This window comes from Sceloporus occidentalis, unplaced genomic scaffold (assembly GCF_023333645.1).
Source record: "Sceloporus occidentalis isolate IW3139 unplaced genomic scaffold, rSceOcc1.0.p SCAF_176, whole genome shotgun sequence".
Taxonomy (NCBI): domain Eukaryota; kingdom Metazoa; phylum Chordata; class Lepidosauria; order Squamata; family Phrynosomatidae; genus Sceloporus; species Sceloporus occidentalis.
Genome location: NW_028317156.1, coordinates 236,501 through 307,391, shown reverse-complemented (window position 1 = coordinate 307,391; position 70,891 = coordinate 236,501). Strand labels below are relative to the sequence as shown.

The following is a 70,891-nucleotide window of genomic DNA, read 5'->3' as shown; positions in this document are numbered from 1 at the left end:
AGCTCAGCTTCGGTTAGCCACAGTGGTAAAGAAGCCCCTTCTCTCTGCAACGCTGGTTCTGTCTGGCGGTGAAGGGGTTAATCTCCGGCGTCCCAGCAGGAGAAATCAGCGATTAGCTGGAATACCCAGTCAGAGTACAGGTCGGTGCCGTCACAGGAGCCCCTTCACCTTTGGCTTCTCTTCCCAAGCAGTCTGGATACCCCAACTAACCTGGAGGAGTGAGAAGCACATTTCAATGCTCTTCCCAGAGCTAGCATGTCCCCGACAAAAGCGCTAGATCAGTTACATAGCTCTGAGATGGACGATGTGGGTGGCTCTCAAAAGAGCCTTTGTTTAAAAAGTGAAAGAACGAGGAGAACTTTACTTGGCGCTGGTGTACTTAGTAACAGCCTTGGTGCCCTCTGAGACAGCGTGCTTGGCCAGCTCTCCAGGAAGGAGGAGGCGTACAGCAGTCTGAATCTCCCGAGAAGTGATGGTGGAACGCTTGTTGTAGTGGGCTAGGCGTGAAGCTTCCCCGGCAATGCGCTCAAAGATGTCATTGACAAACGAGTTCATGATGCCCATGGCCTTGGAGGAAATGCCAGTGTCGGGATGCACCTGCTTCAGTACCTTGTAGACATAAATCGCGTAGCTTTCCTTTCTGCTCTTCTTGCGCTTTTTCCCATCTTTTTTCTGGGTCTTCGTAACAGCTTTCTTAGAGCCTTTTTTCGGAGCGGGCGCAGATTTGGCTGGATCAGGCATCGCGTCTGCTTTCCTTTCAACACGCAATTCAAGAGACCGTGATTAACACTGAAATTACTGCGCCAGGCCCTTCCCTTTATAGGCACCGCATGCAAATAAGGCCGTTCTGCTGTCTCGCGTCCGATTCGATGAGGTTGTCACGTGAGCAGATGCGGCCGCCCATGAACCGCAGTGCCTACACCGATTGGTGTCTCAGACTATTTCCACCCGATTGGCTGTTTTGTAAAGGAACCAATCAGCGACGAAGAGCGTCACGGGGGAAGCTACAAATAACAGGGTAGGTGAGCGGTTTATCTTCGTAAGGAACTTTGCAGTTAACTGACTGATTAGGCGGTTGTTGAGCGAAAGCATGTCTGGCAGAGGAAAACAAGGTGGAAAGGTTCGCGCTAAGGCAAAGACACGTTCTTCCCGTGCTGGTCTGCAGTTCCCTGTCGGCCGTGTGCATAGGCTTCTTCGCAAGGGTAATTATGCCGAGAGAGTAGGCGCCGGCGCACCCGTGTATCTGGCAGCGGTGTTGGAGTATCTGACTGCTGAGATACTGGAGTTGGCTGGTAACGCTGCACGTGACAACAAAAAGACCCGTATCATTCCTCGCCACCTGCAACTCGCCGTTCGTAACGACGAGGAGCTCAATAAGCTGCTCGGAGGAGTCACCATTGCTCAGGGAGGTGTTCTACCCAACATCCAGGCCGTGCTCTTGCCCAAGAAGACAGAGAGCCACAAACCTGCCAAGAGCAAGTGAGTTCAGTAATCGGTAACCGCAGGGCACTTAGCAAACATCACCAAAGGCTCTTTTCAGAGCCACCCATAATCTCTGGAACAAGCTATATCTGTCTTGCTATAAACATACTGCAAACTTCTTTAAAGGCAACTGCTTTCCACTGCAGTTTTCCAGCCCGATGTTTAGTTGGTGAGCTTAACGGTGGCTAAACACCATTCATACAAGCTACATCATACACCCTACCGCCCCCCCCCCCCGGCCGTTTCTGGGTTAAAATTCGAGGCAAAGCTGCCAGCACTTAAATGGATAAATATGGTTCTCAAGAAAGGTGGGTGGGCAAGTGCTACCACACGGTGGCAGCATTGCATAGGAAATTGTGGTTTACCGCAGATTAAAGTGGCAGAAGCCGGGGAATCCCTCAGCTGTGTGATGATCGTGTAGCTGGCAATGGTCTGGGGAGCGTATTAATGAATTTGATAATCACTGTGAGAGAGACCCGTGAGTAGCTCCATTGTACACATCTCCCTTGCCTCTGAAAGCTTAATTGCTAAGAAGGGATTAACCCTTCATATACACCAAAGTAGTGATGCGAAGTTCAGATCAGTAAAGTGAATCGGATCATTTCGAGTCATTCATTGAAATGATCCGATTCATGATCCGAATCTTCGGGTCACTCAGTGTGACTCATAGGAGTTAGTGTTTCCCCAGTCCCTCCCTGCAGTCAAACTAACGATTGGCCCCGCCCCTTTCATTAGGGTCAATGAACCCTCCTGCCTGTCTGCCTACTCTAGCGATGTCACTGAAGGCAGAGAATCGTTCAGAGATTCGAACCATTCAGAGAATATCACTGACACCATACTTTTATAAATAAATACATTAATAATCTTAACTGCCCCCAGGATTTAGATTCCCCTTAGATTGCCCACCTTTAGATTGTTTTACCTCTAACTGCACCTTTAGTTAACTTTATTAAATTAACCCTCAGTCCTCAGCATTAAATTAACCCTAAACACCCCATTAACCATTACTGCCCCTAAATTAACCCTGAAGCGGCAGTGGGCAACAGACTGGCCGGATAGGAGGGTGGTAACATACTAGGGTGAGCTAAGTAGATGGTGATAGACCAATGGGTTGATAGACAGGGGGCAGCATGCTAGAGGGTAACATGCATTTGGTTGGTTACTAGGGCAGAACAGGGATGCGGCACAAGACTGGACACAGCAGACAAGGGACAGGCAGTCATCAGACTGGGGGCATGTAGTAAAGAATAGGCAGGCAGTGGACTGAGAGGGATCATGCAGGAATAAATAGTAAGGCAGCAAAGTAGGGGCAGGTAGTTAGCCATAAATCAAGGAGGAGATAGGCAGGCAAAACCAAACCGAAGAGGTACAAGCAGACAGCATTAGACTGGGTACGGGAAAGTAGCATTAGACCGAGGGAGGTACAGCCAGTCAGCAACAAGAGGGAATAGGAGGGAAAAAGAAAGGCGGGAATATGGTGGGAGCAGGCAGGTGGCAGACTGGGAAAAATATGCAGAAATTAATAACCATGCAGACAGAGTGAAACAGACAAGCAGTGGCAGGACACTGGGAGAGGAACTCACAGGCGACAGAAGAAGGGGACGCAGGTAGGTGAGTCAGGTGACAACAGACAGCGGGACAAGCAGGAAAAGCAACAGAAAGGTAGTAAACAGGCAGCATTAGCAACAGAACAGTGGGCACATACAGGAGGCAACAGACTGGGGGAGGCTGCAAATGGGTAGCAGCAGATAGATGGAAACCAGGCAGCTGATATTTGACTTTGGTAAGGAAAACTGTCAGAAAGTAGGCGAGAAGCAGAGTGGGGGAAACAGGTAGTTAGTGGAGTGGGAAGGAGGAACAGAAAGGTGTCAGCAGATTAGCAAGGGAACAGGAAGGGGCGAATAGGTAGGCAACAAACCTGGAAGGGATCGCGATTTTTAACCCTGTGCAGGATTACACTTACTAAGCCATAGAAACACCTAATAATGGTCCAAATTACATGTTTTAAATGCAGCTCCATGTTACTTACGACACTACGCTTATAGGCAGGGGGCACCATACTAGAGGGCAGAAGGCATGTGATAGCTTACTAGGTGGGAACAGTCTTGCTGCAGAGATCTGGGGGAATAGGCAGGAAGAAGACTGGGAAGTGGTAGGAAGCCAGCAGATTGAGGGGGACTCGTAAGAAGAAATAGACAGGCAGCAGAATGAGGGGAAACATGCAGAAATGAATAGGCAGACAGCAAATGGGACGAGGCAGGCAGAAGCAGGCTGGGGAGGAATAGGCAGGCAGCAAAATTGGGGTGGGGTGATTGTTGGAAAGTAAAAGGCACGCAGCAGAATGAGGAGGGGTAAGTGGCACCAGGCTGTGGCAAATGTCCAACAACAGACTAGGAAGGGAACAACAGGCAGCAGAGACCTTTACTCTGCTGCCTGCTCCCCGTCTGGGGAGAGAAAGGAATAGGCAGACGGGGAGCAGGCAGCAGAGAAAAGGTGAGAGAATAAGCAAGCAGTAGAGTGAAGAGGAGGGATAAGAGGTAGGCGGCAGCACAAAGTGTAGGAGTGCATTAAGGCGGGGGAGGGAGCAGGCAAGCAGCAGCAAATTGTGAAAGGAAATAGACAGGTTGCATCAGACTGGGAAGGGTAGTGGAAGTAAAGACAGGAAGCAGCAGACTGGTCTAGTGACAGGCAGGCAGCAAACACAAGTGGTTGAATAGGCAGGTGGCTAAAGACTGTGAAAGTAACAGGCCGGGGCAACTGGAAGGAAGAGTGAAAATGAGAGAATAAGCAAGCAGCAGAGTTAAGAGGAAGGAAAGAGAAAGATGGCAGCACAGAGTGTAGGAGTGCATTTAGGCAGCAAAAGACAAGGGTAACAGGCAGTCAGCAACAGACAGGGGAGGGGGGAAAGGTGGCTAAGGATTGTGGGAAGTAACCAGCAGCCAACAGCAGTTGGTTATAAGTGGAAGCAGGCTGGGTGAACTGGCAGGCAGTAGAATAGGATGGGAAAGGAAGATGGGAGTAGTCAGGCAAAAAATTGGGTGGGGTAGACAGCTGATTGGGAAGACTATGCAAAATGGAATAGAGAGGCAGCAGACGGATGGGTGAAACAGACAGGCAGCAACATGAGACTGGAGACGAATTGGCAGGGGGTAGCAGATAAGAAAATAGGTGGGGGAGAATGTAGATGACAACAGAGTAGGGAAACAGGCAGGTAGTAGATCAGGGACATTATAGATGGGGGCAGCATACTAGAGGGCAACAGGCATGTGGTAGCTTACTAGGGGGTAACAGGCATTTGGAAGAAGACCAGGGGAATAAGAAGACAGCCATCAGATTGGGGGGGGTGAAGGAACGAATAGGCAGGCAGCAGTCTGAGGGAGATGGGGAAGAGACAGATACCAACAGAATAGGAAGGGAGAAGGAAGGGGGTATTTGTGCAGGAAAGTGGGGATGTGTGGACCAGACAGAAAAGGCAGGTAGTAGATGGAAGGAAGAAGCAGTCTTCAGCAGACTGGAGTGGAGATAAGGCAGGAAGCAGGGGGCAGGCAGCAATAGACCAAGAAGGGGTGTAGGCAAAAGGAGACTGGAGAAGAATATTTTTTCACTTTTCTTCTTTATAGAGTGTATACTGTATTGTAACTCTTGCTGCAGGGTTTAATTTACTCTGCTTCTTAATTCATTTGTTTTTAGAAAACTTGGGTGGGCAGAAAGCAGATTAGCAGAGTAATTGGCAGGCAGTAGAACAGGGGAAAAACAGGCAGAGGACATCATACTGGTAGAGCGAAGAGGCAAGCATCACACTGGGTAGCACAACAGGCAGGAGACAGCAGGTGGCCGAGGTCGGGGCAGGCAGCACAGGTTCAGAATCAATAACAAAGCCGAGGTCGGGGCAGGCAATGTAGGAGCGAAGGTCAGGAACAATAGCTGAAGTCTGGTACACGGAAATCAGGTAGCGAAGGTACAGGAGCACAACCACACACCCCGAGTAATACAGACTCTTTGCACGGGCACTAAGCACTGGGCAAAGAGGGTTTATATGGACTAGAGGCGGGGAAAACATCCAATGGATGGGCGATGACGTCATCGCGACTGGCGCCCGAGAATGGCGCCGTCGCCATGGCAACATCGCCAACAACAAGCTCTGCCTGTGTTACCTCCGCGCGCGGCGTGGAGGGGCCACACAGGCAGAAGCGGTAGCAGACGAGCGCCGCGAGTGTGTCGCGGCAGATCGGTGATAATCACCCGATCGCCGCGGCAGCTTGACCCGAGCCGTGACTGGGCGGTAGGCGTGGCCTGCCGCTGCGCACGCCCCTCCGTGCATGTGGCACGCGCACGACCACAAGGAGAGGACGCGCGAGCGGCACCTCGGGAGGTCCGCCCATCCCAGACGGGACGGCGCGGGAGCCCGACCGGACAGGTAAGTGTAACAGCCGTAGTGTGAGGGGGAGGGCAAGTGGCAGCAAACTGGAAAGAACTGACAGAGTATTTGGGAACATATATGCGGTAACAGACTGGGAGTAATAGGAAGCAGGTGACAGCAGCAGCATTAGGGGGAAAAAGGAAGGAGGGAATATGTATGCAAGAAACGGGGGTAGCAGGCAGCAGACTGGGGGAAAGATGCATGGAAGAATAGCCAGGTAGGCAGGGGGCAATAGACCAAGGGGGTGATTGGCAGGGGGCAGCAAACACAATGAAGGCATGTGATAGCTTACTAGGTGGGAACAGGCATGCTGCAGATAACTGGAGGAATAAACAGACAGAAGACTGAGAAGTGACAGGAAGCTAGCAGATTGCGGGGGCTTGTAAGAAGGAATAGACAGGCAGCAGAATGAGGGGAAACATGTAGGAATAAATAGGTAGACAGCAAATGGGGTGAGGCAGGCAGAAGCAGACTGGGGAGAAATATTCAGGCAGAGATTTTGGGGGGAGGGTTGAGAAGTCTCCATTGGTAGGCAGGCAGAAAAGAACAGGTCTAAGTGACATTAGACTGAGAAAGGTACAGCCAGACATTGGCAGACTGGGTGATAAGGGAGGCACTAGAATACTGGGAAGAGGAACAGGCAGGGGGCATCAGACTGAGAAAGGTAGAGGAAAGCAGTATTAGACTGAGGGAGGTAAAACCAGGCAACAGACTAGAGTGGTTGAATATGCAGGAAATAGCCAAGGGTTTATTGATCAAAAAGGTGGCAAAAGATTGTGGCAACTGTCAAACAACAGACTAAGAGGGGAAATGGAAGGCGGGGATAGGCAGAGAGCAAAATGGGGGGCATCTGGGCAAAGGAAGGAATAGGCAGATGGGGAGGGAACAAGCAGGCAGTAGAGTGAAGAGCAGAGGGAAGAGGTAGACGGCAGAACAAAGTGTAGGAGTCCATTTAGGCAGCAACAGACTAGGGGAACAGGCAGTCAGCAGCAGACTGAGGGGTAGGCAGGAAGCTGAAGACTGGGTAGGGGAGTGGGCAAGCAATAGCAAACTAGGCTGGCAGCATCAGACTGGAATGGTCAAGGAATTAAGCATTAGACTGAGGGAAAGCAGCAGACTAGGAGTGGAAAAGGAAGGCTGGAATAGGCAGGAAGCAAACTGGGGGGGGCAGGAAGGCAACATCAGAATGGGAGGTGAACAGGTGATAGTAGATGGGATGGACAGTGAAGAGGCGACAAACAGGAGGAAAGGCAGGCAGCAGTAGATCAAGGACATAATAGGCAGGGCAGGGTAAACATGCATGTGGTAGATTACTAGGGGGGAAGAGGCATGTAGGAGAACACTGGTGGAATAATCAGGCAGCCAGCAGATTGGGGTAAACATGTATAAAGAAATAGGCAGGCATTAAACTAAGTGGGAACATGCAGGAATGTTTAGGCTGGGAGGAAACAGAGCAGGGGTAAGACCATGGAAGACTAAGCTGGCAGAAGCAGACCGAGGAGGATAGGAGAATAGGAAGGCAGCAAACTAGGGGGTTAGGACAAGGCCCCATCTTCGGGGTGGGGAAGCAGAAAAAAATAGGCAGGCATCAGACTGACGAAGAAGGAACCAGGCAGCAGAGTGAATTGGAGAGAACAGGCAGGTAGTAGCAGACTGGGAGGCGGAAAAAGCAGGCAGCAGATGGGGGGGGCAGGAAGCAGACAGAAGGTGAGCAACAGACTAGGGGTGAGGATCAAGCAGGCAGTAGCACGTACTAGACTAGGCAGGTGGCAGTCGATGGGAAGTGAAAGGGCAGGCCACATCAGACTGTGGAGGGACAGGCAGAATTAAATTGGGTTGGGAACAGGCAAGCAAACTGGGGGAGGGGACAGTAGACTGAGCGTGTGGGAAGTTGACAGCAGACTAAGGGAGAGCAGGGATATGGGACCAGAATGACACAGGGGGAATGAAGGATGCAGCAGTCTCAATGGGGAATAGGCAGTCAAGCAGACTAGGTAGGAGAACAGGCAGGGACAGCAGACAGGGGAAATGGCTGTTCCCCCCCAGTCTACTGTCATTTATTTTTTCTTACAATCAGTCAGCAATAGACCAAGGGGGGAATAAGAAGGCAGCATTAGATTGAGAACAGGTACAGGAAAGTAGGCAGTAGCAGATAGGAGGATAACAGGCATTTCTTATCTTACTAAGGAGGAACAGGCAAGAGGCAGAAGACTGGTGGAATAAGTAGGCAGCATACAGAGTGTACATGCAGGCAGTAGAAAACTGGGAGGGGAAGGAAGAGGCAGGAGGGCAGTGAGGAAGCAACAGACGGAGGAGAAACAAATGAATTTAACCTTTGAAGGGTCTTGTGTAAGCAGCATTTTGCGGGGATCACATTATTCACACAATACCATCTGCACAGGGCGGAGATACTTTAGTTATTAACGTCCGTTACATCTAAGCCTCTGACCCTCTCGTTTATGACATTTCTCCTCCTTTGCATAGATAAATCACAGACATCTTGTCTTTTTTTATAAAGAAACAACATATTTATAAAGAAATATTAATTTAATATATATATTTTTTTATTCATATCTCTTGTTTTGTATAAAATGATGTCAACAAATATTTTACAAATACATTAACATTTAAGTGGCACTTTACCGTTTGATGGGGAACTGCCATATCTGCGATAAGACTAGGTTTCATTCCAGCATTTAATAAAACCTCTTACATTATTATATGTGACTTGTGAACAGAGCCGCGAGGGCAGAATGCGTTGGGAGCAGCTGCTTTCCAGCCAAATGTGACTCCAAGGACAGGCGACCAAAGCTACGTCCTTCATGTTTATTAATAAACGGAAATAACGGTAACCCAACAGTTATAGGAGACAACAAGGTTGTTTATTAGTATCAGATTAAAATTGCATTTTCAAAATCTTGCACTGTCCCTTTTAAACAAAAATGTTAAAAAATATTTAGCTGTTTTCTTTTTAAAGCAGTTGGAGTTGATATAGTAGACAGCAATGGCGGCGTCCAGGTCTGCAGATAAAGGGAGTTTATTGGAATACAGCTTATTACTGTATATGCTGCTGGGGGGGGGGGTTATCTTAATGTATATAGCGCGGGGGGTTATATTACAGCACTAGGGGGTGGAAATCTGCACAGCCCCCAAATCTCCAGGTGTCCAAATCAGGGTCCCTTTGTTAGGAGTAAGGAGGGGCAGGATAGGACCATGAAGTGGGCAGACTGGAAGATGTGAATGCCCTGTGAGTGTCGTGGCTGTTGGGAGCTATGAATCTGAGAACTGATCCTATGAGTGCTGGAACACAGAGTCGCGTGTTACTCCTGGACATGTTGCCATTTCCGCTTTATGTTCCAGGTTACAGTGTTGGTAACTACTGCAATAATTCAGGGGGTATTACAAACGCAACATGTTCTAAAAATGTTTGGTCCCTTCCGTGCCAGTACTTACCCTCTTTCCCTGCTGGGGTGAAGGGGGCTTGTTGAGCAGAAAGATCTGCGCCTTTGCTGCTCTCAGCGCTTCTGCACATCATTATCTCTGCTGGTTGGCGAGTCCCCGCAGAAACCTCCTAGCTCTGGCTCTCTGCCCCGGCACAGTCTCCCTTCCAGTAATAACCCTGATTTGGGGCAGATATATAACTCTACATATACAACAGTCGCTAAGATGCTTCTGATGACCTGGAAGCCTGTTGGAGTTCAGGCCCCTGAGTGCATCACGTGAAGCAGCGTACGACATAATCGTGTAAATATGAACACATAATGTATAAAAAAATAAAAGTAAAAATTATCAGTGGATGCGAATGTTATCACGTAAACCGTGTATTGTTACTAAAAAAGCGAAATGCGTAATTATTCGGCTACCCGCGGCGCATCTGACGGCAGCTCAGGCCGGTACCAGAACCTTTGTGTCCGGAGTCCGGCAGGAAAACGCGACATCAGCTTCAGCGAGCGGCGGATTTACTGCAGGGAAATCACACGGGGAACGGACTAAGAGACGCCCTGCAAGACTTTCCTGCTCCGAGTAACAAAATCCTACTCGCCGTATTAATGCCTCCCACGCCCGGAACGGATGTGGAAAGGCACCTCGAGCCGCGACCCAACAGATCAACAGGAGGATAAAATTGGGCCATTTTCAATAAAATAAAAAAGCTGTAATGTTTGGATTTAGTGCAATAAAAGAGGCTAATGAGGTTTATACCCAGCCAGGGCCGGTCTGGTGTTGATCGGATGGTGCTGGCACTTTAAGGCCAGCGGCCGCCTGATGTTCACATAGCAGCAGCACCTGATCTGTCACTGGAGCAGCAGATTGGGAGTGTGAGGGGCCGATGGTCATTAAAACCCGGCTTTCCCACCGGTCCGATCTGATGGTGGAGCAGTTTGGGGGTTCCTGCTGGATTTAAACAAATTAATTGCATGAGAAGTAGAAGTCTATCCCCCTGTTCTTGTGTTGTTTAGGTGGGTGTGACGGCCCCCCCCATTGATGATGTCATAACACCAGCATGCAAGAGACGTAAACATTTGTATCAATTTATAGCATTAAAGGGAAGCTCCAGTGACCCCATGCAGCCTCAGCAACACAGAATGAATATTTATTTATATAGCGCCATCATATTCCTTAGCGCAGTACAATGTGGGGCTGTGTGAGTACTTTAATACTCAATAAATACATAATCACCTTTGTGGGAAGCTGCAGCTCCTTCTGAAGTCTCACCTTCATGCCATTGATTAACTTAAAGCAGCCAATCAGTGACAGAGAATTACTTGTATTGAAATCAGTGTAAGCACTTGACTGTTGTAGCTTCGATCTTCCGGGCTAGGCATACTCCCCCTTAAAACCCCAATAATGACACCACACCATAGAATATGGATAAGAAAAGGCCACAGCCAATTTTATTTATTAGAGTCATTGTCACGCCAAAACCTGGAACAATAAACATAGGTGCGTTAACAAGGACAATGACTCAAACACCAACATGTAAATATTTACAATAAACACTCAAGCTTGCCAAGTAATCCAGGTAGCATAACCAAATACCACTTAAGGAAGGGACATACCGAGATGCCCCCACCCTGACCTGAGGTTCCCAGCAGTGGCGTCTCCAGCTTTCATATTTAGGGGGGGCACATGGGGGGCCAGGAACCAAAGTATGGGGGCCAATTATAAAACGGTACATATACACTATATATATATATATATATATATATATATATATATATATATATATATATATATATACACACACACGTTAGGCAGTTATTTCTCATTCTTTAATATTAGCCCCTGCTGATGACAATATATAGAAATATTACACCCTGCTTCTGATATATATTAATATTAACCCCTGCTGCGGATATATATTGATATTAGCCCCTGCTGCGGATATATACTTATATTATACCCTGCTGCCGATATACATAAAAATTATACCCTGCTGCCGATATATATTAATATTTGACCCTGCTACCAGTATATATTAATATTAGCCCCTACTGCCAATATATATTATTAGTCCCTGCAGCCAATATATATATAAACTTAGCCCCTGCAGCCAATATATATTAATATTAGCCCCTGCTGCCGATATATATATAAATACTAGACCCTGCTGCCAATATGAATATAAATACTAGACCCTGCTGCCAATTCATATTAATATTAGCCCCTGCTGCCAATATATGTTAATATCTCCCTCTCCCTCCCAAACTATCCTAACTACCCCCTCTCCCTCCCAATCTATCCTAACTACCCCCTCTCCCTCCCAATCTATCCTAACTACCCCCTCTCCCTCCCAATCTATCCTAACTACCCCCTCTCCCTCCCAATCTATCCTAACTACCCCCTCTCCCTCCCAATCTATCCTATCTACCCCCTCTCTCCCTCCCAATGTATCCCTATCTACCTCTTCTCACTTCCTATCTACCTCTTTTCACTCTCTAACCCCCTCCTAACTTTCTACCCTCCTCCCCCCCCTTTGAAGTTCACTTACCTTGGGCTTGTAGAAGTCCAGCGGCGGGATCGCGAGGTCTCTGTCTTCCTGGTTCTGCCGCAGTGTGCGCGGCTTCATTGCTGAGCGCCGGATATGACATCATATACCGGCGCTCGGCTTGAAATGCCGGCACTGCGACCAAGGCAGAGGCCTCGCGGTCGCGGAAAAGAGTGAGAGGCGCCGAACGGTCGCTGAGAACTTATTCCTCAGCGACCGCTCGGCGCCTCTCTCTCTCTCCTCCGGATCTATTAAAAAAAAAAAAAAAAAGACGGCGTTTCAATTGGGGGGGCACACCGGGGGGCACAGCATGATTTAGGGGGGGCCATGGCCCCCTCTGGCCCCCCCCTGCCGACGCCACTGGTTCCCAGCACTGACAGCCAAGAACCTACCACCAGATGTTACCAACCATTCACTTACCACCACATTAACCCCCTGGATACCTGGCAAGCTGCCGCCAAGAGCCCATCCCTTGAGACCTTAAGCCGGATGGGCTCCCCCCCCAAGAAAAAACAAGGCCTTTTCTATCCCCTCCGCGATAGCCAAAGTAAAGAAATCGAGCCCTAAATCAGACAGGTGCACCCCATCGCCACTAAACAAACTGGGGCAAAATTCCTCCAACGCAACATGGCGAACCACCACCCCGCGATGCCGGCGCACAAAACTCGCCATCAACTTATTAACTTTACCGCGGCTACGCTCCATAGCCGCCCTATCCCTCGCATGACGCCAATTGCGTCTCGGAATCATTTCCGACCACACCAACAACAAGCCAGGCACCAACTCCAACAAGCGCTCAACATCACGCTTCATCTTCCACACGAGCTCGCGCTGAGGCGTAGCCCCCATATCATTACCCCCAGCGTGGATAACCACCACCGAGGGCCGGAAACCCAACCTCAAATACTTCACCACCTCCAACAACACTCCATCCCACACCATGCCTCGTATCCCAAACCACCTCACATGCACCAAGTCCATGGGGAAGCCCAGCTGCACGCCGTTGCGCCTAACTGCGGCTCTCCGTCGGGCCCAGTACACAAAGGAGTGGCCGATGATCCACACAATGAAACGAGGCCCTGCAAAGCAAAACAGAAAAAACATAACGAGCAGAGGAAAGGAACAACCAAACCCACCAAACAAGCCACAATCAACTCACCAACCGCAACGGCCTGATATACCTCCGAAAACAAGCCGACTCCCACCGACCAATCCTCCGGATGACTCCATCATCCAACCCCAAACGTGCCGCCTCCGTAGCAGCCCCGATCCGGAACGAATGTGTCCCAAATGCAGCCGACGCCAACCCAAGCTTACCAAGCCCCAGCCTCATCACACGCAAGAACTGAAATCGAGACACCGGTGATAAATCCCGATGAACCAAAAACGACACCCCACCAGCAGGCCGAACATCCCAATAATGCCGCACACACTGCACAGGGCAAATGACATCCCCAGGCAGAGCATACAACCGTACCTGCTTGCCTCGCCCCAACACATCCGTCTTAGAAGACCTCAACCAGACAACCACAGAATCACCCTCACACGTGACATCCCGCGAAGCCAAACCACCCTGCACAGACTTACTGGGACTCACCAATTCCGACACCCGAAAAGCACCGAAAAAGGCCAAAGCAAAAGCAGCCTGAAACAAAAGCACTTCAAAACCGTCAAAACAAACCCCTTGCAGCACCCCAAACAACCGACGAAGCAGCCCCGCAGACAACGGACGCCTAGCATCAGGAACCCGCCGCCCCCTCTTAATCCCCTTCAAGACCTGTCGAACCACAAAATGCTTCGTCACATCAGCCCAACCCTGCAGCTTAAACAAAAAGGCCAAAGCTGCCAAAACCTTATCCACCTTAGAGGGAGAAGCACCCTCCAAAGCCAACCCGGTCAGATACCATAACAAAACATCCAAACGAGCGCCATCCCCCTCCACCAAACCCACACAACTCACCAACCGGTCCCACTCCTGCCAAACCTTATCATAAGCCGCCCACGTCGCAGGCGCCAATGACGACTTCACCCATCCCGCAAGCAAGCGGTCCCGAGCTGCCACATCACCTCCGGGCACTGGAAGCCCACGGCGTCCGCCCCAGGAGCTTCCCGCCGAAACCGATCCCACTGAAAGCGAGAAAGAGAGTCAGCAATGACATTCAGATACCCAGGAACATGCTCAGCCTTAAACAACACATTCAATTCCATACACAACAAAACAAACCACCGCAGCAACTTAACCACCGGAACTGAAGCAGCCGACAATCTGTTAACTGAATGAACAACCGCCAAATTATCAGAATAAAACACAACTCTGCGATTATGCATCCGCCACCCCCAAAGCGTCAGAGCCACCACCAACGGAAACAACTCCAGAAAAGCCAGATTCCTAATGAGCGGACTAGCAAGCCAAGCCGCAGGCCACCGCTCAGCACACCACTGACCCCCAAAATAAGCCCCAAAACCCACACTGCCCGAGGAATCCGTGTACAACTCCAAGGAATCCGCCGACACCATAGCACACTGAAAAAACACCGTCCCATTAAACCGGGCCAAAAACACTTCCCACACAGCCAAATCAGCCCGCATCGCCTGAGACACTCGAATCCTATGATGAGCGGCCCGAACCCCAGCCGTAGCCCTGGATAACGAACGAGAAAACACCCGACCAACCGGAATAACCCGACAAGCAAAATTAAGGCGCCCCAACAACGATTGCAGTACCCGCAACGTAACCTTCTGAGCAGACCGCACCTCCCGCACAACCGCCGACAGCGCAGCTAACTTATCAGCCGGAAGCCGGCACACACCAAGGACCGAATCGATTTCCAGCCCCAGGAAACACAAACAAGAAGATGGGCCCTCAGTCTTATCGGGGGCCAAGGGAATGCCAAAAGACGCAGCCACCACCTGTAACGTGCGCAACAAGCGCAAACACCCATCCGAATCCCCTGGCCCCACACACAGGAAGTCATCCAAATAATGAACTAAAGAACGACAACCTGCCTCCTCACTCACGACCCACTCCACAAAAGAACTGAATTTCTCAAAATAGGCGCAGGAAATGGAACAGCCCATTGGAAGGCACAGATCAACATAAAACGCCCCGTCAAACCAACAACCCAACAGATGATGGCACTCCGGATGAATCGGCAGTAGCCGGAAAGCGGACTCAATGTCCGCCTTTGCCATCAGCGCCCCGGGCCCCGCTTCCCGCACCAAATCCACCGCCCTATCGAACGAAGTGTACGAAACCGAGCACAGCTCCCTATCAATGTCGTCATTAACAGAGGAACCCTTCGGGTACGACAGATGGTGAATAAGGCGAAACTTGCCCACCTCCCGCTTCGGGACAACCCCCAAGGGGGACACACGAAAACCAAGCAACGGTGGGTCCCCGAACGGACCCGCCATACGGCCCAACCGGACCTCCTTGCCCAATTTCTCCCGCACCACCTCAGGATACGCCGACACAGACTTCAAATTACGCCGCAATATCCGTGAAGCCCGCGGTACAAAAGGGGTACGAAACCCCTGTGCGAACCCAGCGTCCAGAAACGCTGCATCCGCCCGCCTACCGTAACGGCTTAGCCACGGCAGCATCACGTCGCGGTTCACCGGCGATCTCCCCTTTTGACCCAGACTGACCCGAGCCTGCACCTGCCTTGGCGCGCTTAAAGCACTTGGACAGGCTGTGATTACCCCCACATCCGGAGCACTCATGTTTAAACCTGCACGAGGCACCCCACTTGCACTGGCTGTCGTTAAACAGCCAGCATATGCCTTTTTTATGCGCGGCCGACAAAGCTCCCTGGGAACCCCCGCCGGCCCCCCCAGGAAAGGGCGACGCCTTCTGCGCCATCATCAACTTTAACCACAGCGGGAGGTCCATCTGGTCCCACCGCATCCCCGGATTGGCCGCCAAGCGCTGACGAAACTGCTCGTCATAACGCCACCACGCCCAACCCCCGTACACCCTGTAAGCCTCCCATATGCCATCGACATAACAAAATAAAGAAGAGCACTTATCAGGGGATTTCTCCTCGATAACGCTCGCCAAAATACAAAAGGCCCGCAGCCAATTTCCGAAGGTTTTAGGAATTTTCCTCCACTTCTTTCTCTTTTTCTCCTCCTCATCCTCCTTCTTACTATCCTTCTTTTCATCCTCCTTCGTGTCCAGAGACTACTCCAGAGGAAGTAAAGAAAATAACTCCACATACTCCCCCTTCCAAATCTTCTCTTTTACCTCCGCCTTCAAATGCACCCCTAAAGGACCCGCGAAAGAGACATACGCCGTCTGCCGCGCCGAATCCGGCACTGCCCCGGCCAAGGACCCCTTATCAACCACAACCTCACTGACCGCAACCTCAGCAGACGCCCCCGCAACCTCCACAACGGGCCCTACTGGCGAGGGAACCTCCCCCGCCAAACGCTCCCCAGCACCACCTGCCACCGGAGAACCTGGCACCCACGCACCCTGAACCCCCGAGGCCAAATTGGCCCCTTGCCCACACGCCTCCACCAAAAACTGCAGCCCTTGCAACAAACCCCGAACCGACCCACTACCCACAGGCGCCCCGGGCAACGCACTTATCAATTGCAAAAGACACTCACCAACCGATCCCCCGGCTGCACCGAACCCCTGGGCCGTAGAATCCTGAGTGGACGTCGAGGGAACCTGTGGAGTGGCTGCTACCGAAGCCGCAGTCCCAGGCTGCAAATCCGGCATCTGTTGAACCCCAGCATCCCGCTGACTCCTGGAAGCAGAAAAACACCGGGAATGTGCAGCCAAAGACCGCGAACCAGACGACCTAACCCGCCGCCCCGACGAAACAACCCCCAAAGCCTGCACACCGGAAGCCCCATCACGAGAAACCCGACGACCCCCATCCGACCCCCCCCTACGAACAGGAGAACGGCCCCGCACCACCCGACCAGAACACCGAGAACCCCCCCTAACGCGAGAAGAACCACGAGCAGACCGACTACGACGCGACGGAGAACGAGAACGCCTAACCCGCCTAGAACGGCCAGATACGCCGCTCGACCGACTACAGGAGCGACGGCGAACCCCAACCCCCGACGCCTCACCAGACCGCACAGACCCCCGACCGCTGGCTATGGACCCAGGAGAACCCCCCGCCGGCCCAACACCCCTGGCCCCCACCGAACCAGAGGGAGAACCCGACGCACCGCGAAGCTGCCAAGGCCCAACTACACTACCCACAGGGGAAACAGACCTGCCCGCCGACCCCCTAACGGAACCCACCCCCCCTAACGACCCCTGAGAAAAGGGGGACCCCGCACGGGACCCCCCCTGCAACAGCACCCGGGCCCCCCCCAACAGCGGAGCACGGTCCAGCACCCCCTGCTGCCCCGGGTACTTGCCTGACAGCTGATCCACTCCTCCCAGCACGTGTAGGCCGCGAAGCAGGCCGCACCCGGCCGTCCATCCTGCTCCTCTTCCTCCCTGCCTCCTGATCGGGGGACTCTGCACCGGACGACACCTGGTCCGGGCCTCTGCTAGGACCCGGAGGCCCAGCACGGCTGCACCACCTCCCGCCGCTCCGGCCGCTGGATCCTCCGTCCGGGGAGCGAGCTGGCTCCCTGCCCGGGCTCCGGCTGGGGTCCTCACCACCTCCTGAACGTCCCTCAGCCGTCTGCCGTCCGGATTCTGCCTTCCGCGGCGGACGCCGCCTCCTCCGCTCCGAATCCCGGCCGCCGTCCCGGGAAACTCCGGTGCTCCGGCCTGGTCCGGCACCGGAGGCCGCACCACGAACGTCGCCGGGCCTCTCCTCCTCACCAGGGCTCAAACGACGAGGCGGACGGGTCCTCCTCACCGGCCTTCCAGACCCTCGAACCGGCTCCAGCGCAGATCCCAGCTGCTCCCTCAGCCATGCAGATCCACGCTCCAACGCAGCCTTCCTCACGCCGGCGAGCAGCTCCTCCATGTCCCGGTCCATCCGCCAACCTGCAGGGGTGGTAAAAAGACAACAGGGGGGGAGAGAGAGAAGCAAAGCCAGAAGAAAGAGAAAAGCAAAGGGAGACAGACAGCAAAGTCCAGCAGCGCACAGACACGCAACCAGGTAAGCTAACCACAAAAATGGTTCCTGAGCCCGGGAAAGCAGGCACTTATATAATCTTCCCCTAACTCCACCCCCGAAATTCCCGCCAAAAAAGCCTACCCCTCCTCCGCACAACAGTCAAGGCCCACTATAGCCCATGCTGGCCCCCCCGTGGGCATCATTCTGTGTATGCGCACGCAGGGTCCCGTTAGCTCCAGAGATGGTCCCAGGGGGGCTCTGACTGGCGGTGAGTATTTCATGAGGCTGGGGACGGTAGGAGATGTGTTCAGCCAAACAGATCTACTGCAAGCCAGGGAGTGTGTGTGTGGGGGGGGGGTTAGGAGGCAAATACATATTCTGCAGAAATAGGCAGAAAGGAAAGAGGGACTGTACCTACACCCAGGGACACTTGGGACATATGCACTGAGACTATGATTATTAATCATTCCCTGTCCAGTTAATTCAACGGGACAGGGAAGATAAAAGAAGTCATATTGGACACATCATCTAATTAGAAAAGGTTTCCGTTTTCGGTTTGTCTGTAAAAGTTATGTTGCCTAGAAACCACCTTAACAAAAGGGAAGAGATAACGCAATGGGGAGGAATAATCATGCAGATTCTGAGAATAGGAAAAGAAGTTTGTGACAGATCTGCCTTAACATTCCCATCTACTTTATAAACCGGAAACCACTACCTTTGTAACTAAATTCATCCAAACTTCACATCGCTTGGTACTCGGGTGGGTGGGGAGCTAATAAAGTGGTCTGGCTTCTACTGAGCTTTCACACAGAGGCCTCCATGGATTCCATCTATCCGTCCGTTTCTCTTGCGGTAAAGATTCAACCTTAATCAGTCGTTGGCCTGGTGTTAGATTCAGTTCCCATATGCCTATCCCATGCACTCTGAAATTATCTCACATCTACCACTTCTGCTGGAAGGCCGATCCACTTATCAACCACCCTACTTCCCTCCAATAATCTTTTCCCGTTACTTTATTTTGCTGAAGCCCGGGGTACTACTCGCCATTGGATATATATATATAAAACGGTTTAATAATGGTGTAACTTACGGGCTTCTGGTTGATGTGTCTGCTCCATTCTTGCGCCATTACAACTGGAAACGGATAGGTTTCCCAAGAGACACCTCAGCATGCGCAAGTTGCCCGTTACTCAGTGCCCAGGGAGGGTGTACATCCCCACCCTCTATCTTCTGCAATTCGGGAACCCAAAGCCGGAAATAGTCACCCTATAGAATAAAAACATATAGATATGAACACTGGTATACATCAAGGGAAAAACACTATATGACGGAAGATGTGATTGGTCGATTCTGTAACATTATGTAAAAGGTAACGTATCTTCCGGGGCGATGTGGCCGCTGTGATTGCGTAACACGGAACTTCATTTGTTTATTGACCCGACATTTAGTTATTCTTCACTTCTTCCACCAAGTTGTGTCCGAGACATTTAAGGGTTAAACCCTGGTTTCAAAACATAGCTGCCAACAGTCCCACTTATTAGATAACAGAATTAATCTGCTTCTAAATATCTCACCCAGTTACATAAGTAACCTCAACTACACCCACTAAAATAAAGTCACCCCTCTGTTGAAACGGGGAGGAATTACTCACATTGCCATCATAATCCAGTCCTTGCTTAGTCATGTTGAACTTTCTGCTCTCTCGCGGATCGTTTCTGATCCCTGCGCTGTGTAGCCAGTACCCGTAATTACTACAAACGTCACAGTCCACCTAGCAGAGAACAGAGTAAATGCGGAGGTGGCTTATTACCAGAAGAGGCCACCAATGGGATTCCCAAAGCCGAGGCCAGACCTAATGATGGAGTCCACTTCAAGATACTCCTGCTAGGAGGCTGTTCCACTTATCTACCACCCCTTCAGGAAAAGAAAAAAAAAAATACTGGTATTTTAGAGATTAAAAATAAAAAAAGAAATCATTGAAAAGGATGCATTATGGAGTTTTTGTAGTTGTGTTAGGAAAAAAAATAGATCAATTGCTAAATAGAAGTCGCTACTCCTTCCCCTCCGATAGAAGGAGAATTAACGAAGAAAACAAATCAGAACAAAACGAGAACACAAATAACCTCTCCTCTCCTCTCTGGTGGCTTTAAGGTTTTGAAGTAAATGGGAAGATTCTCAGGATTGTTACTTCAGGTTATTTACATGAGTATCAGGGTCTTGGGGTGAATATGATGATTCTGAAGGTTTTTCCCCACCTGCCAGGGTATCGGGTTTAATGGGCAGTTTCTCAGGATTTTAACCCCATCCTCTGAATCTAAGAGTGAAAGGGCAGATTCTAAGGGTGTTCTAAATGGGCAGAGTGTCTGGGTTTTATACCCCAGTGTCAGTCTCGGGGTGAATGGGCAGATTCTAGAGGTTTTTGACAACAGTCTAAGCGTACTGGAGTGAAATGGGCAGATTCTCAGGGTTTTTATCACAGTCTCAGGGTGAATGTGCAGATTCTAAGGGTTTTTGCCCAAGTCTCAGACTCTGGTGGGAAATGGGCAGGTTTCTGTTCTTAATCCATCTCAGATTCTCAGGATGAATGGGCAGATTCTCACGGATGTTCCCCAGTCTCAGAGTTTCGGGGTGAATGGGCAGATTCTCACGGATGTTCCCCAGTCTCAGAGTTTCGGGGTGAATGGGCAGATTCTCACGGATGTTCCCCAGTCTCAGAGTTTCGGGGTGAATGGGCAGATTCTCAGGGTTAGAACATACCCATTAAGATAAGATTAATAACTGTTTCTTTAATGCAGTCTTAGAGTCTTGGGCTCCTAATTCCTCGATTTGGCTTAGAAATAAGCCTGAGGGCATGTACAAACGCGGGAGATGTAGAGTCTGCCAATATATTAAGCCAACTCACTGTTTTAAAGACACGACGGGTTTAAAAACTTTTGGAATCAGGTCCTTCATAGATTGGCGTAGGGTAGGTGTTATATACATGACCGATTGAGCTTGTGGGAAAAATACATTGGGAAAACTTTTAGAGAACTCGGGATAAGAGGGCTCGATTCGGTTAGAGATACGAGGGACACCCCAGTCTCCCGTCATGAAAAGCATCGTAGCTATTGAAAAGATCAAACAATCACCATGAAAAAGCGATATTAATGTGAAATTACTAAGGAGTGAGTGTTTTTGGTAGTTACAGACCCTCTCCCCCAAAGGGCTGAATGAGGGTTTTTCGTTTGCTCCATTCATTGAATAATATAAATATACACATCCAATTTTGTGGTAATATGTGATAAACACAATTTTTATTTATTTTTTCCCCCGTATTTATAATTATTGCTCCTCCTGGTTTCCTTTTGGGGGGTCTCCGTGGCTGCGGTACATCTATATGTGCCAAATGGGATATATACATTTTACCTGTAACTATACACAAAGATCTAGTGCAAGTATATCATTATTATGAATTTGGTACATAATGACTCTGTGAGGAAGTGGAATACATGAGTTGGGGCAGGACATAAACCATCATGATTTCCTGACTGATCTGTCATTTAAAATATCATCAGGTACGGGCTATTGATGCTCTGTTTAGGGCATTATCAGCCACGCGATGATAAGCGTTGGTACTTCTTTTGATATGTGATGCAGAAGTGGGGAGCCCCGCTCCTGGATGGAATGATGCAATATGCTGCATTTATTTTTCTTTTTTCTCTTTGATGCAGGCAGTCCTAGGATGTTTGTAGGCGAGACAGACTGACAGATTAGGGCACCGTCTACATCATCTGATACGGAGAATGTCACTATGGGAGAGTAACTTTATTAGATGTAGGCGGTCTGGGATGTAGGGAGGAGCGATAGGGTGAATAGTTATACATAGTGTCTGTCGTTAGGAGTCTCTATGTTGAGCGGTCACTGACACTGTTTAGATACTTTGTATTGATCTCATACGTTACACTTACTAATAAGAGTTACGTTTTGATGGTAGGATTTATTTGTTTGACTGGATAGTTTCTCAGGATTTTTCCTCCAGGCCAGGGTCCCCATTTCCCCTCCTACTTCCCGCCCACTTATGCCTATGCACAGATAGCCCCTCCCCCATGATGCCATCACTACCAGAAGGAGGAGAGCGCCTGGTACTCTACAGCAGGAAGTTCCCAGGTATGGATATAAATCAGTAAATATACCTATGTAATGATGTTTATAGCGCCATCACATTCTGCAGCGCTGTACAATGTGCATGTATATGTATTAGAACCCTGTATTATGTGTAAACCATGGGAGCCACCATATTAACTTTGTGTTCTTATAATTTGCATCATTGTACTGTTACCCTTCTCTTTGTAGAAGGTTTCACTTCAAATTTGTGACCCCCCCCATTTTCTGTATAATAAATGGTATGATCCATACTAGATGTTAAATTTTATTGCCAAATTGATTAATGGTTGGGAATTTGTTATTCGAGATCAATGGAAGAGATCACAGTACAGACGGAAACTTGTGATGTTCTTTGATTGGCAACTGGTGACCAAGGGAGCATCCTCCTGAAGACGGTTAAGAACATTGAAGAGATCTCAGAGGTTGCTCCATTGCCGTGGCCAGGCAAGAATCTAAGGGCTGGGTGATGGTTCCCTAGAGAGCAGCCTGCTTGGTGGTGAGGGCCACGTACAACATGAAGGGTCATCAGTTATTGGGATTTGTGTGGACCTGAAGCCTTGTGTTTCGGAGAGCAGTTGCTCCATCTTCACACGAAGTTGAGTGCTAACTGGATTGCTCAGCTGTTTATCTCTTAGAAGAGAGGCTTTCATTGCTCCAACAGCATCTTCAAACTTCTCAAGGTATTTGGCCACATTCTCCCTGTCCTGTTTCTCAGCAGATAGCTGTTGGTGTAACTCAATGTTGTCCTCAATGAGGTCCTCATTGGCGTATTCAGCTTTGAACAGTTCAATCGTGAGGTCTTCAGCAGCATCAAGATGTTCAGATGCGGACATCTCCATGGCATAAAGTCTCTTTTCCAGGTCTTCAGTCTGTAAGTCTTTGGAATTCTTTAGTTCTTGAAGAAAAGTGACTTTTTTGCTCATGTCTTCTAGGCGCTCTATCAATTCTTCATTCTGCCTACGAAGGCTGTTGATAACTGCCTGGAGCTCTTTTTTCTCCTGAGACAGGCCATAGTCCTTTTCCTCAGCCAGGTTGAAATAATTCCATGATATGCGATCAGGTGACACCTGATAGCTTCTCGCGGTGGTCGCACGATGCTCTCTCAGGTGTCTCGGTGACTGGTTTTCATACCTCCGGCTGTAGTCACGTTCTGGATTTAGATTTTCTTCCAGATTTGAGACTCTATCCACAAGACAAGACATAGACCGTCTGTGTTCCATCTTCATCTGGAACATGGAGTTGTTGATGTTCACCAGAGAATGCACAAGGTGCAGATGGTGTCCGGATCCATGTTGATGTCTCTCAGAGTCTTCTCTCTTTTTGCGTATTAATAATATGATACAGAGGAGTATAAAAGCTCCAATGTACCCCAAACACAATAGTTGGCTCAGATATACATCGCGCTGGGCTTTGCACATCTTCGCTGTCGCCTGCTCTGTTGAGCAATGACCAGTTTACCAGTCTCACACTCTATTGATACCCTGTGCTACTTACGACATCACAATGAGGCTGTTGACGGAACACCAGGAATGATTGGTTTATGGCATAGTGGGCGTGGCTTTAAGCAGCCACACCCAGTTTTTGAGAAGGTTCTTTTATGAGTGTTTTTTTAAAAGCCCCGCCCACTTCCTAGCCACACCCAAAGAGTACACTGAAAAAACTGAATCTGCCATTTCACCCCGAGACTCTGAGCCCGGGTTAAAAACATAAAGAATCTGTGTATTCACCCGCGATTCTGAAACTGGGATAAAACTCTTTAGAATCTGCCTATTTCACCCCAAGACATTTAAACTGATAATTTGCTAATTTACCTAAGATACTGGGGTAAAAACCCAAAGAATCTGTCCATTCACCCAAGATTGTGAGACCTGGTTACAATCTCTCAGACTAGGGGCAATAACCTTGAATATGCCCATTTACCCCAAGACTTAGAACTAGGATCTCCAGAAGACCAAAAAGAGGGAGCCTCTTCAGCAGCCTGCACCAATACAGAGACAGGGGAGGGACTATCTAGCCATCTACTCCCAGGTGTAATGTGTAAAAGCTGGGTATCATGGTTCTGATGCGTGATGGCTGGGTGTGGCAGGAGCGAGGTGTGATGTGTAGTGGCTAGATGTAATCGGCATTAGATGTGATGGCTGGGGGTCATAGGAGTGGTCAGTGATTGAAATGAGGTATTGGGGTGAGGTGTGATGAAACAACACCCCAATATGTGTTCTGCAACATCTCCCAACTACAGTGATTCTGCCCTTTAAGGGGTTTTCCTGGCTGTTTGAGGGCAAAAGGGCTTTTACACGTATAGCAAATAAAACCATAGAGTTTTGAAAACTAGACATCCCAGGGTATTTCAAATGCTGGTATTTTAACTCTTCCCATGCACACATTTTATCACCAGCATTCATCAAAGTTTGCAGTATTTTTTTCTGTTTTTTCCGCACACATTTTACTTCAGGTATGATTTTACGGTTCCTGGTACCTTAATATATGTTCAATATCATCTATTGAGTACAGTGATAACCCCATGCACGGGTTTGTTGGGGGGTTAAAAGGCCACATTTGAGAGGTGTGCATTTTTCAAATTGGAAATGTGACGTGTGGTCACTGCCCCCCGTGTTATTTGGGACATTGTTGAACCCGGCCAATTCAATTCACCCATCAAATCATACATTTAAAAAAAAAAAAACAGACAACCCATGGACATTTAACACGCTAGTATTTTAACTCTTTCCACGCAAGAATTGTCTCTGACACCGGCCAAACCATTCTTTTCCCTGGAAATGTTGGCCAGTAATATATAGTGGAGGTGGGGACCCCATTGTATTGTTAATCACTTTAATGGCCCTATTGCCCCTGGGAGTCCAAATTACCCAGATTAAGGGGGCCGGTTCTGTAGCCGTTGTAATCCAATACCTGACTGTTTATGTTAATGTTCGCTTTGCTGGCTATATCTAGCCATGTGTGTAAAAAATAAAGTGTTCTTCATTTTTATATACCCTACACTGCTAGTGACTGGGGAATCTGGGAAGGGAGTGTTGTCCAAGGCTAAGGGAGCACAAGTCAGCGGAGGTAGTCGGTCGTACTAGCCAGCTCTGTGACATTACTGACATGGAACGACAACATATTTTCACAGGAATGCAGGGGTAACTGGGGCCTGATCACAGAAGTAAAGAAGAGTCTGGGCATCTGTCTGCCTTTACTAACTATGGCATAACTTTTACAGTAAATCAAAGAAATAACATTGGGAAGCGACAATGAATATATATATATGACATTATCAAATAGAATGCACAATGCAACAAATATGCCACAATTATATAATACTGTAACAGAATACATTAACATACTCTGCAGCACCGTATATAGTATGTCAGTGTAATTTATTATCCATTATTTAGTTGTCGAACACTACTACTACTCTGAGCCATCACATATAAATGGAACTAACTTTATTTATATATATAATACATTGCTGGTATAAATACACATTATGAGGCCAGGAAGCGGTGGGAAGGGGCCCCCTGAGTGGAAGTCCGGATGCTTTGGGAAGGGGCCCCCTGAGTGGAAGTCCAGAAGCTTTGGGAGAGGGGCCCCTGAGTGGCAGTCTGGGGTCCTTGGGAGGGGGGGGGCCCTGAGTGGCAGTCTGGAATCCTTGGGAGGGGGGCCTCTGAGTGACTGTCAGGAAACTGTGGGAGGGGGCCCCGAAGTTGCAGTCCGGAAGCTGTGGGTGGGGGCCCCCCGAGTGGCCTTCTGAAGGGGGGGAGTGGCCTTCTGGAGGGGGTGCCGAGTGGCAGGGGCGTAACTAGACGCCTCAGGGCCCGGGTGCGAGAATCTGTTAAGGGCCCCCCCCACCCCCTCACCCCCTCACCCCCCCAAAAAAAACATGATTTTTACCCAACAATTTTTTTTCAACTAATTCAACAAATTCAATTTACATATTGAATCATATCTGTAAAAAAATCACAGAAAAAGGGGCGCATGTACAAAGGGCATAATCCAGGGGTGTCCAAGTTTTTTCTGCAGTGGGCCACTTCATCAGAATTGTATACGTGCGCGGGCCGCACTCCTTTTTCACTGTGACAAAAAATATGGCCTTTAATAAAATATGCAGATTAAAATAAAGTAAAATGACACAAAACCTTTACTCTTCCTCTCACTGATTTCTGGGCCTTGAAAGTTTTGCGACTACAAATTCAGGATTCCCTAGATTTATTCTAGGGATGAAGTAAAATGAAAATTCTGGACCAAAACATTCAGGGTTCACTTAACCAAAACCAAAAATGACCCCCACCTTTAAAAATAATAATAAAAACTCACATGTTTAATAAAAGTAGGTAACACACAATTGGACAAAATGAGCAATATGACTTGGCATGATAGGAGTGTGATTGCTGTTAGCCTAGGCAACCAGTAAATGCTGGTACCTAGGCATGATGGGACTGTGCTCGCTGTGATTGCTGTTAGCAATCACACTCCTATCATGCCAAGTCAGCCAGTACATGCTGGTACAGGGTGGCTGTAAGTGATGTGCAGACCCCATACTGCTGGCAGCATCACTACACAAGGGGGGCAGCTAGCTAGGTTTCAGCATGTACTGGCTGACTTGGCATGATAGGAGTGTGATTGCTAACAGCAATCACAGTCCCATCATGCCTAGGTTCCAGCACTTACACATCCATGCTATCACACACACACACTCATTTATTCATATAATCATTAATTCACAGATTCATTCCCTCAATCACACACACTCATTCAAACACCCTCCTCACCCCCTTACCTGCACTGCAGCTCCCTCGATGCCGCTCACAGACTTCAGCAGGGGGCGCGGCCTCCCTCTGCCTTCTCTGCTAAAGCACAGAGGAAGTAGGATGTCACGTGAACTCCGCTTCCTCTGTGCTGGCCAGAAGACCCTCCCACAAGTAAGTAGCAGGGCTTGAGGTGCGGCTCGTGTAAGATCGGTTGCCCTGGCTGCCCTATTTTTCTTTATATATTTAATATAAAACAAACACGTACGTATTAACCTAACATTCGGCACCCTCTCCTCGCCGGCATTCATTTATCACAACACCAAGTCAATGAACGCCTGGACAGCTGCCAAACCGCAACCAATCAATACCCCGGGACTGCTGCCAAACCGCAACAAGAACACCGGGACTGCTGCTAAAACCATCAAAGTACTCAACAAGAACAACAAGAAACTAAATACCTAAGGAGCGGGACTCGGCTCCCTATTCAAGGCAGGAATCCATTTAAAATGTTATTTAAAAAATATATTAAAAATGTAATTTCACGTCCATCCGCTCTCTCCCTCCTCCAACTTTTTCTTGCCTTGAGCAGATCTGGGATCTCCAGAAGACACAAGAAAGGAAGGGGTTAATCCAAACAGACACTCGGGGGAGGGGCTAGGAGAATGAGAGAGGTAGTAGACGGCTAGATAGTCCCTCCCCTGTCTCCGTATTGGTGCCGGCTGCTGAAGAGGAAGCCCCGCCCTCTTAAGTAAGTCTGGTGCCGGCTCCCCCTGTCACAAAAATACAGGCTTCGAAGGGCTGATTACAGGGCAGGGGGAGGGGGGCACGCTAGTCCTTGTCAACTCTGCTGCTCTGGGCCCCCAATATTAACGTATAGTCATAAGTCAGTCTGTGTGTTACTATACAGAGGTCAGGAGGTTTTGTACAGAAGTCAGTCTATATGATCATAGATGTAAAGCTGTGTTTTACAGAGTTCACACACACACACACACACAATTCACAAGGATCTTTCCTGTTATTGTCCCTTTCTAGTTCTATACACACACACGCACTCACGTTAAAGAAATAGTATATACATCATTAATACACAGTGGTGCATGCACACAAACACATTCTCACGCATAACCCTTTCCTCACTGACGTATGCTCACGCGCTAATACACACAAACACACTCTCGCACATAAAACGTCCTGATAAGACAAAACCTAATCTTAATAATTACTTTTATTGTTTTGAAAAATAAATAATATAATACGTTAATAATAAATAACCCCTAAGTAAACTCTTGTCAGCTACGAGTCCTAAGACAATCATCAGACCGGCAGGCAGCCAGGCACGAGCAGTAGAAATACAATTTATTTTAAATTATTTAATTGATTATTATTAGTTAAAAATATCCATCATTTTTAATGTTATTCTTTAATGTATAAATGTTAGGCTATTCTTAAATAATAATTAGTGATTGGGTTATATAAATTTATAGATTAAGTTTAAGGGTAAATTAATCTTTAATAGGTGATATTAAATAATTTATTTTATTAATTATCTGTATTCATTATTTTATTTATTTATTATTTCACACCTCTTGGGTGCTGTTCCCTGGCAGTTTTTTTTGGGGGGGGGGCGGCTGCACGGTGTAGGAAATTCAACTGCTTTGGAGTTAGGATCTAAAATTAGAAGTGTGATGAGACGTTTACACGCAAACGGTAAATATATTTTCCTTTCAAACCCCCCTCCCCCTGAATGCAAATCCAGCGATGCCCCGGCAGCATGGGGAGGTTTCAGAATCGGCGTCCAATCATAGACTCGCAGGCTACCGCTCATGAACCAATGAATGTGCGGCAGCTCGTCTATAAAAGCCAAACTTCTGGCGGTTTAACCCCGTGTTTACGTGCAATTGCAGCTTTTTCGTGGCGGCATTGAGATGGCCGAGACAGCTCCTTCCCCGGCACCTCCGCCGGCAGAAACCTCTGCCAAGAAGAAACAGCCGAAGAAGCCGGCAGCTGCAAAAAGCCGGCCTGTGAAGTCCGGTCCCAGTGTCTCCGAATTGATTGTGAAAACAGTCTCTGCGTCCAAGGAGCGCAGCGGAGTGTCTCTCGCAGCTCTTAAAAAAGCACTGGCTGCTGGCGGCTACGACGTAGAAAAGAATAACAGCCGCCTGAAGCTCGCTCTTAAGGGTCTGGTGACTAAAGAGACCCTGATCCAGCTGAAAGGCAGCGGTGCCTCTGGTTCTTTCAAGCTGAATAAGAAGCAGCTGGAGAGCAGAGAGAAGACATCAAAGAAGAAGGAAACTCCCGTAAAGCCTAAAAAAGCAGCCCCTAAGAAGGTTGTGAAGTCGCCCAAGAAAGCCCCTGCAGGAGTGAAGAAAAGCCCGAAAAAGATCAAGAAACCGTCGGCCGCTCCCAAGAGTCCCAAGAAGCCTAAGATTAAGGCGAAGAAAGCTGGCAAGAGCCCAGCTAAGAAGGCCACAAAGCCCAAGGCAGCCAAAAGCTCCTCAAAGCCCAAGACATCCAAAAGCCCCTCAAATACCAAGGCTGCCAAAAGTCCCTCAAAGCCCAAGGCAGCCAAAAGCCCCGCTAAGCCCAAGCTTAAAAAGGCAGCCCCCAAAAAGTGAGAAGGGGGGGGTGTGGGTTTTGGAGCGCCTCTGGTGTGTGCTTTCCCACTTAATTCTTCACACAAAAGGTTCTTTTCAGAACCATCATATCCTCCGAAAATGAAAAAAAAAGCGTTTAATCACCCGGCCGCGACTATGTGGGCCACCCGCTGAAAGTCTAGCCCCATACTTGTGTGTTAAGCGTGGATTGACATTCGGCCAGCGCTCTCGCTCGGAGCCCTGTCCGTAACAGAATAGAGATAAGGGGCGGGCTTAAAGATTGTGCTTTGCCGTTACTCGTTATGCCCAGCCGGGGACTCGGCCGCTTAACGGCTCGCTCAGTAGTGGGATAATGGTGTGAGAAGTTTCAAGCTTGGCCACGAGCAACAGGGTTGATTTCGTGCATGCGAAGGGAAACACAAAACACAAGCTCGTTTGAGTGACAATGTGGTGGCTCTTAAAAGAGCCTTTGTGGGAGGATGAGGGGGAAACAGAGTTCGCCCACACAGCGTTTACTTAGGCACGTTCACCTCTGATCCTGCGAGCCAGCTGAATGTCTTTTGGCATGATAGTAACCCGCTTAGCGTGAATAGCGCACAAGTTGGTGTCTTCGAAAAGCCCCACCAGGTAAGCCTCGCTGGCTTCCTGGAGAGCCATAACAGCAGAACTCTGGAAACGTAGATCGGTTTTGAAGTCTTGAGCAATCTCACGGACCAGCCGCTGGAAAAGCAGTTTTCTGATAAGCAGCTCCGTAGACTTCTGGTAACGGCGGATTTCCCTAAGCGCTACGGTGCCCGGGCGGTAACGATGTGGCTTTTTCACGCCACCGGTAGCCGGGGCGCTTTTCCTCGCAGCTTTGGTCGCCAACTGCTTCCGGGGAGCCTTTCCTCCGGTGGACTTACGGGCTGTCTGCTTCGTGCGAGCCATACTGATGCGTGCGGATCTGATTCACGACGGATACACCGTAACTAACGATTCTGTGGCCAACTCAACCCCTTTATAGAGTAGCGGTAAACGTGATTGGATACGCTTAATCACGCCCCTCTTTTTCATAGGCTAGGACGATGGTTTGAAAAAGCCAGCCTTTGATCAAGAGACTTCGGTTAGAGAGTTATCTTTTTTTTGTTGTTGTTGTTAATTAAATTAAATGCTCGAATCGGTCATTTATTCGTTAGCTGCGGTTCTTTTTTTTATTTATTTCTTCTCCTCTCTTTTGGTCAGCCTCCTACCTAGTGAACCTGTGTACTGGCTGTCCGTTAACAGCGATACGGCGACAGCTAAAAGCCCGCCTTTATCTTGGCCGCCGTTTGGCGTTTATTTACAGCGATATGCTGCCACCTAGTGGTAAATGAGGGATCGTCGAAAGCGATCTCCCGCGGGCAGGCTTTTGATATTCCTAAATAGCCAATCGGTGTCTGAGGCACGCTTGGGAGCTTCTCCAGCCAACCAACGAGAAGCATATATGAAAAAAGCAACGCCCCCTTGAGGCAGAATGGTGCAGTTCCCCATCAGGTCCGTCCAGTACGCATAAAAGAAAGCGGGCCGGCCGTAGGCGAGTATTGTGCTGTAAAACTCGTGGAGTAAACGTGATCATGTCTGGCCGTGGCAAAGGCGGTAAGGGACTCGGGAAAGGTGGCGCAAAGAGGCACAGGAAGGTGCTTCGGGATAACATCCAGGGTATCACCAAGCCTGCTATCCGCCGTTTGGCTCGCAGAGGAGGTGTAAAGCGTATATCTGGGCTGATCTATGAGGAGACTCGCGGTGTGCTCAAAGTGTTTTTGGAGAACGTGATTCGTGACGCAGTCACTTATACTGAGCATGCCAAGAGGAAAACCGTTACCGCTATGGACGTGGTGTATGCCTTGAAACGCCAAGGCCGTACTCTGTACGGTTTCGGAGGTTAAGCTTGTTGACTCGTCACTGGAACACCCAACGGCTCTTTTCAGAGCCACCCACACCCTCTCTTAGGCTATGATCATGTTGTCCCCGTGTCGGCCCGCGTTTTTCTATGCACACCTTGAAAGAGCCAGCTTAATAGTGGCTGGGTCTGGCTATAGATTGAGTTACTGGCAGGATCGGAGTGCTGGGAGTTGGGCCCGTTTGCAGAACATGTGCTGGAATCAGCAGCTGGTGTCCTCCAAAAGCTGGCTTGAATGGGGGCCGGCCCGGGATTAGTAGGTTCCGTCTGGTGTGTGGTTATCTTAATTCTGTACGTCCCAGTATGTGTGTGATTTTGATTATGCCTTTGTCGTCCCCTCATGTCTTATCCTGTCCGTGTGCCACATGTCCTACCCACGACACTACAGAGTCATGGCTTAGTCAATAACCCCACGATGTAGCTCAGCTTCGGCTAGCCGCAGTGGTAAAGCAGCCCCTTCTCTCTGCAACGCTGGTTCTGTCTGGCGGTGAAGGGGTTAATCTCTTGGGTCCCAGCAGGAGAAAAGGTCGTTGCCATCACAGAAGCCCCTTCACCTTGGGCTTTTCTTCCCAAGCAGTTTGGTCGATGGGCACGATACCCCAGCTAACCTGGAGGAGTGAGGAGCACATTTCAATGCTCACAAATGCTCTTCCCAAACCTAGCAGTCCGACAAAATGGGCTAGATCAGTTACATAGCTCTGAGACAGACCATGTGGGTGGCTCTCAAAAGAGCCTTTGTTTAAAAAGGGAGAGAACGAGAACTTTACTTGGCGCTGGTGTACTTGGTAACAGCCTTGGTGCCCTCTGACACAGCGTGCTTAGCCAGCTCTCCAGGAAGGAGGAGGCGTACAGCAGTCTGAATCTCCCGAGAAGTGATGGTGGAGCGCTTGTTGTAGTGGGCTAGGCGTGAAGCTTCCCCGGCAATGCGCTCAAAGATGTCATTAACAAAGGAGTTCATGATGCCCATGGCCTTGGAGGAAATGCCAGTGTCGGGATGCACCTGCTTCAGTACTTTGTACACATAAATCGCATAACTTTCTTTTCTGCTTTTCCTGCGCTTCTTCCCATCTTTTTTCTGGGTCTTCGTAACAGCTTTCTTAGAGCCTTTCTTCGGAGCAGGCACAGACTTCGCTGGATCAGGCATCGCGTCTGCTGTCCTTCCAAGACGCAACGCAGGCAAACAGGATGAACGCTGAAGTGTTACTGCGCTGGGCCCTTCCCTTTATAGGCACCGCATGCAAATAAGGCTGTTTTGCTGTCTCGCGTCCGATTCGATGAGGATGTCACGTGAGAAGATGCGGCCGCCCATGAACCGCAGTGCCTACACCGATTGGTGTCTCAGACTATTTCCACCCGATTGGCTGTTTTGGAAAGGAACCAATCAGTGACGATGAGCGTCACGGGGGAAGCTACAAATAGCTGAGTAAGTGAGCGGCGGTTCTTTGTAACGTGCTTATTAATCTATTATCCGCGTGGTCCTTTGTCGAGCGAAAAGCATGTCTGGCAGAGGAAAACAAGGTGGAAAGGTTCGCGCTAAGGCGAAGACACGTTCTTCTCGTGCTGGTCTGCAGTTCCCTGTCGGCCGTGTGCATAGGCTTCTTCGCAAGGGTAATTATGCCGAGAGAGTAGGCGCCGGCGCACCCGTGTATCTGGCAGCGGTGTTGGAGTATCTGACTGCTGAGATACTGGAGTTGGCTGGTAACGCTGCACGCGACAACAAAAAGACCCGTATCATTCCTCGCCACCTGCAACTCGCCGTTCGTAACGACGAGGAGCTCAATAAGCTGCTCGGCGGGGTCACCATTGCTCAGGGAGGTGTTCTACCCAACATTCAGGCGGTGCTCTTGCCCAAGAAGACAGAGCCACAAACCTGCCAAGAGCAAGTGAGTGCAGCAATCGGTAACCGCAGGGCAATTAGCCAGCACCACCAACGGCTCTTTTCAGAGCCACCCATAATCTCTGGAACAAGCTATATCTTCCCTTGCTATAAACTTGCTGCAAACGTCTTTAAAGGCAACCGTTTTCCACTGCAGATGTTCAGCCCGATGTTTAGTTGCTGAGTTTAACGGTGGCTAAACACCATTCATACAAGCTACATCATACACCCTACCCCCCCCCGTCCGTTTCAGGGTTAAAATTCGAGGCAAAGCTGCCAGCACTTAAATGGATAAATATGGTTCTCAAGAAAGGTGGGTGGGCAAGTGCTACCACACGGTGGCAGCATTGCATAGGAAATTGTGGTTTACCGCAAATTAAAGTGGCAGAAGCCGGGGAATCCCGCAGTTGTGTGATGGTGTAGCTGGCAATGGTCTGGGGAGCGTATTAATGAATTTGATAATCACTGTGAGAGAGACCCGTGAGTAGCTCCACTGTAGACATCTCCCTTGCCTCTGAAAGCTTAATTGCTAAGAAGGGATTAACCCTTCATTTACCCCAAAGTAGTGATGCGAAGTTCGGATCAGTAAAGTGAATCGGATCATTTCGAGTCGTTCATTGAAATGATCCGATTCATGATCCAAATCTTCGGGTCACTCAGTGTGACTCATAGGAGTTACTGTTTCCCCAGTCCCTCCCTGCAGTCAAACTAACGATTGGCCCCGCCCCTTTCATTAGGGTCAATGAACCCTCCTGCCTGTCTGCCTACTGTAGCGATGTCACTGAAGGCAGAGAATCGTTCAGAGATTCGAACCATTCAGAGAATATCACTGACACCATACTTTTATAAATAAATACATTAATAATCTTAACTGCCCCCAGGATTTAGATTCCCCTTAGATTGCCCACCTTTAGATTGCTTTACCTCTAACTGCACCTTTAGTTAACTTTATTAAATTAACCCTCAGTCCCCAGCATTAAATTAACCCTAAACACCCCATTAACCATTACTGCCCCTAAATTAACCCTGAAGACCCTCATTAACCATAACTGCCCCGGCGCGGCTATCGGACCCACGCCGGCTGTCCCTTACCGTCCTACCTCATCCATGTATCTCCTGCCCTACCCATGGACTTCGGCTCTCGTAGCCCAGACACCCCCGCAGAGACTGGGGATCCCTTGTCACTGGAGCCGCTAGAGAGGTGGCGATCAGTCAGTGCGGCTATCGTACAAACGCCGGCTTTTCCGGGGAAGTTTGGTGATTGCGAGTGATAGGAGTAGGGATCAATATGTGGGGGACAGAAGTAGCAGAGCAAACACAGGCAGGTTTCACATATAAAGGTTAGTGTAGAGGTACTGGGATAGCTGTGATGGCAGAGAGATGGAGAGGGATGGGATTTGGAATGGTTTAATGGGGAGAAGTGGGTACTAAAGGGATCCAAAGTGTTGGTGCCCTCTACTGGCATGTTTAAATAGATCTGGTAAATAACTGTCTATATATTAGGACAACACTGGGGTGGGTGGGAGAGGGGCAGGGAGGGCAGGCACAAAGTCAGTTGTTGTGGGGAAGATGGAGGAGTGTATTGCAGGCTTTGAGGGTTGTAATAGAGAGTGTTAAATAGTGTTAAAGTGGACGGGGGCAGTAAGAGGGCAGATATAAGAAATAAGGGGTTAGTGGAGCAGAAAGATAGAAAGTAAAATATAACACACTTAAGTAGTGACAGGCATCACATATATTTTACCAACTAACAACAATCAGTGAAAAAATGCTGCAATTCCCAGTATGGGCATTCCTAGGCTATCAAGCACAGATAGACAGAAAAGGGTATAGAAACAGGAAAATTATAATAACAATACAGAAAACAAATAACAGATAATTATGGCGATCTCTTGGTCCAGTCTGTATACTTTTTAGCAAAGTATGGAGGTTTGCTTAGGCTTCAGTTGTTGTGGGGAAGATGGAGGAGTGTATTGCAGGCTTTGAGGGCTTTTAGCAAAGTATGGAGGTTTGCTTAGGCTTCAGTTGTTGTGAGCTATGTGGGCCACCCGCTGAAAGCCTAGCCCCATACTTGTGTGTTAAGCATGGATTGACATATTCGGCCAGCGCTCTCGCTCAGAGCTCTGTCCGTAACAGAATAGAGATAAGGGGGGGGGCTTAAAGATTGTGCTTTGCCGTTAATCGTTATGCCCAGCCGGGTAGAGGGCCAAGGATCAATGGTGTGAGAAGGTTGAAGCTTTGCCGAGACAACAGGGTTCATTTCGTGCATGCGAAGGGAAACACAAAACATAAGCTCGTTTGAGTGACAATGTGGTGGCTCTTAAAAGAGCCTTTGTGGGAGGGGAAACAGCGTTCGCCCACACCGCGTTTACTTAGGCACGTTCACCTCTGATCCTGCGAGCCAGCTGAATGTCTTTTGGCATGATAGTAACCCGCTTAGCGTGAATAGCGCACAAGTTGGTGTCTTCGAAAAGCCCCACCAGGTAAGCCTCGCTGACTTCCTGGAGAGCCATAACAGCAGAACTCTGGAAACGTAGATCGGTTTTGAAGTCTTGAGCAATCTCACGGACCGGCCGCTGGAAAGGCAGTTTTCTGATAAGCAACTCCGTAGACTTCTGGTAACGACGGATTTCCCTAAGAGCTACGGTGCCCGGGCGGTAGCGATGTGGCTTTTTCACACCACCGGTAGCCGGAGCGCTTTTCCTCGCAGCTTTGGTTGCCAGCTGCTTCCGAGGAGCCTTTCCTCCGGTGGACTTACGGGCTGTCTGCTTGGTGCGAGCCATGCTGCTTCTGCGCAACAATTTGATTCACCGACGCACACAACGTAACTATAGCGATTCTGTGGCCAACTCAAGCCCTTTATAGAGTAGCGGTAAATGTGATTGGATACGCTTAATCACGCCCCTCTTTTTCATAGGCTAGGATGATGGTTTGAAAAAGTCAGCCTTTGATCAAGAGACTTCGGTGTGGAGAGTTTTTTATTTTATTTTATTAAATGCTCGAATCGTTCATTTATTCGTTAGCTGTGGTTCTTTTTTTGTTTATTTATTTGATCTCCTTTCTTTTGGTCAGCCTCCTACCTAGTAAACCTGTGTACTGGCTGACCGTTAACAGCGATACGGCGAAAGTTAAAAGCCCGCCTTTGTCTTGGCCGCCGTTTGGCGTTTATTTACAGCGATATGCTGCCACCTAGTGGTAAATGAGGGATCGTCGAAAGCGATCACGTGGAGGTGAGGGAGGCAGAAGCTTAACGTACGTCATGCAGTAGAGAGGTTTGATTAATAAAGGCTAGGCATCTTTGAAAGTAGACGCGGGCTTGGTGTAGGGAGTGGCACAAAGGAGGTTGGTTTGAATTGTTCATATCCGGTTTCCTTTGATTTTCCTAAATAGCCAATCGGTGTCTGAGGCACGCTTGGAAGCTTCTCCAGCCAACCAACGTGAAGCATATATTCAAAAAGCAACGCCCCCTTGAGGCATCATGGTGCGGTTCCCTATCAGGTCCGTCAAGTACGTATAAAAGAAAGCGGGATGGCCGTAAGCGAGTATTGTGCTGTGGAACTCGTGAAGTAAGCTTTATCATGTCTGGCCGCGGCAAAGGAGGTAAGGGACTCGGGAAAGGTGGCGCAAAGAGGCACAGGAAGGTGCTTCGGGATAACATCCAGGGTATCACCAAGCCTGCTATCCGCCGTTTGGCTCGCAGAGGAGGCGTAAAGCGTATCTCTGGGCTGATCTATGAGGAGACTCGTGGTGTGCTCAAAGTGTTTTTGGAGAACGTGATTCGTGACGCAGTCACTTATACTGAGCATGCCAAGAGGAAAACCGTTACCGCTATGGACGTGGTGTATGCCTTGAAACGCCAAGGCCGTACTCTGTACGGTTTCGGAGGTTAAGCTTGTTAACTCGTCACCCTGAAACACCCAACGGCTCTTTTCAGAGCCACCCATACACTCTCTTAGGCTATGATCATGTTGTCCCCATGTCTGCCCGTGCTTTTCTATACACCTTGAAATAACCAGCTGAACAGTGGCTGGGTCTGGCTATAGATTGAGCTACTGGCAGGATCGGAGTGCTGGGAGTTGGGCCCGTTTGCAGAACATGTGCTGGGATCGGCAGCTAGTGTCCTCCAAAGGCTTGAATGGGGGCTGTCTGGCGGTGAAGGGGTTAATCTCGGGAGTCCCAGGCAGCGGCGGGGAGCGGAGGCATCCCCGGTAGTTCCGCCACTGTGTTATGAAATTTGAATAACGCCACAGAAAAGCGCGAGCCTCCCTGGGTGTATCCAATGCGCGAGAAGCGAGCGGCTGTCGTGAGGTAAAGCGCCACAGCAGTCGAGATGGCGGGATTACGCAGAGGGGTCGCTCGTCTGACAGGGCTTGTTTTTCACAGTCGGCATCAGGTTTACCGGGTGAATAGCGCCGGTACGTCCACAAAACAATATATAAAATACATTTGATGATAATTTTATTAAATGCTCAAAGTTAACGAGAATAAGGCGTTATTGGTTAGGGGTGAAAAAGTTGTGCGAGTTATGTCATATTAAGTAGAAGTGCTGGGTATAAAATACTGTAAATAACGTTAACGCCAATATATATTTTCTCTACATAAATGTAATTTATAATATCATTTATTAGTATTATTTTTAATTTATAATTCATATTTTAAGATATTGCAAATTATGACTTATATTAACTTTATAATTTTGTTATTATTTTTTTATTTAAGTTTATATTAAAATGTATATTTTAAAAATATCGTAAATTATATTTTATTCATTATGAGTTATATTTTTATTTTTTTAATTCAGTGTATACATTATAATTTATCTTTTACAAATATTGTAAATATTATTGTATATTTTTAATTCTAACATATATAAACATTTTTATATTATAAATTAGAATCTGGAGGACCTGTCTATATGAACATTTAATATAATATATTTAATATATCTTTATATTATATATATTCATATTTTCTAAGAAAGCAAAAAACACGAAATTCCACGTGTAAATTCAATAAAAATGAATATAGTTCTTCCCAAAAGTAAGCAGCTCCCAGCGATACTCGTCCTCAAAGAAACGAACAGCAGATCGTGGAGCGCAAATACATGGGGGAAAAAAATCAAATACAATAATAGTGCGATATGTGGAAATAAAAAAGACTTTAATATGGTGTAAGATCCACTCACAAGCGGGCCGGATCAAATAGGCTCATCAAAAGGTTCGGAGAAATGTTTGTGTTTAACCCCTTGGCTGCTAAGCCATTTCCCACCCTGGGTGCTAAGCTGGTTTTCGGCATTTTGGTGCATTTCACGTTTATTGGGAATAAACTATGAAAACCATATATTGTTTTTTTTTTTCAGCACACCCAGCAGATTCCAAATATGCCTTTTTGATACGTCTACGTCTCATTAGGTTTGCAAAATAAAGCCAAAAATGGGGGGAAAAGTGTGTTTTTGTTTTTTTTTACTTCCGACTCAATAAATACTAGTTTGTAATTGTATTTTTCGAAAACTCTAATATCAAAAGCTGTGTTGCTAGATATTTGTAGCAGGTAACCGGTCTAAAATAAACAGAAATTGACAACAGTAGACTGTGTTTTTCTAATATTTTATTGCTAAAAGTTCAATTTATTAGACTATCACAAAAGACATCTTTTCATTTAATGCATGGCCGCCGTCTATTAAACAGCTCTAGCTGCCCGGGATGTTAAAATATGCCAACAAAACTATATATTTTTAGAAACTACACACCCAGCCGCAGCAAATGAGGTCTTATTTGTATCACAAATCTGCCGTGCACAGCAAATAAGTGAATATCACACTTATATTAAAAAAAATATATTAAAAGAGACAAGTTCATTTATGTCTCCAGTCTTGTGCTACTAATACATGCAGCCCCTCATTTGATGCGCCAAGGGGTGTAGTTTCTGCAAATGTATACTTTTTGTCCCATAATTTAACTTCCCAGCTGCCTAGAGCTGTCTAATTGCAGGCATCACCCCTAAAAGTTTTAAGACAATTTTTTAACAAGATTGTCAAATCTGCCATATCTGAAGTTAAAGAGATCTAGACATCTGGGAAGTTAAATTAGGGTACATAAAGTACACATTTCAAGAAACTACACCCATTGGAGCTTCAAATGAGGGGCTGCATGTATCTCTAGGACAAAATTTGAGTGTAGGGCTGCAATTATTGGGCTGATTATTTTTTCGATTCATCGGGTAAAAAAAAAACCCAACAATATGCAAATGTTTCGCTTATTTAAAATAAAAACTTATAATTTACAATGGCATTTCACGATTTGCCTTCTTATTTTACTGACATAATAATTAAAGCCAAGAACCCAAAAAAAAGCTTTCCTAGTAAATATTCATGTAAACTGTTTTTGTCCAGTTGTGCGCATCTCACCCCAGCTTGCCTCTCTATCCCAGAAATGCCTTATACCCTCCTATATGCCACTCTGCCACCCTGATATCTCTTATACCTCCTATATGCCACTCTGTCCCCCGATATGCCTTTTACCCCCGATATGCCTAATAGCCCCCAATATATGCCACTCTGTCCCCTGATATTCCACTGTGCCCCCCTGATATGCCTTATAGCCCCTATATGCCTTATACCCCCCCTATATGCCACAATGCCCCCTGATATGTCTTATACACTCCGATATGTCTTATATCCCTGATATGCCACTGTGCCCCCTGATATGCCTTATACCCCCCTGATATAAGAAAAACTGACAGCGCTAAAATAGGTATAAAAATATATGCTTTAAAAAATATAGATAATACACAATAAAATATAGATATATATATAAATATATGGACAATGCAAACAATCAAATATTACAGCAATCAAAAAATAAAAAAACACAAATTAAAGAATGCACATAATTAATAGATCCCGAAAAAAATTCTACCTGCTCCACCAGGGGTTAATATATCAACAGAAGAAGCGCAGGGCAAATAAGCATAAACATAAAAATAATACTCCAGGCTTAGCTTACCCAGTGGTGCTTATTTGTCCCGTTTTTCTTCTGTTGATATATTAACCCCTGGTGGGGCACATAGAAGTGGAAGTGAAGGGAAGTAGCGGAGGTTGTGCGTTTTGCACAGACCCCCACCAGCTGAGAGAGGATAATCCAGGTCTCCTGCAGCGCTGCGGGGGATCTGGATTCTAGTGTTATAATCCGATCTCTATTAGATTTCCGATTATAGAAGGAGGGGAATTTTTCAGAGCATTTGGTCTGAAAAAGCCAATTTTATAAATCGATTCAACTAATCGATTATGAAAATCGTTGACAATGATTTTCATAATTGATTATCGATTTTATCGATTCTTTGTTGCAGCCCTATATATATATATATATATATATATATATATATATATATATATATATATATAGTTTTGATTTCTGACTGTTTTTCATTTTTCCTCCCCATAGTTTGGCATAGGATTTGAGTTGGCTATGATGTGTGACATTATTTATGCAGGAGAAAAGGCACAGTTCAGGCAACTAGAAATTTTATTGGGCACCATCCCAGGTACTGTGTCTGTTACCCGGTCTTCTGACCAATGTCATTGATTCATTTATGATTAAAGATAATATAAAATTTTGGACCCCCCCCATATATGGGAATTTCCCAGGGCCGGTCTCAGCTCCCTGCTCTTTGTGGGTGGGGTGTTGGGGAGTTGTGGCCAGCTTTATTACGTGTTAAAGGGCTGGATTTGGTGGAACCAGGCAGTGAATGGGTAATGCCAAACACATATGCCCCGCCCCCAACACACACACTAAGCGAGGTAGGCTAGCTGCGTGTGGGGCTAGCACCCTATAGGCAGTGGTGGGAGGAGCCATACACCCCCCCTTCCTCTTCAGACCCCCATCATGTGAGGAATGCGCTCCCATTGATTTCTATGAGAGCCCTTCCCTGCCACTGATTGGCTCATAATATTTTAATAAGCGTTCTTCTTTAGAGCTGGCGTCACATTGGACCGTCCCTTTTATATGTAAAACTACCTGATTTGGTGCGTTTTAAATTCCCCCCCACTCGTTCCCTCAAAAGACTACAAATAATGAAACAGTACCTTTATACGGGCTTCGCTGACTAAGTGGTACACTTTGCACTATACATTGTGCTGGCCAAACTGCCAGCATATGTATAGACTATAAATTCCTGTGGTTTAAAGGTTTTTATCTTGGTCGGGGGGGAAGACCACACGCCGAAAACATGAGAAAATCAGGCTGTTTCTTATTACTTGCTGGCGCTTTGGGTGGGAGTCTGACCCCTTTCTGCCGCCCCCCGCAGGCTTCGGTGGGACGCAAAGACTGGCGCGGGAGGTGGGCAAGTCTCTTGCAATGGAAATGATCCTCACTGGAGATTGCATCGCGGCCCAGGAAGCAAAAGAAGCTGGTATGGCAATATGGGTTCTTAGCTGTGTTTGGACATATTAATTATTATTTTTAAATTTTTATTAATATTTTTGTATTTTATTATTTTTTCTTTATTTTTTTTAATTTTTATTAATTTACATTTCTTTTTGTATTTCTATTTATTCATGATGTTTTTTTTTTGTTTGTTTTTTTGTCATTGTTGAAATAATCCGTTTTAATTTAAAATGTTACATCATTGGCAGATTTTTTTTACCATTAGCGATTGTCAAGTGACTCAAACCCTGGCAATGATAGGCTGTTGCCGTAGAACAAGCCTTCAGAGGAAAGGAATAGAATGTCAGATGTGGTTTTTAAATAAATATATATATACACAGAATGTAAAGCAGGTTGCTTCGATATGATGTCATCGCAGGACTTGTGAGCAAAGTCTTCCCGGCGGATAAAGTGGTGGAAGAGGCGATCAGCTGCGCGGAGAAGATAGCCAGCAACTCTAAGCTGATCGTATCGATGGCAAAGGAAGCGGTTAACGCAGGTGAGGAGGGGGGGTCAGCCTTGGGGGGCATGACTTAAACCCGGATTACAACTCCTATCATCAGTGTCGGTCAATCTTTGAGTACCACTGTACTCTGGGGGGGGGGGTGATCACAGATCAAAACCTTTTTTGTTTAAAAAGATAAATAAAAGAAAAACCTTCCTTTTTTATATTTATTTTTAATACAAAAAATCGACATTTAAAAAACCCCATATCAGAGATGAAAAAAAATCACTCTGGCCGTTGACCCAGGCCAATCCCTGGTCCTTAAGGGGTTAAGCACCTAGATAAGACTTGGAATAAAAGTAAGATTTCTTTAAGAAATAAGAATAATAAAAAAAAATGGTATTTAAACATGTTCAAAGGAGTCGCGGCAGCTGCTTCTAAACGTGCCAGGCTAGGGGGCCCAATTTCCAAAATGAAAGTGGCCCCCTAGCCCTTTAATTCACGCCATATGGGAGGGTTTCCTTATATTACTAGCATACAGTGATGCAATGTAAGAAAGTTGACTGAGCGGGTGCTAGATCAGTGGAGCAGCCTCCCAGCAGAGGTGGTAAAGGCTAATTCAGTGAGCGGGATTAAGCATAAACACGCACGGGATAGGCATGCGGCTCCTGAATCTGAGACCCCTCCGATAATTGCTTTGTTTGTTTATTTCTTTGCAGGACGATTGCAAGGAGGGGATGGCGGCTTTTGGGGAGGGGAGAAAGGCAAAGTTTACTGACCAGTAGCCTCGGGAGCACTTACTGATTGGTCGACTTGCGGACGCGTGGAATTAACCCCTTGTTTGTAAATATTAATTCACATTGAAACAATTTTTTCATATTTAATAAAAACTATGATTGAGAAAAATGCATTTTTTGTTTTTATTTGCCAACCTGCCCCACGGCTTTCAATTCTGACCCCCTGATGTGCCTTATACCCCCCCGGATATGCCACTCTGCCCCCCCCCCCTTACCAATGCATCCCCAGACTTGTCCCCCGTGCTTCAGATTCCTTGGTGTCTAGTGGGGGCAGCCGGTGAGCATCTGTGTGATGCGCATACACAACCTCTGCTGCTGCCGGCACTTCCGCCGGGTCTTCTATGACTGAGCACTTGAAGGTCATGTGACGCTCCGTCATAGACGCCCCAGAGGAAATGCCGGACAGAAGCATCCACCGGCTGCCAGAGAGGAGGATCCAGGTCCCCTGCAGCTAGGCCCAGAGCACCAAGCAAATGCCCCCTGGGCTGCTGGCGACACCCCTCCATACTCACCTGGTCTGTCGCTGGTGGCCGCCAGCATAAAAACGTAGCCTGTGGCCTCTCATATCTACCTAAAGTCAATGGGTGACTACTGGCCTTAAAGCGCCCAAAGAAAATTCTTAGTCCTCCTCCTCCGTTGGCTTCGTTGGGGGTTCTTCCTCGTTTTCGGAGATTCGTAGAAAATTGACCAAATCTGGTTAACCCGCTTACGAGGGTTTCAGGGGATGACTCCTAGGGGACAATGTGGACATCGCTGTAGAACCCTGCGATGCCCTCATGCTCAGCAAGCAGGTCATCTGGGAACTAAAGAGGGACTGGTCGTATTAAGCAGGGACACTTGGAATGGATGAGACTATATACCGTATTGGCTCGGATATAGGCCGCCCCCGTATATAGGCCGCCCCCTAAAAGTTTGGTGCTTTTTTAAAGAAAAAGTTTTTTTCTTTAAAAAAGCACCAAAAAAACATGCTGCCACTCTGTCTCCCCCCCGAGATATGCTGCCAATGTCCTCCTCCTCCTCCCCTCCCTGAGATATGCTGCCACTGTCCTCCTCCTCCTCCCCCCCCCTGAGATATGCTGCCACTCTGCCCCCTCCGACTTACCAGAGCAGACTCCCGGGTGTCTTGCGGGGCCGGCGGGGGACATCTACGCAATACGCGTATACAAATTCCGGAAGTTGTATACGCGTATTGCGTAGATGTCCCCCGCCGGCCCCGCAAGACACCCGTGAGTCTGCTCTGGTAAGTGTTGGGGGCAGAGGTAAAACGCATCGTGTGGACGGTCACCGGCTGCGGCGATGCGGGTAACCAACCTCCGCTGCCGGCACCCCCCCCGTGGAAAGTGCTGGCAGGGGAGGCTGTCAGCGTATCAGACGGTAGGATGCAGGTTCCCTGCACCGCTGCGGGGGATCTGTATCCTAAACCTGCTACCTGCTGACATGCAGTCCCGGGCGTCGGGCGCTAGACCCGGAATATAGGCCGCACCCCCACTTTAAAGACTTAAAGTGGGGGGGAAAGTGCGGCCTATGCTCGAGCCAATACGGTATATATATATATATATATATGCATATATATGCATATATATGTAACACGTGTAAAGCAGTGGAATGCAGACATTGACCAGAAGGGGGCAATGTAATGTCATCTAAAGAACGAGAGAGCAATAAACGGCTCTGCATGGTGGGAAAAGTTCATCAATTAGTCACGTTTTTACTGAGAAAGAGACCTCCGAGGTTCCATAAGTTTATACGAATCTCTATCTTATTCTGTTTCGGCTCAATATCACCGTTGTTGGCAGATGACAATCTTTAGTAGGACTGAGTGACTCTGAGCTGAGTTTACAGGGTTAATTGACCCCCCTACCTCTATTTTGTTGAGTCCTACCCCCCCCTTCTTTTCATTAGCTCAGCCTTTTAACTTCTCTGCCTTTTTTGGGGGGGGGGCTTATACCTTTAAAGGGCAAATCAGATTATTCAATGCCTATTATACCCCTTGTTGGGGCGGAATTAATCCCGCTTGTTATCTCTTTGTGCAAGGGCTAATGGGCCATTATAGTTTGGTGAATAAACAGGACAGGCGCTTGAAAATCCCCCTTTTCCTTTCAGGACGGACGACGCCCCGGTTTATTAATATGATAATTTACCTTCATGGGCATGATGGGCCCTCCCCAAACAACCAATCACATCTGCTGCTGAAGGCTCCTGACTTAAAGATTTACTACCGCACATGCACAAGATGATTAATACCAATACAACCTCCCAAGTGTCCCTGTTCAGCTTGTCCAGTCCCTCACCCAAATGCCTGAGCCCCTCTTTCCTCCCATGATGTCCCTCTTTCTAGGAGCTCAGGATGGTTTCTGAGTCTATCAGAATCTGATGACGGATCAGACCCATCCAGGACTCAGACCTTAATCAGGATTCAGTAGCCATATGCCATTCTCTACCACCTCTGCAGGAAGGCTGTTCCACTTATCTACCACCTCCGTAAAGTAAGATTCCATCTAAGTCTCTGACCCTCTAGTTTAAGATTATGGCCTTGTGTTCTAACATCTCTCCTCGTTTTAAATAAACTTGGGGTGTATAACAGCTGTCTGTTCTTGGTGAGGTTCTCAACCTTGTTCTCTATGGTATTTCACCCTTCAGGGGTCTTTTTGGGGCTCAACCCAAGTGAAAAGCTGAGTCCGGACGTGGACCTCCTTGTTCACTTGTGACTAGAGGGATACCAACCGGACCCCACTGACAAGGCCCATAAAAGTTAAAACATACATGTGAGGTTGTTGGTTCCATTTCCAGTCCTGAGGAAGGATCAGACTGATATGTCGATGGAGGTTCTTCTTCTGCAATGGCACGAGATGTAACTTGTAATGTAACTTGAGACGCCCCCAAGCGGGGGACTCGCCGTAAAATAGGCTGTCCGTTGTTGGTGGGCATTGCAAGCTTGTGTATGCTCCATATAGAAAGCACAGGAACGCCGTGAAGAGGCTTAAATGCTGCTGACCCAAAATTAGAAAGGCGAAGAATCAAGATCTCCCTGGGTAAGTTTGATGGCTGTAGAAGTGGTGGCTCCTAAACAACAGATCTCCTGAGATTTTCACCCACTACCGAGTTTACAGAGAATGGAGCCCATGAAACATTCAGAGAGAGTCAGGTCGATGGGTGAAAACACCTTGCTAGTTATAGAGGTCAGCGGAGAATGGCTACAAAAGGGCCAAAAACACTCAAATAAGGCTCTTTACCACAATGGTGAACAGAAGGCCATTGGTGAATGCCCAACACATTGACCCTTTGAAGCCAACGCAACAGATCTACACCATGGTTTCCATTTCTGTCCCCTAAGAACTAGACAGGTTTACCTAACAAGGTTAGACTGCTCAATATATGGGTCCTGGAAAAAATACTAGCTGAGACCTCCGTAGCTGGTAAGCACATCCTTAGAAGAACCTTCAACTAACATTAGGGTGTGTTGCAAAATCTCCCGGCATGTAGTCGGATAGTTACATGGACAATCTCTGTCTTTTATTACAAAACAAGCCACCCTTGAACATCAAGACTGTTGATGAGGACCATTATCATACACCTATGCTAAACAATAGAAACACTCTGTCTAAATCACCCTGATGGAACGCCCTGATTAATGAAAGCCTATGGTGGGACGGACTTCATCAGCATTACCATAATGAATTGTCTTGGCAGGGTGTATGAGTCCTTCATAAACGTTAAGATGTTGAAGGACAATCCAGTAGAAGTATTTCTGAAGAGTTTGGTTACCAAGGTTATCTTTAATTATCATCAGCAGTGACAAATACATTCTCTATGGTTCCACCGTTCAATCGTCTCGGTGACATATGTGACAATCCCCCCCCCCAAAGATTTCTTCTGAAGAACCATGAAACGGTTAACCCTGAAAGTGTTTGAAATTCTACCAAAGTTCCAACATTCCATCTCAATCCTAAACTTCATTCTCCCTCATAAGAAGGACAAAGTGAGCAACGGCCTCCAAAGTTTGACGAGAAGTCACAATACCTTGGCCTGTGCATACAAAGACACAGCCCATCGTTCTTGTTGGCTTTCTGACGAGGACCATGCAGGATATGATTAAAAGGGGTAAGAATTCATGTTGTCACTCTACTAAACTCCATCGCGCCCTCCCTCCATTCTTCACGCCGCTTCTTAAACCCAGAGACTAATTGATTTTTTTTGTCGATGAATATTGCTCCCTAGGTGCTTTTATTTACCCCCTCTTCATCTTCTGAGAAGAAGAAGGTCCTCTTTTATATTCAAGACAATTGGGGAGAAAGAAGAAGAAGAAAAAAACACATTGAAATCTCTACACAAAACTTCCCCTCTTAAAGGAAAAGTTACCAGCCAAAGGTCAAAATAATAAATGTATAGCTAAATTGAAGCCTTCGTGGACTACAAAAGAGGCAAAACGTTACATTTCGGCAAACCGTGATTAATTTGAAAAAAGCTGATGCCAAGACAGATCAGCGTGTGATCGGAAGACAAAAATGGGTATTCAGAGGAGCAGACAGAGAGGGCTTCTCTTCAACCGTCACCCCCCTCCCCCCTGTTCCTCCCTACCTCTTGACTCTCCATTCCTAAACCTTTACAGCTGCCCCGGCTCCACGCTCGATTCAAGGACCTCGTGTACTTAAATTATAACCTCATCACGAAGAAAGAGGGGGTTGATGACGGGACGGAGATGAATTTCAAAATCGTGGGGTCTGTTCTGAGAGCGATCCAGCATTTTAATAATACTAAACATCTCAGTCTGGCCACCTGGTAGACCTCTGGCCAACAGCACCCAGTACTCATCAGATCTGCCGTAAGATGGCGGGTCTGGTGCTGAAGTGTGCAGCTGCCAGCTGGATATGTCTGGCCGAGCTCTACATCCCTTGTCATCCCTAGTCAAGCCCTGAGCTGTCCTCACTGGCCGACAGTTGTACAATTAATTGAGGTCTATGCTATGTTGCACCAAAGAGCTCAAACGTGGCCACCTCTCAAGGCGCTGCAGTAAGGTACACGGGTGGCAACACCTCCAGCCAGACATTGCTGTGGTAGGCCTCTGCCATAAAAAAAGCGTTAGAGTGCGTTAGAGTGTATGGGGTGTCTTTGTACAGTGTTAGAGTGTGGGTTAGAGTGTATGGGGTGTCAGTATATAGTGTTAGACTGAGTGGAGTCTCTTTGTACAGTGTTAGAGTGTGCGTTAGAGTGTATGGGGTGTCTTTGTACAGTGTTAGAGTGTATGGAGTGTCAGTATATAGTGTTAGACTGAGTGGAGTCTCTTTGTACAGTGTTAGAGTGTGCGTTAGAGTGTATGGGGTGTCAGTATATAGTGTTAGACTGAGTGGAGTGTCTTTGTACAGTGTTCGAGTGTGGGTTAAATTGTATGGGGTGTCAGTATATAGTGTATATGAGTGGAGTGTCTTTGTACAGTGTTCGAGTGTGGGTTAAATTGTATGGGGTGTCAGTATATAGTGTTAAACTGAGTGGAGTCTCTTTGTACAATGTTAGAGTGTGCGTCAGGTCACATTATTTGAGGGCAGAGCAAATATCCTTGTTTATTGCACACAGGATCCCTGTGCTTCTTATGCCAAAAACACAACTACGACAGAACAGGGAAGCGGTTTCCTGTGTCTCTTTCTGCTTGTATAACAACGCCGTCACATAAAAGGGTCGGACCTTGAAGTGATCTGTCCCTAATCTCACGTGCTACAGTTCTGTACACCAAATTAAAATAAGATTTATTATTATTATGTATGAGAAATCCACCTTCGAGTATACCATGGGAGCAGTCATCTAAACTTCCTGCTCGATTATTCATTCCCCTTGGGTGTAGCCTCCCTTGGGGTTGTCGCTGTTGTTTGAGCTTGCACTTTAATATAAGAAAACAAAAACATAATACGGATGTGTAAACGTGTATTTTTCTTTATTATGTTTCTGGTAATTTTTTTCGAAGTGAGGCTTTTACATGCAGATGTTTCAGGCAGAGTAGTAGTAGTGCGGGTTGACAGGGAACCCTTTAAATTGATGTGGAGTCAACTGCAATGCGTGTTGAGGAGTAAATGCTTAAGTCAACTCTGAACATTGACTGGAGTCACACATTTTTAACTCATCTCCTCTGCAAAATGAAAATGGGCCAGTTACAACTGGACTGGAGAGCTCAATAGCCCATTAGGGTGATCTGCTAGGCCACTGGTTGAATGGAACCCAGCTAAACAAGAATGCTTTATCCAGGTACAATTATTTAACAATCTGGACCACAGTACCTTAAAAATGAATCCCTCTGGACAACTGAGTTGCTCGTACCACAGAGCCTTGTACATCACCAGCATGAGGAGGCAAGCCAGAAACACCATGGTGATTAGGATTAGCCCAGTGAGCTGGAGGACAACATGGAGACAACATGACATCATCATTATTACTAGACTTGGGCACCAGGGGGCTCTTCGTGTTCGTCTTCGGGGGGAAAAAAATCTTCGTATTCCGCGAATATTCGCCCGTTCCTGTCTTCTCTTCGGGCGAATATTCGCGGACATTCTTCGTGCTCGTTTAATCTTCGTTTCCCTCCCGGTTGCCTAGCAGGGGTTAATACGGGGTTAACAACACATCGGGGCAGCAGCAGCTGCCGTGAAGGTACGTGTGTGCGACTCTATTGGTCGTTTTGGCAGGGGGCTGGTCTGGCATCAACGAGAGAATTGCAGAACGCACTTCATTCGTTGATGGCAGGCGAGCCCCCTGCCGAAACGACCAATAGAGTTGCACACACGTACTGAGGTGTACTGTACACAAAATGACCTAGACAAATGCTCCAAGGAACTTGGCCTCCTTTTTATCATACACAGTCACACATCCATAGATGTTTAATAAAAGAATAGGGATTATTTTACATTTTTAAATTGATTTTGGACCACTTGTAATACATGCCTAACATTTGCTACCTATTTACAATGGCATACTTTGCAACAACCCAACTTTTACTGGACAGGACTGGAAAAAAGCAGGACAGTCCACCAAAATCTTGGGTGTGTTGGCAGGTATGCGGATGGAAAAATGAACTAAAAAATAGCTTAGGGTTAATGTACGGTTATGTTTAAGATTAGTAGCAGTGCACTGGTTTGGTTAAAGATGTATTATGTCTAAATAATAATTGAATTTTAATGGGTTTTAAAAAAAAAATTAGGGGTTTATTTAAATGTATTTTAAAGTTAGATTTATTATTTAGTACTTCATTTTATTTATTTAATGTTTATACTAGCGTTACCTACCGAGCTATAACTACCTACGTGCAGGCCCGGACTGGCCATCGGGCACACCGGGCGTTTGTCCGGTGGGCCGGGCCACGGCAGGGCCGCATTGACTTAGGGGCTGATGGAGCTGCAGCTCCAGGCCCCTACCCTACCTACGGCCGCATTAACGCAGGGCATAAGGGGCACCTGCCCCTTAAGCCCGCCGCAAATGCGACCGGGTCCGCCACTCTAAGGGGCCGGGAAGTCCCCACCAAAGCCGGCCTTACGGGTCTGCGGCCGCACAGGGTTTAAATTAAAACATCGGGGTTTTTTTAACTTTATTTAACATCCTCCATGTTAAATAAAGTTTTTTTTAACTTTATTTAACATGGAGGATGTTAAATAAAGTTGAAAAAAACCCCTGATGTTTTAATTTAAACCCTGTGCGGCCGCAAACCCCTAAGGCCGGCCCTGGTGGGGGCTTCCCGGCCCCTTAGAGCAGGACCGGCCTTTGGGGTGTGCGACCGCACAGGGCGTCACACTCTAGGGGGCGGTCCGCACCGGGTGCCGCTCATCAGGGGTTGCCAACTTGCGGCACCCGGCACCCCTCCAGAGACGGACAGTAATGTCTGCCGCTGGAGGAGCAGGCTCGCAAGGGAGCGGTATCGGAGGTCTTTAACAGACCTCCGGTTCCCTTGAGTGATTTTAAGCCGGGTTCACTTAAGGGAGCCGGAGGTCTGCTAAAGACCTCCGATACCGCTCCCTTGTGATCCGCGCGGCAACAGCTGCTGTGCACCGGGGTTTGTTGTTAGATCCAGGCGCACAACACTGAAGCCGCGCCCACCGCTGTCCGTGCCCTCTGAACCGGAAGAAGACAGAGAAGACAGAAGAACTGAAGAAGAGGAGCGAAGAGGAGGAAAAGGAGCTGTAAGGAGAAAAGAGGAAAGGTAGGAAAATATTCAGTGAGAGTGGATTAGTATATATGTGTGGATTGGTATATATGTGTGGATTGGTATATATGTGTGGATTGGTATATATGTGTGGACTGGTGTATGTGTGGATTGGTATATATGTGTGGATTAGTGTATATGTGTGGATTGGTATATATATGTGTGGATTGGTATATATGTGTGGATTGGTATATATGTGTGGATTGGTGTATGTGTGGATTGGTATATATGTGTGGATTGGTATATACGTGTGGATTGGTATATACGTGTGGATTGGTATATACGTGTGGATTGGTATACGTGTGGATTGGTATACGTGTGGATTGGTATATACGTGTGGATTGGTATATACGTGTGGATTGGTATATACGTGTGGATTGGTATATACGTGTGGATTGGTATATGTGTGTGGATTGGTATATACGTGTGGATTGGTATATAGGTGTGGATTGGTATAGGTGTGGATTGGTATATATGTGTGGATTGGTATATATGTGTGGATTGGTAAGTGTGTGAGAGTGATGGGTGTTATGCTGTACCATTTCCAATGTCTTTTTCATGATCTAATTATGCTCTAAAAGTACATCATAACTCCCATCACTCTATACTGTTCCATACAGTGGCAGAGCTGGGAGGCAGAGGCCTTGCACCCTCACCGCAGGACTCCTGAAAGGTAAGTGAACTTCAAAGAGGGAGAGGGTAGATAGTTAGGAGGGGGTAGATAGGGAGAAGGGCGTGAGACGGGGGAAAGGGGGTAGATAGGGGGAAAGGGGGTAGATAGGGGAGAAGGGAGTGAGAAGGGGTAGATGGGGCAGAAGGGAGTGAGAAGGGGTAGATAGGGCAATCATACTCCTATCATGCCAAGTCTGCGAGTACATCCTGGAATCTGGGTATGCCTGGGCATGATAGGAATGTGATTGCTGTTAACAATCATATATATATATATATATACATATAATATTGTTTTTTAATTGTTTTGTCCTATTTTGGTGTGTTACTTACTTTAAATAAAAGTTTTTTTTTTATGGTGTGGGGAGGTCATATTCGGTTTCGGACAGGTAAATGCTGCATTTTCGGTTTCAGTCCAGAATTCGTTTCGGTGCATCCCTACTACTAAGCCAGACAATGAAGTGGTAGGCCTACACCACAACAATGTTTGGCGTAGTATATAGTGATTGTGGTTATGCTGCACTATTGTCAATGTCTGGCTCAATGTATAGTGATAGGGATTACGCTGTACCACTGTCAATGTGTGCCTCAGTATATAGTGACAGGTGTTATGCTGTACCACCGTCATTGTCTGCCTCAGTATATAGTGGTAGGTGTTATGCTGTACCACCGTCAATTTCTGCCTCAGTATATAGTGATAAGTATTATGCTGTACCACCGTCAATGTCTGCCTCAGTATATAATGATAACAGTGAGAAGAGGCAGAGGTGGTAGATAGTGATACAGGGGGATAGATAGTGAGAAAGGGGAGTTTTGTTACAAGTTTTTATTCCTTTCTTTTTTTGGGATGGGGGGGCACCAGAGGAGTAGTCCGCACAGGGCGCCAGAACACCTAAGGCCGGCTCTGCCTTAGAGTGGCGGACCCGGTTGCAGTTGCGGCGGGCTTAAGGGGCTCTGCCTTAATGCGGCCATATAGGCCCAGTCAGTCCGGTCCTGACTGGGCCTATTTTAAGGTAGGAGCCTGGAGCTGCAGCTCCATCAGCCCCTAAGTCAATCCTGCCCTGCCACAGGCGCGGTCGCAGTTGCTGCTTGCTCTGGCAACAAGTAAATAGGGTGAGGGAAGGGGCTGCAGTGAGAAGGGGCAGAGGGGGGTTAGGTAGTGAGAAAGGGGGAGAGGGGATAGATAGAGGCGGTACATATTGAGAAGTGGGGAAGGGGGTTACATAGTGAAAAGGGGGAACATAGTGAGAAGGGGCAGATAAGATGATGAGAGGGGGTAGTGTGAATGCGTATGAGAATGAATGAATAAATGTGTGGATGAATTGTGTGAATGCGTATGACAATTAATGAATTCATGTGTGGATGAATTGCTTGAATGATTTGTGAGACTGCATTAATGAATGTGTTAATGATTTGTGTGAATGATTAAATGCAAAGATGGTACATGAAGGGTGGGCTTTAACAATAAATAAATAAATAAATATGGGCTGCTCAGGCGTAAATGCCCGGGCCTATTTTTTGTCCCAGTCCGGGCCTGCCTACGTGTATTTGCATACCTAGTTTAGCTAAATTAGATGGGACAGGACTGGAAAAAAAGCAGGACTGTCCCTGAAAAAGTTGGGTCTGTTGGCAGGTATGTGGATGGAAAAATGTTATAGGGTGAAGTGTGAGTTATAGCGTTAATGTAATGCTATTAGTGAGTGAAGGACAGGGCAAATAACAAGAGGAAAGGTCCTTGTGATTTGTGCATTGTACGTGTGTGTTATGTGTTATGTTACTGTGTGTTATATGTGTTATGTGTGTTATGTCACTGTGTTATATGTGTTATGTCACTGTGTTATATGTGTTATGTGTTATGTCACTGTGTTATTTGTGTTATATGTGTTATGTCACTGTGTTATATGTGTTATGTGTTATGTCACTGTGTTATTTGTGTTATTGTGTGTGTTATGTTTGGTTGGTTGTGTATCAGACGGAAAAAATGAAATGGAAAAGGAAATGGAAAAGGCGAATGAGTGGGCAATTGGCGACCCACTCCCCTGTTTCACCCCAGAGCAAAGCATCCAAACACTGTCAGTCTTAGACGTTTGGCAGCGGACTTCCAGAGCTCAGACACCAGGCCCTAGCGTAAGCTGGCCACTCCGGCGGAGGTAGCAGGCGTTGCCACACCGCAGACAGAGGCAGCCAGGGGGGAGAAACTGCCCTTACAATTAGGGACATTTGAGGCATGACACTAGCCAGGAAGCGAACTGGCATTGAAGAGACGCTGGCACCACCACCACCAGCAGCAGCAGCAGCATTGTAAAAGGCGAATGAGTGGGCAATTGACGACCCGCTCACCTGTTCCACCCCAGAGCAAAGCATCCAAACACTGTCAGCCCTAGGCGTTTGGGAGCGGACTTACAGAACTCAGACACTAGACCCTAGCGTAAATTGGCTACACCGGCGGAGGTAGCAGGCGTTGCCACACCGCAAACAGACGCAGCTAGGGGGGAGAAACGGCCCTTACAATTAGGTACATTTGAGGCATGACACTAGCCAGGAAGGGAACTGGCAGAGAAGAGATGCTGGCACCACCACCAGCAGCAGCAGCAGCATTGGAAAAGGCGAATGAGTGGGCAATTGGCGACCCACTCACCTGTTCCACCCCAGAGCAAAGCATCCAAACACTGTCAGCCCTAGGCGTTGGGGAGCGGACTTACAGAAAGACACTAGGCCCTAGCGTAAATTGGCTACACCGGCGGAGGTAGCAGGCGTTGCCACACCGCAAACAGACGCAGCCAGGGGGGAGAAACTGCCCGTACAATTAGGTACATTTGAGGCATGACACTAGCCAGGAAGGGAACTGGCAGAGAAGAGATGCTGGCACCACCACCACCAGCAGCATTGGAAAAGGCGAATGAGTGGGCAATTGGCGACCCACTCACCTGTTCCACCCCAGAGCAAAGCATCCAAACACTGTCAGCCCTAGACGTTTGGCAGCGGACTTCCAGAGCTCAGACACAAGGCCCTAGCGTAAGCTGGCTACACCGGCGGAGTTAGCAGGCGTTGCCACACCACAAACAAGTGCAACCAGGGGGAGAAACTGCCCTTTCCATTAGGGACATTTGAGGCATGATTTCAGCCAGGAAGCCAACCTTCAAAAGATACCGGCACCAGCAGCAGCGTTGGAAACGGAAAAAGGTGAATGAGTGGGCAATTGACGACCCGCTCACCTGTTTCACCCCAGGGCAAAGTCAGTCCTAGGCATTTGGGAGCGGACTTCCAGAGCTCAGACACTAGGCCCTAGCGTAAATTGGCTACACCGGCGGAGGTAGCAGACGTTGCCACACCACAAACACGTGCAACCAGGGGGAGAAACTACCTTAAACATTAGAGAGAAAAAAAATAAACTTTCCAAGCTAAGAGCTGGGTAACCCAACTTGGGCAGATTGAATTTAAGAAAGGCAATCTGCTCAATCAGATGAGGTGCCATGCGTGAGCGCTGTGGACTCAGTATGTTTCCAGTCACAGAAAACACGCGCTCACTTTGAACAGTGGTTGGCGGACATGATAGAAGCTGCTGCGCAACCCATGAGAGTGCAGGCCACACACTCTTCTTTTCATCCCAGTAGCTAAGAGGATCAACATTAGGCGCAGAAGGAACTTCACAGAGGTAAAGTTTGACGATTTCAGCAGCACTACTCTCCTTTCTGCTGCTAGCTCTGTCAGATGGTCCAACTATACTCCCAAGTGCCTCTTCCCAAAACGCAACTGCTCCATTCAGCTGTGTTGTTGTGCTGCTTGTGGCACTGCTGCTGATGCTGCTGCTAGGAGTAGCAGACCACATCATCTCTTCCTCCTCCTGCACCTCTCCCTCCTCGGACAGAATTCCCAATTTAACGCTGCCAGTCACGCACCTCGTTGACCAATTGCTCCCGGTAGCTACTGAGAACATTGAATTTCAAAGCTAGCTTTCCCTTAATTCTTGGATCGCAAAGGCACGCTAGCATCATTTCGGGACTCTCTTCCATGCGTTTGCGAAGGTGTACTTTTAGCAGATCCTTCAGCTTCCTGACTATGGCTGCTACGTCAGGATGTAGAGTGCCACCTTGAACAGCCTCACGGTTTTCAAGGAACACATCCATCTTGCTGCCTAGATGGGAGAACACTGGGATTACCTGGGCCAGACTGGCAGTGTTTGAGCTTAAGTTTTCTGTGGCATCCCTGAATGGTTTAAGGACTGCCACTAGCTGGGCGATCACTGTCCAATCCTCCCTATTCAATGGAGATGTAATCCCAATATTGTGCTCTGAGGCAAGATCATGGATTGCCCTCTGCTGCTCCAAAATCCTCTCCAGCATGTCTAACGTGGAGTTCCACCGTGTACTGACATCCTGGCGTAGGCAGTCTATGGGAAGACCTGACCTCTCTTGCTCTTCCCTCAAAAGTTGGCTAGCCTTAACACTATGGTGAAAGTGCCCAGCGATCTTTCTGCAGCGGGACAGAACTACTGCTACCACATTAGTTCCTTCTGACATTGCTGCCTTCACTACAAGATGGATGATGTGGGCTGCACAGCGCACACCAACAATATGACCATCTCGCAGCGCTTTCACCATATTGGCACCTCCGTCAGTTACCACAAAACCAACTTCAACATTGGTGCCCGCCTCTGCTCCCACCCAAAGGCTAAACATTTTCCTCATCGCATGCAGAATATTTTGGGAAGTGTGTTTTTCATCCATCACTTCTGCATGGAGAAGGAATGATCGGTAGCCTGCTGCAGCAGCTTCCTTAGATACACCGGGCTGCCACCAGTGTGCTGTCAAAGAAAGAAAGGCATGCTGGTCGCTAGGTACACTCCACAAATCTGTAGTGAAATGAACAGACTGACCAGCAGCCTTGGAAAGCTCCTCTTTCACTGCTGCAACACAGGACCGATACAATGAGGGGACAATGTTCCTGCAGAAAGTGGAACGTGACGGAACTGTATATTGTGGAGCCACAGCCGCCATCAATTGTTTGAAAGGCTCCTCTTCAATCATGGAGAAGGATGCCCCTCCAACAGCAATGAACTGACCAATCAGTCGCGTTACTTTATTGGCCTGCTGTTTGGGCATTGACCTTTTGGATTGGAATGCCACAAATTGTTCCAGGGTGGGCTGGACATGCAGTGCTCCAACCTGCCTTGGTCTCTGGCTGCCAGCACTAGCTGCTGCTGCTGCAATTGGCTCAGAAGAAGCAGCTGTTGGGGTTTTTCCACGGCCACCAGCTATGCTGCCTGCACTAAGTTTTACTTCTGCATCTTTCCCCAATAGCACAGCGTTGTGTTGAGTGCTGAGGTGATGCTTCATGCTAGCACTGGTAAAATGGTCAGACACTTTCCCTCTGCTTATTAGCTTCCCACAATGTTTTCACTTTCCATAGCGCCCTTCTTCAACATTTTCAAAGTGCTCCCAAATTGGGGCGCGCATAGCCTTGGAGTGTGCCTTAGGTGCTGCTCCTACTGCTCGGGTGGATGAACAGAGGCAGAACTAGTGGTGGTGGGACTGGTGGTAACAGTACTGGCCATAGTGGGACTGCTAATTGCTTTAGCTTTAGTTTTGCTAGGTTTTGCTGCTGCTGGTGGTGGTGGTGATGGTGATGATCGTAGCGGAGAAGGTGGAGGCTCGGGAAAATTGTGCACTAGTCATTTGGACACTGCTCCCTGAGGAATCTGATTCCTGACCACTCATCTCCTCTACTTCCTCTGGCTCATAGTCTAGTTCTTCATTAGCCAGATCGAATGGAATTCCTGCTAGGCTGGAGCTAAGACTGATATCGCCATGAGACTCGTGACTAGTAGTAGTGCGAGCAGGAAGAACAGACTCTGCACTTGGCCTCTCAGTCTCAGGCTCCTCTGCTACCTCGCTAGGTGGAGTTCCACTATGTGTAGCCCTCTCTCTAACTGTCTTTACAAAAATATTGTAAGGACTTGGTGGCTTGCTAGAGGTGCTAGGAGGACATGGCGTGGCGGTACCGGTGGGAACAGTAGGTGCAGCACTAGTAGTGGTGGTGGTTTTCCCTACGAAGGAATGAGATCGCTTTGGTTTGGGAAAACCTCTCTGAGTCTTGCTGCTAATTTGGCTCTGCTTGGTACCTTGCATGCTGCTCGTGGATGGGGAAGATGCTGCTTGGGGCAAAAGGCACTTATTTTTACTCACTGTGCTAGTAGAAGTACTAGTTGTGCTACCCTTTAACTTTGAACGTGCTTCTGGTGCTTTAGGCTTTCCGTAAAAAACCATAGAGCTTGTGGGCCTAGCCGCACTGCTACTGCCTGCTTTTGGTGCCTTTCCTTTACTTGATGATCCTTCAAGCAATGCTTCCGCAAATGATAAGCGAGAGCTTGGCCTACTTGGCCGCCTAGACTGACGCAAAGGCTGCATCTTAGAACTGGTGCTGGTGGTGGTGGTAGATGGACCTTGTCCCTCCTTAGTCCCAAAAGGAGGATCCATTTCAAATTTTGTGTTGTGTGTGTAGTGTTTAAAAAAAACAAAAAAAGGGGGGGGATAAAAAAATTTAAGACTTTGAATTTACACGGGCCTAAGAGCCTATCCTACTACTATGCTAAACCTAAAGCTATATTAGTATTCTAGTTTAACTCTAGGCAGACGCTCTCAAGCCCACTAAGCTAAAGTGAGGTTAAATTATATATAATATTATATTATTAATAGATTAGAATTACTTATATTAGGGATTATAGATAGACTATAGTTTATTAATTAGAAAGAATTACTTATATATATTATAGATTATGAATTAGAATTTATATTATATTATATAATATAGATTAAGAAGATTAAAGATTAGAATTATTTTAGTACTACAGCTAGTAGCTTGAAGCTTTGCTTAGTACAGTTGTTGTCGTCACACAGTCAATTATTCTTGAAAAGAAATTAGAAATAAAATAAAATGTCAGTTAGCTTCACTGCTTGCTGAAACACACAGCACTTATGCGGCTGCACTCACTAGCCCAACAAGTTCACTTCACTGATGGACTGAGGTGAGCAAAACAAATGAAATAAAATGAAAGATTATTAATTAAGAAAAATTGACTTGGTCTCTTGCTGTTGCTAAAACAAAGCACAAACTATAGAGCTGCAGCACCAGTACAAATAGATTAGCTGAACTATACGCTAGTAGTAATTAATTAATATTATTACTTTTATCTATAGCTAATTTAATTAACTATTAAGATAAGAATTATAGAATTATTGATATTAATGATTTTAGATTAGACACTAGTAGATGTCTTGAATGTCTACAGTACACTCTACACTAGTATACTATTACTAACTATAGTATATCTAACTGACAAATATATATATCATTTTATAATGTATTCAATTATTAATTATTAATATTACTGATTTTAGATTAGACACTAGTAGATGTCTTGAATGTCTACAGTACACTCTACAGCAGTATACTATAGTATATAATATATGACTGACAAATATATATATATATAATATTATAATGTACTATTAAATTATTATATATTCTATTAAATTATTATTTATAAATTCTATTATTTAATTTATTTAAGCAGGACAGGCAGTAGGCACTAGTGCCAGCCCAGAGCAAGGGCACCCTTACACTACAGTTGATGACAAATTAAATAAAAAAAATATTAAATTAATCAAATTATTATTATTAAATATATTAATTAAGTAGAACTGAAGTGAGGAAGAGTACACTGTGAGAAATGGCAGGCTAAGGCTTACCAGTCTCACACAGAACAGAACAATCTCTTTCTGTAACGCTCGGATGCAGCACAGCAGTGTTGCCAAAGCAGTCACAGCGAAAAATGAATGAATCTCTCAGGCAAGCTCTGGTCTTATAAAGGCGCCTTCAGATTTCAAAAAACAGCAGCACAGGCATTGGACGAGACCCTTAGTGTGACGTCACAAGAGCGAGCTGATTAGACAGACGAGGATCAGCTCACTCCTGTTTGACATCTTCGATTCTTCGTGGTTGTGAGTCTTCGTCTTCGCCTACGTTTTGCCGGCACGGTACTCTCTTCGGCGTGTCTTCGGAACGAACAAAAAAAACGGCCTCTTCGTGCTCGTTTTCATGTTCGCCCGAAGAGTTCCCGCAGAAACCGCCTAGCTCTGGCTCTCTGCCCCGGCATGGTCTCCCTTCCAGTAATAACCCTGATTTGGGGCAGATATATAACTCTACATATACCATAGTCGCTAAGATGCTTCTGATGACCTGGAAGCCTGTTGGAGTTCAGGCCCCTGAGTGTATCACATGAAGCAGCGTACAACATACTCATGTAAATATTAACGTATTAAACATTCACATTATTACCTCCCAAAGCAGCATGCGTGAGGCGGGTAGTCTTTCCTTTTGTGGAAACACCGATCTCCAAGAAAGGGTAACGAAGTAACTGCGAAAACCTCCACCACCACCTGATGTTGACCCTGGGCCAGAGGACGCCAACAGACACCACCGTCGCAACATACTTCACACCACCTGATGTTGGCCCTGGGATGAAGGGCGCCAACAGACACCACCGTCGCCTCGGGCGCAAAATACTCCACCACCAACTAATGTTGACCCTTTTCCGGAGGGTGTCAACAGACACCACCGTCGCCCCAGGGACAACATACTCCACCCCCACCTGATGTTCACCCTGGGCCGGAGAGCGCCAAGAGACACCACCGTCGCCTCAGAGGCAACATACTCCACCACCACCTGATGTTGACCCTGGGCCAGAGGGCACCAACAGACACCACCGTTGCAACATACTTCACACCACCTGATGTTGGCCCTGGGCCGGAGGGTGTCAACAAACACCGCCGTCACCACAGGGGCAAATACTCCACCCCCACCGGATGTTGATCCTGTGCCGGAGGGTGTCAGCAGACACCACCGTCGCCCCAGGGACAACATACTCCACCCTCACCTGATGTTGACCCTGGGCCTGAGAGCGCCAACAGACAACATACTCCACCCCCACCTGATGTTGACCCTGTTCCGGAGGGTGTCAACAGACACCACCGTCGCCTCACGGGCAAAATACTCCACCACCACCGGATGTTGATCCTGTGCCGGAGGGTGTCAGCAGACACCACCGTCGCCCCAGGGACAACATACTCCACCCTCACCTGATGTTGACCCTGGGCCTGAGAGCGCCAACAGACAACATACTCCACCCCCACCTGATGTTGACCCTGTTCCGGAGGGTGTCAACAGACACCACCGTCGCCTCACGGGCAAAATACTCCACCACCACCTGAAGTTGGGGACAGACACCACCGTCACCCCAGGGACAACATACTCCACCACCACCTGATGTTGGCCCTGGGATGAAGGGCGCCAAGAGACACCACCGTCGCCTCAGAGACAACATACTCCACCACCACCTGAAGTTGACACTGGGCCAGAGGGCATCAACAGACACCACCGTCGCCTAGGCCGCAATATACTCGGCCACCACCTAAAGTTGAACCTGGGCCGGAGGGCGGCAACAGATACCACCGTCGCCTCAAGGACAACATACTCCACCACCCCGATGTTGACCCTGTTCCAGAGGGTGTCAACAGACACCACCGTGGCCTCACGGGCAAAATACTCCACCCCCACCGGATGTTGACCCTGTGCCGGAGGTTGTCAACAGACACCACGGTAAACTCACGGGCAAACTACTCCACCACCACCTGATGTTGGGGACTGACACCACCGTCGCCCCAGGTACAACATACTCCACCACCACCTGATGTTGGCCCTGGGATGAAGGGCGCCAAGAGACACCACCGTCGCCTCAGAGACAACATACTCCACCACCACCTGAAGTTGACCCTGGGCCAGAGGGCATCAACAGACACCACCGTCGCCTCAGCGGCAAATACTCCACCCCCACCGGATGTTGACCCTGTGCCGGAGGGTGTCAGCAGACACCACCGTCGCCCCAGGGACAACATACTCCACCCTCACCTGATGTTGACCCTGGGCCTGAGAGCGCCAACAGACAACATACTCCACCCCCACCTGATATTGACCCTGTTCAGAGGGTGTCAACAGACACCACCGTCGCCTCACGGGCAAAATACTCCACCACCACCTGATGTTGGGGACAGACACCACCGTCGCCCCAGGGACAACATACTCCACCACCACCTGATGTTGGCCCAGGGATGAAGGGCGCTTAGAGACACCACCGTTGCCACAGAGACAACATACTCCACCATCACCTGATGGGCCAGATGGCATCAACAGGCACCACCGTCGCCTCAGGGGCAACATACTCCACCACCACCTGATGTTGACCCTGGGCCGGAGGGCATCAACAGACACCACCGTCGCCTCAGGGGCAAATACTGCACCCTTACCGGATGTTGACCATGTGCCGGAGGGTGTCAGCAGACACCACCGTCGCCCCAGAGACAACATACTCCACGCTCACCTGATGTTGACCCTGGGCCTGAGAGCGCCAACAGACAACATACTCCACCCCCACCTGATATTGACCCTGTTCCGGAGGGTGTCCACAGACAACACCGTCGCTTAACGGGCAAAATACTCTACCACCACCTGATGTTGGGGACAGACACCACCATCGCCCCAGGGACAACATACTCCACCACCACCACCTGATGTTGGCCCAGGGATGAAGGGCGCCAAGAGACACCACCGTCGCCTCAGAGACAACATACTCCACCACCACCTGATGTTGACCCTGCGGCAGAGGGCGCCAAAAGACACCATCGTCGCAACATACTTCACACCACCTGATGTTGGCACTGGGCTGGAGGGTGTCAACAGACACCACCGTCGCCTCAGGGGCAACATACTCCACCCCCACCTGATGTTGACTCTGGGCCAGAGGGTGTCAGCAGACACCATCGTCGTCCCAGGGACAACATACTCCACACCACCACCTGATGTTGGTCCTGGGATGAAGGGCGCCAAGAAACACCACCGTCACCTCAGAGACAACATACTCCACCATCACCTGATGTTGACCCTGGGCCAGAGGGCGCCAACAGACACCACCGTTGCAACATACTTCACACCACCTGATGTTGGCCCTGGGCCGGAGGGTGTCAACAGACACCACCGTCGCCACAGGGGCAAATACTCCACCCCCACCGGATGTAGATCCTGTGCCAGAGGGTGTCAGCAGACACCACCGTCGCCCCAGGGACAACATACTCCACCCTCACCTGATGTTGACCCTGTGCCTGAGAGCGCCAACAGACAACATACTCCACCCCCACCTGATGTTGACCCTGTTCCGGAGGGTGTCAACAGACACCACCGTCGCCCCAGAGACAACACACTCCACCACCACCTGATGTCGGCCCTGGGATGAAGGGCGCCAAGAGACACCACCGTCACCTCAGAGACAACATACTCCACCATCACCTGATGTTGACCCTGGGCCAGAGGGCGCCAACAGACACCACCGTTGCAACATACTTCACACCACCTGATGTTGGCCCTGGGCCGGAGGGTGTCAACAGACACCACCGTCGCCACAGGGGCAAATACTCCACCCCCACCGGATGTTGATCCTGTGCCGGAGGGTGTCAGCAGACACCACCGTCGCCCCAGGGACAACATACTCCACCCCCACCTGATGTTGACCCTGGGCCTGAGAGCGCCAACAGACAACATACTCCACCCCCACCTGATGTTGACCCTGTTCAGAGGGTGTCAACAGACACCACCGTCGCCTCACGGGCAAAATACTCCACCACCACCTGATGTTGGGGAGAGACACCACCGTCGCCCCAGGGACAAGATACTCCACCACCACCTGATGTTGGCCCAAGGATGAAGGGCGCCAAGAGACACCACCTTTGCCACAGAGACAACATACTCCACCACCAACTGAAGTTGACACTGGGCCAGAGGGCATCAACAGACACCACCGTCGCCTAGGGCGCAATATACTCGGCCACCACCTAAAGTTGAACCTGGGCCGGAGGGCGGCAACAGATACCACCGTCGCCACAAGGACAACATACTCCACCACCCCGATGTTGACCCTGTTCCAGAGGGAGTCAACAGACACCACCGTCGCCTCACGGGCAAAATACTCCACCCCCACCGGATGTTGACCCTGTTCCAGAGGGTGTCAACAGACACCACCGTCAACTCACGGGCAAACTACTCCACCACCACCTGATGTTGGGGACAGACACCACCGTCGCCCCAGGGACAACATACTCCACCACCACCTGATGTTGGCTCTGGGATGAAGGGCGCCAAGAGACACCATCGTCGCCTCAGAGACAACATACTCCACCACCACCTGAAGTTGACCCTGGGCCAGACGGCATCAACAGACACCACTGTCGCCTCAGGGGCAAATACTCCACCCCCACCGGATGTTGACCCTGTGCCGTAGGGTGTCAGCAGACACCACCGTCGCCCCAGGGACAACATACTCCACCCTCACCTGATGTTGGCCCAGGGATGAAGGGCGCCAAGAGACACCACCGTCGCCACAGAGACAACATACTCCACCACCACCTGATGTTGACCCTGGACCGGATAACATCAACAGACACCACCGTCGCCTCAAGCACAACATACTCCACCACCCCGATGTTGACCCTGTTCCAGAGGGTGTCAACAGACACCACCGTCGCCCCAGGGACAACATATTTCACCCTCACCTGATGTTGACCCTGGGATGAAGGGCGCCAAGAAACACCACCGTCCCCTCAGAGACAACATACTCCACCACCACCTGATGTTGACCCTGGGCCGGAGGGCATCAAGAGACACCACCGTCGCCTCAGGGGCAAATACTGCACCCTTACCGGATGTTGACCATGTGCCGGAGGGTGTCAGCAGACACCAACGTCGCCCCAGGGACAACATACTCCACCACAACCTGATGTTGGCCCTGGGATGAAGGGCGCCAAGAAACACCACCGTCCCCTCAGAGACAACATACTCCACCACCACCTGATGTTGGCTCTGGGATGAAGGGCCCCAAGAGACACCACCGTCGCCCCGGGGACAACATACTCCACCACCACCACCTGATGTTGGCCCAGGGATGAAGGGCGCCAAGAGACACCACCGTCGCCTCAGAGACAACATACTCCACCACCACCTGATGTTGACCCTGGGGCAGAGGGCGCCAAAAGACACCATCGTCGCAACATACTTCACACCACCTGATGTTGGCACTGGGCTGGAGGGTGTCAACAGACACCACCGTCACTTCAGGGGCAACATACTCCACCCCCACCTGATGTTGACCCTGGGATGACGGGCGCCAAGAAACACCACTGTCCCCTCAGAGACAACATACTGCACCATCACCTGATGTTGACCCTGGGCCGGAGGGCATCAACAGACACCACCGTCGCCTCAGGGGCAAATACACCACCCCCACCGGATGTTGACCATGTGCCGGAGGGTGTCAGCAGACACCATCGTCGCCCCAGGGACAACATACTCCACCCTCACATGATGTTGACCCTGGGCCTGAGAGCGGCAACAGACAACATACTTCACCCCACCTGATGTTGTCCCTGTTCCGGAGGGTGTCAACAGACACCACCGTCACCCCAGAGACAACATACTCCACCACCACCTGATGTTGACCCTGGGCCGGAGGGCGCCAACAGACACCACCGTTGCTTGGACGCCAAGAGACATCACCAGTACATTATGTTGACCGAGGGCCGGAGCGTGTCAACAGACACCACCGTCGCCTCGGGCGCAAAATACTCCACCACCAACTAATGTTGAACCTTTTCCGGAGGGTGTCAACAGACACCACCGTCGCCCCAGGGACAACATACTCCACCTCCACCTGATGTTCACCCTGGGCCGGAGAGCGCCAACAGACACCACCGTCGCCTCAGATGCAACATACTCCACCACCACCTGATGTTGACCCTGGGCCAGAGGGCGCCAACAGACACCACAGTCTTAATAAATATCGATTAATACTAAGATCATTTTTGTGTAAATTTGTATTTTTTCCAATACCTTATTTACCTTACTTCATTTTGTATGCAAGTGGTGATGATTGCAATTTGTCACATATAAGTAGACCATGCTAAGTTTCTTATCTTTATAAATCTGTTCTAATATTATTATCTTTATTTTTCTGTTCAGTCTTCTGTTCCTGCCTCAGGCGCAAAAGGAGCTAGCTACGGCTCCGTTCTGATGCTCTCTCGATGTCTCCCTACCTTTGCTGCCGACCACCTCCGTGTCCCTGTCTCCTTTATCGGAGGCTCTGTTCTTTTACAGAAGTTCTCTGAGGACTGGTTCATGAAGAAGCAGGCGAAGAAAGAGGACACTGAAGAAGACGGATGAAATAGAAGAGGACCTGCGGAAAAGGAGACAGGGACACAGAAGCAGGTGTGTGCCGTGGTATCACCCCCTGCGTGAGTGGTACCCGGGGTGGTGTTATTAATCCAGGTAAAACCCCTACATTAAGGTGATTTCCAATTCGTGGATGTCTCTCTTTATAAACTATGCCAATATCTTGCTGGCTGTTGCAGCAGCATCCTGTCATTGAACACATACCTATTAATGTAAAATGTGCACATTTATTTCCCCCCGAATGCATAACAATGCACTTGTCAATATTACCGTATTTGCTCGATTATAAGACAAGGTTGTTTCAGAGCAAATGCTGTGAAAAAAACCCCTTGTCTTATATTCAAGGTCGTCTTCTAATCAGACCTCAAATAGAGGTCTGACTACAAGACTGAGATCCAGATTCCCCGCAGCGCTGCAGGGGACCTAGATCCTCCTTTCTGGCAGCCCGTGGATGTCTGTGCATGGCTTCTATGACAGAGCACGGGCGTCACATAACCTTCCGGTACTCAGTAGTAGAAGCCAGGGTGGAAGTACCAGAGAGTAGCAGCAGGGGTTATCTATGCACAGTGCATACGCCCACTGGCTGCCCCTACTAGACACCAGGGAATCTGAAGTACGAAGGACAAGTCTAAGGATGCACTGGTAAGTCGCCGGGGGGGGGGTTATAGTGTGACATATGGGGGGGTTTAAAGGATTTCTGGAGGCAGAGTGGCATATAGGGGTTAAAATGCATATCAGGGAAGCAGAGTGGTATATTGGGGAGGCAGAGATTTATAGGGGTGTATAAGGGATATCGGGAGGCAGAGTAACATATAAGGGGGGGTATAAGGCATATTTAGGGGGGCAGATGTGCATAACTGAGGGCCGGTTGGCAAAATAAAGGAAATAAAAACAAGACACTCATTTTTCTCAATCATAGTTTTTATTACCGTATTTTCCGGCGTATAAGACGACTTTTTAACCCGTGAAAATCTAATCAAAAGTCAGGGATCGTCTTATACGCTGAGTACTGAAACTTACGGAGCCGGACTGGAGAATCACGAATCTCTAGGGGAGGGGCGAGCGGAGAAGCCGCCTCCCGTGGGCCGGTCTTCAGGGCCGCGCCGAGGTAGGTGCAAGATCGTGATCTCCCCAACTAGCCCTGATCAGCGGGCGCCCGATGATCAGGGCTGGTTGGGGAGATCACGACCTCCCTCTAACTAGCCCAACATTAGGGGGCTCGAGGTCTGGCAGGGTTAGGATACAGATCCCCCGCAGCGGTGCAGGGGACCTGCATCCTACTCTTCGATACGCTCAGACAGCCTCCCCTGCCGGCACTTTCCACGGGGGGGGGAGTGCCGGCACGGGAGGTTGTCTAAGTGCATCGCGCAGACGTTCACCGGGAGCGGCGATGCGTGTAAACCCCCGCTGCCGGCACGTCTGCTCGGTGTGCTTTAACAATCTCCCTTGCTGGGAATTCCCACGGGAGGAGTCCCGGCAAGGGAGATTGTTAAAGCACATCGTGCAGACATGCCGGCAGCGGAGGTTGTTTACTCTCGCCGGTGAACGCCTGCGCGGTAAGCAGTATACCGTTCTGCGTAGAATAGATGTCCCCTGCCGGCCCCGGGAGTCTGCACTGGTAAGTCTACAGGAGGCGGGCACATCTCGGGGGGAAACAGAGTGGCAGGGATTTTAGGGAGAGCTTATAATTGAGCAAATACAGTATGTTCCACTTGGCTGCAAAGTCTTCCAACTTAACCAAATTTTCATGCAAGGAAAGAAAGCCCCCCCCCCTTTTGCAGCCATAACAGCTTCCACTCTAAGATTTTGGGGAGTTTTTTGTGGGAGTTTTTTCCCATTCATCCAGTAGAGTATTTGTGAGGTCAGGCGCTGATGTTGGACAGGAAGGTCTGTCTTGCAATCTCCAAGCTCCAAAAATGCTCAATGGGATTGAGGACCTGGCTCTGTTTGGGCCGGTCAAGGTCTTCCACACCAAACTCAACCTACCATGTCTTCATGGACCTTGCTTTGTGCGCTGGGGCACAGTCAGGCTGGAACAGAAAAGGGCCTTCCCCAAACTGTTCCCAGCATAGCATTGTATAAACTGTCTTGGTATGCTGAGGTCTCAGAGTCTTGAGTTAAATTGAGTGGATTATCAGGGTTTTTTACCCCAGTCTCTGAGTCTCGGGTGAATTGTTAGATTCTGCAGGTTTTTACTTTATAAGAATATATAATACTTTGGCAGAGGGTCTCCAGTCTCTCCCGTAGGCGTTCATTGTTGGGGTTGAGTGGTTCTCTGATGATGGAACAAGTTGCTGGAGGGGAAGGCATTTCAACGAGCAGTACAGTTGCCTTTAACCCCTTAACGACCTTTGCCGGTTCAGGACCGTCACGGAAAAAACGGTCACTTAACGACCTTTGACGGTCCTGAACCGTCAAAAAATTAAATAAGCTTAGAAAGTGATCAACGATCAACGATGCTGAGGCATCGAAAAGTGATCAACGATGCTGAGGCATCCAGCGACACCAAACACTTACCTCTGGATGGATCAAGTACCAGCAAAATGTGTAAAAAAAATATAAAAAAAATAAATAATAAAAAAAAATATATAAAAAAAGTATTAAAAAAATTAAAATAAAATAAAAAAATAAAGTTTATTATTTTGAGCAAGTGCTAAAATTTCTCAAAAATCTCAACAAAGAGTTAAAATAAAAGCACTTCAAATACCCAAGGGGTGTCTAATATATATAAAAAAAAGGCTGATGGGGTAAATTGGAGTGGCCGAGCTCAAAGATAGGGCATAGGTACAGACTGACCAAAATGGAGAAAAAAAGCGCACATTGGGGTGTTGTTTGACAATGACATATACCAGAACCTGTATATCTATAACTAAAGTACAATTTGTGTGAAAAAATAAAAAAAATTACTATTACAAAGTTTGACAAAGTGTGGTTGTATAACTGTTGCATGGAAAGGGTTAAAATAACAGCATTTAAAATACCCTGGGGTGTCTAGTTTTCAAAAATATATGGTTTGGCAGAGTTAACCGACTTCAAAGATGTTCCAAAGAGGAGATGGAGGCACACTGACCAGATTTGTTAAAAAAGGTTTGGAAATCATAAAACGCTGCTTGTACTTATTGCCCTATAACTTACAAAAAACAGCAAAAAAAACATAAAAACATTGGGTATTTCTAAACTCAGGACAAGTAGTAGAATCTATTTAGCTAGTTTTTTTACTTGCTTTTTTAGGTGAGTAAAAGATTTTTCAAATAAAAGTCATAAAATGTGTTTTTTTTCAATTTTTCACCATGTTTTTTTTATTTTTTTTTATAGTAAATAAGATGATATGATCAAAATAATGGTATCTGAAGAAAGCCCATCTTGTCCTGAAAAAAAACAATATATAACTTATGTGGGTATATGTTATGAAAATGATTTTCCTAATTTGTGATTTACGTCATAGACAGCAGAATGACAGCAGAATTAATTTAATATAAAGGCTGAACTATTGACCTACTGGTCAATAGTTGTCCTAGGATCCCACCAACAACAACAACAAAGTTGCTATACAAGCTATCCTAGCCTGAGGCGATAACAGCCAGTTCTTGTGTGATTGGTGTTGCTTAGTTACATATAGGCAGAGGCACATTTTGTTTTTATTCACATGTGTGTAGGTATAGGATGTGTTAGTGATTCCGGTGTGCATGGTTACAACCGAAATATTGTGCAACTTTCAACCGAAAAAACTGTTACTAGTTTACCATTGATACGGTTGCTATTTACATAGCAACCTATCAATACTATAGTAAAAAAAACACCTTAAAAAGAACCATACTCCATATGCTAGTGGAACTTCAATCCAGGGCTTGACGGTGCCTGGATCCAGAGGGCTTCACCTGTTTTGTAAGCGCCCTGGGTTATAGACCGGAATCCTTCCCACGTTTCATCAAGTAGTCGTTATGACCAACGGAGTTCCACTTGATATTGTTTTGCTGGGTTTCTTCATCATCTCTGTAAGCTGACCATCTACCGAAGCTAAGTATTATTGTTATGTTATTGCAATCTGTTAAGACTGGTGTGTGATTTTAATTCTGCTGATCATTAAAGTATAATTACCATTCACCACAGTATTTAAGTATTTCTCACCATATGATCGACTGGAATACCTCATATTATATACCATTTGTATATCAAGATACAGAGTGTATATAGATTAAATAAATTTTATTGTTGTTATTAAGGTTCCCTGATTACCTTAATTAAATAATTTAAAGTAGACTTGGGCACCAGGGGGCTCTTCGTGTTCGTCTTCGTGCTCGTCTTCGGGGAAAAAAAAATCTTCGTATTCCGCGAATATTCGCCCGTTCCTGTCTTCTCTTCGGGCGAATATTCGCGGACATTCTTCGTGCTCGTTTAATCTTCGTTTTCCTCCTGGTTGCCTAGCAGGGGTTAATACGGGGTTAATAACACATCACAGCAGCAGCAGCTGCCGTGAAGGTACGTGTGTGCAGCTCTATTGGTCGTTTCGGCAGGGGGCTGGTCTGGCATCAACGAGTGAATTGCAGAACTGCAGAATGCACTTCATTCGTTGATGGCAGGCGAGCCCCCTGCCGAAACGACCAATAGAGTTGCACACACATACCGAGGTGTACTGTCCATAGATGTTTAATAAAAGAATAGGGAATATTTTACATTTTTAAATTGATTTTGGACCACTTTACATGCCTAACATTTGCTACCTATTTACAATGGCATACTTTGCAACAACCCAACTTACTTATTGGACAGGACTGGAAAATAGCAGGACTGTCCACCAAAATCTTGGGTGTGTTGGCAGGTATGCTGATGGAAAAATGTTGGACA

General features: G+C 47.8%; 8 protein-coding genes and 1 pseudogene across 8 annotated transcripts; 5 read left to right on the top strand and 4 right to left on the bottom strand.

Annotated features, from left to right (window-relative positions):
* Window positions 1-360: 360 nt before the first annotated feature.
* On the bottom strand, window positions 361-741 carry LOC149278933 (histone H2B 1.1-like). Its single transcript, XM_089501536.1, has one exon. The coding sequence runs from the start codon at window positions 739-741 to the stop codon at window positions 361-363; it is 381 nt and encodes a 126-aa protein (XP_089357662.1).
* A 349-nt stretch (window positions 742-1,090) lies between these two features.
* On the top strand, window positions 1,091-1,483 carry LOC149278932 (histone H2A type 2-B). The gene has a single exon (XM_089501605.1). The coding sequence runs from the start codon at window positions 1,091-1,093 to the stop codon at window positions 1,481-1,483; it is 393 nt and encodes a 130-aa protein (XP_089357731.1).
* A 27,265-nt stretch (window positions 1,484-28,748) lies between these two features.
* On the top strand, window positions 28,749-29,438 carry LOC149278931 (histone H1 pseudogene; annotated as a pseudogene).
* A 495-nt stretch (window positions 29,439-29,933) lies between these two features.
* Window positions 29,934-30,344, bottom strand: LOC149278930 (histone H3-like). The gene has a single exon (XM_089501574.1). The coding sequence runs from the start codon at window positions 30,342-30,344 to the stop codon at window positions 29,934-29,936; it is 411 nt and encodes a 136-aa protein (XP_089357700.1).
* Window positions 30,345-31,009: 665 nt separating this feature from the next.
* On the top strand, window positions 31,010-31,321 carry LOC149278929 (histone H4). Its single transcript, XM_089501537.1, has one exon. The coding sequence runs from the start codon at window positions 31,010-31,012 to the stop codon at window positions 31,319-31,321; it is 312 nt and encodes a 103-aa protein (XP_089357663.1).
* Window positions 31,322-32,098: 777 nt separating this feature from the next.
* LOC149278928 (histone H2B 1.1-like) lies at window positions 32,099-32,479 on the bottom strand. The gene has a single exon (XM_089501611.1). It carries the CDS (start codon window positions 32,477-32,479, stop codon window positions 32,099-32,101), a length of 381 nt encoding a protein of 126 aa, XP_089357737.1.
* A 352-nt stretch (window positions 32,480-32,831) lies between these two features.
* LOC149278927 (histone H2A-like) lies at window positions 32,832-34,472 on the top strand. The gene is made up of 2 exons (XM_089501573.1): window positions 32,832-33,218; window positions 34,359-34,472. The coding sequence occupies exons 1-2, from the start codon at window positions 32,832-32,834 to the stop codon at window positions 34,470-34,472; spliced, it is 501 nt and encodes a 166-aa protein (XP_089357699.1).
* Window positions 34,473-35,580: 1,108 nt separating this feature from the next.
* Window positions 35,581-35,991, bottom strand: LOC149278926 (histone H3-like). The gene has a single exon (XM_089501572.1). It carries the CDS (start codon window positions 35,989-35,991, stop codon window positions 35,581-35,583), a length of 411 nt encoding a protein of 136 aa, XP_089357698.1.
* A 795-nt stretch (window positions 35,992-36,786) lies between these two features.
* LOC149278925 (histone H4) lies at window positions 36,787-37,098 on the top strand. Its single transcript, XM_089501564.1, has one exon. The coding sequence runs from the start codon at window positions 36,787-36,789 to the stop codon at window positions 37,096-37,098; it is 312 nt and encodes a 103-aa protein (XP_089357690.1).
* Window positions 37,099-70,891: the final 33,793 nt, after the last annotated feature.

Coding starts and splice junctions, on each gene's coding strand:
- LOC149278932 (XM_089501605.1), top strand. CDS start 1,091: ATGTCTGGCAGAGGAAAACAAGGTGGAAAGGTTCGCGCTAAGGCAAAG.
- LOC149278928 (XM_089501611.1), bottom strand. CDS start 32,479: ATGCCTGATCCAGCGAAGTCTGTGCCTGCTCCGAAGAAAGGCTCTAAG.
- LOC149278929 (XM_089501537.1), top strand. CDS start 31,010: ATGTCTGGCCGTGGCAAAGGCGGTAAGGGACTCGGGAAAGGTGGCGCA.
- LOC149278930 (XM_089501574.1), bottom strand. CDS start 30,344: ATGGCTCGCACGAAGCAGACAGCCCGTAAGTCCACCGGAGGAAAGGCT.
- LOC149278925 (XM_089501564.1), top strand. CDS start 36,787: ATGTCTGGCCGCGGCAAAGGAGGTAAGGGACTCGGGAAAGGTGGCGCA.
- LOC149278933 (XM_089501536.1), bottom strand. CDS start 741: ATGCCTGATCCAGCCAAATCTGCGCCCGCTCCGAAAAAAGGCTCTAAG.
- LOC149278926 (XM_089501572.1), bottom strand. CDS start 35,991: ATGGCTCGCACCAAGCAGACAGCCCGTAAGTCCACCGGAGGAAAGGCT.
- LOC149278927 (XM_089501573.1), top strand. CDS start 32,832: ATGTCTGGCAGAGGAAAACAAGGTGGAAAGGTTCGCGCTAAGGCGAAG. Junction 33,219..34,358: donor CACAAACCTGCCAAGAGCAA/GTGAGTGCAGCA, acceptor CGGCTCTCGTAG/CCCAGACACCCCCGCAGAGA.